We start from the raw sequence: 70,660 nt of genomic DNA on the forward strand, positions 1-70,660 counted from the left end.
CCCTTGAATCTATTTGTCACTTCCAGTATATAATCCCAAGGGATTTGATTTAAGTCATACCTGAATAGTCTAGTGGTTTTCCCTACTTTCTTCAATTTAAGTCTGAATTTTTCAATAAAGCAGACCTGGGACACCCAGCATGTGGCATAAGCCCTCTTGGAGGAGGTCACCATTAGCTCCACCATAAAGGTGCAGAGCAGAGGACCCACAAACTGCAGAACAATTATACCACAGAAATTCTCACACTTTTAAGAGAGTTCTAGGGCCCAAAACAGATTTCCTAAGAATCTAGCAAAGGGACTGAGAACCCCCCGCCCCAGGAATTTGACTTTGAAGACCAGTGGGATTTCATTATAAAACTTCCACAGGACTGGGGAAACAGACTCTTGGAGGGCACAAATAAAACCTTGTGCACACTAGGACCCAGGAGAAGGAGCAGTGACCACACAAGAAACTGAGTCAGACTTGCCTGTGAGTGTCCCGGGGTTTCCAGTGGAGGCATGTGTCAACAGTGGCCTGCCGTGGGGTCAGGGGCACTGAATTCAACAGTCCTGGCATAAGTCCTTTTGAAGGAGGTCATTACAAAAAAAAAAAAAGAAAAAAAGAAAGAGGTCATTACAGCCATTACCTACCATAGTTTGGCCTCAGGCCAAAGTACAGGGAGGGAACACAGTCCCACCTATCAAAAGAAAACTGGATTAAAGATTTACTGAGCATGGCCCCGCCCAACAGAGTAAAACTCAGATTCCCCCACAGCCAGTCCCTCCCATCAGGAAGCTTCCACCAGTTCTTATTATCCATCAGAGGGCAGATAGAATGAAAACCACAACCACAGAAAACTAATCAATCTGATCACACAGATCACAGCCTTGTCTAACTCGATGAAACTATGAGCCAGGCCATGTAGGGCCACCCAAGATGGATGGGTCATGGTGAAGAGTTCTGGCAAAATGCGGTCCACTGGAGAAGGGAATGGCAAACCACTTTGGTATTCTTGTCTTGAGAACCCCATGAACAGTATGAAAAGGCAAAAATATACGACACTGAAAGATGAACTCCCCAGATCGGTAGGTGCCCAATATGCTACTGGAAATCAGTGGAGAAATAACACCAGAAAGAATGAAGAGACGGAGCCAAAGTGAAAACAACACCCAGTTGTGGATGTGACTGGTGATGGAAGTAAAGTCTGATGATGTAAAGAACAATATTGCATAGGAACCTGGAATGTTAGGTCTATGAACCAAGGAAAATTGGAAGTGGTCAAACAGGAGATGGCAAGAGTGAACATCAACATTTTGGGAATCAGCAAACTATAATAAAAGAGTCAGAAATGCAGTACTTAGGTGCAATCTCAAAAATGACAGAATGATCTGTTCATTTCCAAGGCAAACCAATCAATATCACAATAATCCAAGTCTATGTCCCAATCAGTAATGCTGAAGAAACTGAAATTGAAGGGTTCTATGATGACATACACTGGAGAAGGCAATGGCACCACACTCCAGTACTCTTGCCTGGAAAATCCCATGGATGGAGGAGCCTGGTAGGCTGCAGTCCATGGGGTTGCTAGGAGTCGGACACGACTGAGCGACTTCACTTTCACTTTTCACTTTCATGCATTGGAGAAGGAAATGGCAATCCACTCCAGTATTCTTGCCTGGAGAATCCCAGGGACAGCGGAGCCTGGTGGGCTACCATCTATGGGGTCGCACAGAGTCGGACACAACTGAAGCGACTTAGCAGCAGCAGCAGCAGCATGATGACATACAAGACCTTCTAGAACTAAAACCAAAAAAAGATGTCCTTTTCATCATAGGGGACTGGAATGCAAAAGTAGGAAGTCAAAAGATACCCGGAATAACAGGAAGTTTGGCCTTGGGAGCACAAAATGAAGCAGGGAAAAAGCTAACAGATTTTTGCCAAGAGAACACACTGGTCATAGCAAACACCCTCTTCCAACAACACAGCAAACGACTCTACACATGGACATCACCAGATGGTCAATACTGAAATCAGACTGATTATATTCTTTGCAGCAGAAAATGGAAAATCTCTATACAGTCAGCCAAAACAAGACTAGGAACTGACTGTGGCTCAGATCATGAACTCCTGAGTGCACAGTTGGATTAGGGGGAGGTTATTGATTTGGGAGCACTGTAAGTCACAGAATTTATCACTCTGCCAAGGACCCCAGGAAATGTTAAAAATTTGTTATAAGGATGGCTCTTAGAAGCATGGAAAACTTTATAGCCCACATGAGGTAAAAAATGCCAGAGTTGCCAAGACATATAGTGCAGGAAGAAATTTAAAAATTTAGAGAAGTCAGCATGAGGTGGATGTACTTAAGGTCAGAAATTCCACAGAATGATCATGTTCTGTGGGAAGACCAAGAGGAGACCTGTGAATTCATCAAAACTATAAGGAATGTGATGGTAAGGGGTGCACCAGCATCACTAAAAGTTCAGTTGTGGTTTTCCTTTATAGGCTAGGACTGACAGTAGGAGCAGCTGTTGGAAAACTGGGTTCCGTAAGGGGAACGATAGGGTCTTGAAACAAGAGGTCAGGTAATATCACTTAATTGTGAGAAGCCAGGCAGATGCAATTATTATGAAGAGTGGAAAGGTCAGAATGACAGCTTCAGAATCCTGACCCTCAGAGAATCATGGAAATGGTTAATGGAATATAGCATCCCCAAAGACAAACTAGATAGTCAAACAACAAGTGTACTCCTCAATTTTTAATCAGAAGAAATTAAGTCTGGGTGACCAGGGGCTGAGGGCAGTTGCCCCAATGGACAGTGACCATCATTTGCCCACTTTTAGATCTGGGTCAGTTTTAAGACCCTGAACTCATTAAGAGATAGTCAGGTCACCAAAAAGACTCTACAACAGCATGGCAAATTACACAGTAATGATTTCCCAGTCCTCTCAAAGTTCACATACCTACTTATATGACTCTTAATATATTTTTAGATACAGTTGTAAGGAACAGGATACAGGTTCGTTTAAAATGTTTAATGAATTCATAGTATTTTTTTTTTTTAAACAGCAGGACTCTATTTCCCACAGTTCTGGAAGCTGGGAGTCTAAGATAAGGCTGCCAGCATGGTTGGGTTCTGGTGAGGACCCTCTTCAGGTGCAGACTGCTGTCTTTCTGTAGTGTCCTCACCTGGCAGAAGTGGTGAGAAAGCTCTCTGGTGTCTCTTTGATAGGGCACTTAATCTTATTCATGAGGGTTCCACCCTTATAACCTAATCACCTCCCAAAGGCCCCACTTACTAATACCACCCTTTGGGGATTAGGAATCCATAGTAATTTTTGTCATTTTGCATTTTCTCAAAAACAATAGATGTTAAAAATACCTCTTTTGGCCTTTGGGGTGGTCTACTTGAAATGGAATCCTCATAGCACTTTAAATGTGCATGTGTTTTTCAATGTGTATGTGTGAATAAACATAAGCTCTTGAGAGCAGGGATCTTGTCTTGGTGACTTATTCATCTTATTCGGTGTCTAGCTCAGTGTCTGAACTCAGGCGTATAGTAGGTGCTTGATAAATACAGTTTGAACAAATATATACACATGCAAACAATCTTGTTTGTTTTGATAGAGAGGATGAATATCTTGGGATAGTATAATTTTACATAGGTTTTTTTTCCTTTATGCCCTGCCCTTAAATTTACTTTTTTATAATTTAAAAAAATTCTATTTCCCCAAAAACATTTTAAAATTATAAGGACTTCCCTGGTGGTCCAGTGATTAAGAATCTGCCTGCCAATGCAGGGAATAAGGGTTTGATCCCTGGTCCGGGAAGATTCCACATGCCAAGAGGCAACTAAGCCCATGTGCCACAACTACTGAAGCCTGCGCACCCTAGAGCCCGTGCTCTGCAACAAGAGAAGCTACTGCAATGAAAAGCCTGCCCACCACAACTAGAGTAGCCCCTGCTACGGCAACTCGAAAAACCCTGTGTGCAGCAATGAAGACCCAGCATAGTCAAAAATAAAAAATCTAAATTAAAAATAAATAAGATAATGATGAAAAATTCATATTCAGTGTAATAAGTTCACAAATACCACAGTATACAAAAAGCAAAAATTTCCCATTTCCAACACTATTCCTCCAGCCCCTACTCACTCTACTGTAATTCACCTCCCCAATTATACAATTATAGACATTTATTGAGTACTTACTCTTTACCAGGAAGTATTTTAAGCACTTTTTTATATGTTAAGTAATTCATACCTTGTGTGTGCAATGTGCTCAGTATCTTCAGTCATGTCTGACTCTTTGCGACCCCATGAACTGTAGCCCACCAGGCTCCTCCATTCATGGGATTCTCCAGACAAGAATACTGGACTGAGTTGCCACGCCCGCCTCCAGGATATCTTCCTGATCCAGGGACTGAACCTGTGGTTTCCTGGGTCTTCTGCATTGCGGGTGGATTCTTTACCTACTAAGCCACCTGAAAAGCCCAATTTATACCTTATCAAAACCCGAAGAGGCAGATGTTATCTTCATTTCACATAGGGGAAATTTTCACAGGTTGGGTTCCCTGGGAAGCCAACTTAAGAGGAAATTCAGAGTACAGAATGTTCCGTCATTCATTTCAGATACAGTTTGGTCTCAACATGGACTAAGTCCAGTCCACATGCTTTAGAAGACCCCTTGCTGAAAAATCAATAGATTTCACTCAAATAAAGAACCCATCTTTCTTAATTGCAGTCAAGGGTCACTGACTATATTATAGCTTTCTTTTATTCACAGATTTAAAGACAGTCCTCAGAGAAGGGCGCCAGCCTTTGAGGTAGGTAGTAACAAGGGAGGTAAACTGGTCATTTGGGTCACCTTGGCCACGGGCTCAGTTCCAAGGGTACGCTGGGGGAGAGAAGTCTAGGGGACTTCTCTTAGGACAGGTTTTTTGAGTAGAGATAGTTGGGCCTTATTTGGGTTGTTTTCCCTACCTTAATTCTGAACACTTTTCAGTAACACTTAGGGAAGCCTCAAGTCTATCTCTCACGTTCACAACCAGAATAAACAATTAATGGACTCCAAAAACTTTTGAGAAGAGTTTCAAATTATTGTTTCTGATGCTTCCTACCTTATATTCCAAATTCCACAAAGAAATCACTGTGAAGTTGTTCTTTTTATCAGCTGCCCTCAACAGGCATAAAACTGAACTGATCTCCCACACACCCAGTCTCCCAAATGTCCTCTCCAGTTGTATTCCTTATCTCCATGAAGGACCCAATCACCACCAGCTTCCTAAACCAGATCCTGAGTTATCATTTGTATTTGGGACGTCACCTTTTCCCTTTCCCAACTAATCTTTCAGTTCAGTTCAGTTGCTCAGTTGTGTCCGACTCTTTGCGACCCCATGAATTGCAGCACGCCAGGCCTCCCTGTCCATCACCAACTCCCGGAGTTGACTCAAACTCATGCCCATTGAGTCAGTGATGCCATCCAGCCATCTCATCCTCTGTTGTCCCCTCCTGCTCCTGCCCCCAATCCCTCCCAGCATCAGGGTCTTTTCCAATGAGTCAACTCTTCGCGTGAGGGGGCCAAAGTACTGGAGTTTCAGCTTCAGCATCAGTCCTTCCAATGAACACCCAGGACTCATCTCCTTTAGGAAGGACTGGTTGGATCTCCTTGCAGTCCAAGGGACTCTCAAGAGGCTTCTCCAACACCACAGTTCAAAAGCATCAATTTTTCGGTGCTCAGCTTTCTTCACAGTCCACCTCTCACATCCATACATGACCACTGGAAAAACCATAGCTTTGACTAGACGGACCTTTGTAGGCAAAGTAATGTCTCTGCTTTTTAATATGTTGTCTAGTTTGGTCATAACTTTCCTTCCAAGGAGTAAGCGTCTTTTAATTTCATGGCTGCAATCACCATCTGCAGTGATTATGGAGCCCAAAAAAATAAAGTCTGACACTGCTTCCACTGTTTCCCCATCTATTTCCCATGAAGTGATGGGGCCAGATGCCATGATCTTAGTTTTCTGAATGTTAAGCTTTAAGCCAACTTTTTCACTCTCCTCTTTCACTTTCATCAAGAGGCTTTTTAGTTCCTCTTCATTCTCTGCCATAACGGTGGTGTCATCTGCATATCTGAGGTTATTGATATTTCTCCCGGCAATCTTGACTCCAGCTTGTGCTTCTTCCAGCCCAGCGTTTCTCATGATGTACTCTGCATATAAGTTAAATACTCAGGGTGACAATATACAGCCTTGACGTACTCCTTTTCCTATTTGGAACCAGTCTGTTGTTCCATGTCCAGTTCTAACTGTTGCCTCCTGACCTGCATACAGGTTCCTCAACTAATCTTTAAGTCCTGGTCATTCTACCTTCCAAATTATCCAGAAGCCATCCATTTCTCCCCAATTTCACTGCTTCTTCCTTAGTTCTGGCTTCCCTGGTGGCTCAGGAGGTGAAGAATCTGCCTGCAATGCGGGAGACCTGCATTCAATCCCTGGGTTGGGAAGATCCCCTGGAGAAGGAACCACTACCCACTACAGTACTCCGTTCTGGAGAATTTCGTACATGTATAGTCTATGGGGTCGCAAAGAGTAGGACACGACTCAGCGACTTTCACTTTCCTTACTTCAGGGCATTATCATCTTTTGCCAAAATGCCTTCAACAGCCTATGTGGTTTTCCTGCCTTAGTCTCCTTCCTTTTTTATTCACTCGCCACACTGCAGCCAGAGTAATTTTTTCAAAAACACAAATCTGATAATGTCGGTTTACAGTTTAGAATCTTTCAATACCGAAGATTTTAAAACTTCCTAATATAGTTTATTAGGGTCTGAATGATTTGGCCGCTGCGTGCCTCCACAGTCTCATTCCCACACACCATGCCCTCTGTTCGGCCATAAAGAACTTTCATGGAGAAGGAAATGGCAACCCACTCCAGAATTCTTGCTTGGAAAAGTCCATGGACAGAGGAGCCTGGCGGGCTGCAGTCCATGGGGTTACATGACTGAGCATGTGTGCACGAGGGTGGAGGGAGACGGGTTGGTAGCAATAAAGTGGGAGAACTAAAAAAAAAAAAAAAAGAACTTTCAGTTCCCTGGACCCAACTTTTTCTATTATCGCTATGTCTTTGACCAAACGGTTCTCTGCTTGGAATACCCTTCCCTCTACTCTTTTTTTGGGGAAGTCAGATGCATCCTTCAGGTCCCAGATCAGTTGTCACTCGTACAGCCCAGATAGGCAGGCTTCATTCCACAACAGGTGCCCTCAGCGTGGTCCAGACGATTTGTCTTTCAGGCGAGCGGCCCTAACAGTGCCCTCGAGACTCCATCAGTGTCGGACAGTCGAAAGGCTCCTTAGAGCAGACCCAGATGCTTGAGGCTCCAGTCCAAGACAAGTAGGCAGCACATGAAGCTTCGGGCCCGCAGCAGAGACACACCCAGAGTTTCCAGCTGCCGGCGCTGGGTACAAGACCGCCGTTCACCGCCCGGAACCCAGCCGGTGTCCCCGCCTCCCACGCTGCGTCGGGGGCGGGGTGGGGCGGGGCTCTGGGCGCCGGCGAACGGCGTGCGACGAGCGGGGGGCGGGGCCAGGGGCGGAGCGGAGCGCGCATGCGCGGTCGCCTTTGTGTGGGTCGAGCAGCAGCGGCGGCGGCGGCGGCGGCGACGGCGGCAGTGGCGGTCCCACTGGCAGGCGGGCAAGAGGGGAGTCCGGGCGGCGTCCGGCGTGGGAGCCGGGGGACCACGATGGTAAAGAAGCGGAAAGGCCGCGTCGTGATCGACTCAGACACGGAGGACAGCGGTAGCGACGAGAACCTGGATCAGGTTAGGACAGGCCGCGGAGGCGCGGGCCAGCGGAGCGGGAGGGCTGAGTCCCGGCCACGGGAGTCGGGAGCCTGTCGGGCCCCGGGCCTCCTGGCTGGAGCGGCCGGCCTGCCTCGTGTCCTGAACGCCACTGCCGCCCCCTCTGTCCTCCCCGCAGTGCCCGCGGCCCTTGGAGTCTGGCCGGGGCCTGGAGACAGAGCCCGGAGGACTTGGCGCCTTGGGCGGGGAGGCGGGGCAGGGGCCAGGCTGGTGGGCCTCGGACTGGGGGAACTGGAGGAATCCTTGGTCTGCCACGGCCAGATCGGGGCGGCAGGCTGCAGGCCAGGCGATCCGGGCACGGAGAGATAGAAAGTATCGCTCGCCAACCCGGGAGATTGGGAGGTTTTGGAGGAGGTGCACGGGTGATCGTGGAGCGGTGCGGGGGGTGGGGAGGCGGGAGAGGGAGGCCGAGAAGGTGCAGGCTGTGGAAGATGAAGTTTTTCAGACGAGGTTGTAAACAGAGTGGAGGGGAACCTCTCTGCTTGGCGAAGAATACTTAGCTGTGGACACGAATCTACTTGGCAGCTACGGTGGTTTGTGTTTATTAAGGGTCCCCATTGAGATGTCAGACCCAGGAAAGCTCTTGGGAGGAGGAAAGTGGGCATAAGTGGAGAAATACCTAGGGCTGCATAGAGGGACTGGCGGGCCCTCTTGGCCCTTTTCATGCAGCATCCCAGAATTCTTTCTACTTGAAAGATGTTCAGGAGCCTTTGAAACTAACTAGGTCTCACTGTCTTGGGGTTGCTTGAACTGTTTATATACTCTGGAAGATACTATAGGGAGGAAGCTGTCCTTTGTAGCAGTGCTCCAGTGATAGCAGAAGATTCAAAGAGAGTTTTCCCCCATGTTTAGTGAACAAATTATATAAAGAAAGGATATGCAAGAGGTAGTAGTTCTGTAAGTTGAGTAGAGAGTACTGAACTTAGAATCTGAAATTTTTGAGTTCTAGGCTGTGCTGTTCTCTAGCTATGTATCTTTGGCCATAACTGTAAAGTCTAGATAAAACATCAGCCTTCTGTATCTGATTGGGTTATTACAAAGGATTGAGTAGTTGCAAGAATTAATTGGTACAAGCACCTGAGAATTAAAGCTTTTCTACAAACGGCTTCTTGGGAGTCCTCTGTATTAGGTCAGAGGTCTCAGAACTTAAATATTAGGGCATGAAAGGGGAGGACTTTGAGAAAAAGGGGCTGGAGAGGTGTTGAAGAAAAGAGGGCTGTTTTGAAAATGGTAGTATGGAGGTAGGTGATGAGGAAGTAGTGGGGCCTGTGGAGAAGTATCAGAGGGATAGAAACCTTGTTATGGGATAGAAAGTGAAAGGTAAGGTGAAAATGTCCACAGGGAAGACTCCTGAAATATGTAAAAATATATTCTTGACTGTAAACATTTGACTGATAAGTTTGGACTGGCACTTAGGATTAGAACTTAAAAAACAACTATTTCCTAATTTAAAAATGTATGTATTTCTGATGATAACTTCAGTTACCATTTACATAGGGCCTGTGGTGAACCAGTCACCTGTGTGTTGTGTGTGCTTAGTCGCTCAGTGATGTCCGATTCTTTGAGACCTGTAGAAGGATACTGTAGCCCTGGAGAAGGAAATGGCAGCCCTCTCCAGTATTCTTGCCTGGAGAATCCCATGGACAGAGGAGCTCGGCGGGCTGCAGTCCATGGGGTCACAGAGTTGAACACGACTAAGCGACTGAGCTTTAGTCCATTGACATCCTCTGTTCGTGGGATTTTTCAGGCAAGAATACTGGAATGGGTTTCCATTTACTTCTTAAGGGGATCTTCCTGACCCAGGTATCAAACCCTCATCTCCTGTGTCTCCTGCATCGCAGGTGGTTTCTTTACCCGCTGAGCCATCCCGTCACCTCAGTTAAGTGCTTTATTTACAGTTGTCAGGTTTTCAAATTCTGATGAAGTAGGTACCATTTTCCCCATTTTAGATATAGGAAAAATGGAGGTTGAAGATGTAACTTACCTAGATTCACACAACCTGGTAGTAGAATTTGAACCCAAGTCTGTATGACTGCAAGGCCTATGCTCTTTCCACTATACCAACTTAATCTGGTTTTCATATTGCAAAATGATATTTCATAACCATTTTCTATGTTACTCGAATGCATGTTTGTAAAGTATATTGAGTAGAGGAAATTGATACATCAGTTTAAAAGATGATTTGGGGGGCTTCCTTGGTAAAGCACTCTTAAGAGATCTCTTCTGATGATAAATTAACTGAGCTGTAAATTATTCTGTCTTTGATTATTTTCCACAGAAGTCTGACAAATAAAATGAGTAAAGAGCTTCCTTTTGTAGCAGAAAGATTTTTCCTTATCCACAAAAAAGTTTTTTCAAAGTAGAAACTGAAGGGATTACAACTTTAAACCCAGCTTTTAGCTATTAGTAAAAAGAAATTAGCATAAAATTTGTAAGTAATACCTAATACATTTTAGCAGCAATTTCAACTTTCTCCTTTTCAACTCATTGGCATTCTTTTATCAGATGGGAACCAGATCAAAATCCCCATTTCCTGTGCATCCTAACAGGCATCAGTGCCTTCTTTCTATTTGTTCAGCCCTGTGCCAGGCTTTCAGAGGAATCGAAAAGTTCTATGCTCTCTAGAAGTTTTCCCAGAGATCTTTAGCAGAAGTTCAAAGTCAGCCTGGTTTTGCAGTCTTTAGGAATCCTCAGAACAAAGTTAATGCCTTCTGGGCCTTACCTCACCAAGATGCCTTGGTCTCCTCCATCTATTTTTTGGTCTTCATTGGTGGGGTATAACATCGTATTTGCTGTCTAATGTGCAGGCCTTGTGGAAAAGAACAAACCATGACAAATCTCTGAGTGTCAAGTGTGAGAACGGAGCACAGTTAGTAAGGAGATCCTTTGTCTATGAGTTTTCCAAGTGGGAATCTAAGCCATTATGTCAGAAATATTACCTCCAAATTAGTCTTTACTGCAGGTGAGGCAGGTCAGCCTTCTACACTGGTTTTTCCTGGTGGTGAGAGAAAGAACATGTATGTATGAAACTGCTTGGGTTGCTTGTTTAAGATGTACTTTGCAGGGGCTCCCATCCCAGACCTACTGAATCAGAAGACTCACAGGGGACTCTATCCTCTGAGGTAAAATACAGCATTTTACCAGTGATAGTCCAGGTACTTACTTGTGTTAAACACTAAGACCACTGTCTATATGCAAGTTAATCTTTTTCATAAGACCCTGTAAGTAGTCTGGGAGAGAAATAGCTTCCTGTCTCAGCCATAGTGTGTGTGCATGTATAACCAAAGGAACTTAACAGAGATGTTTAAGGTGGCAAAGCAGCTGGTTTTTCTAATCTCTGAAGCCGTTTGAATTGTTGGGATGCTTTTTTTGAGGCCTGTTTATTTTTTCCCTTTCTTCTTGGTGGGAAGAGGTATGTAGTAACTGAATTGGAGTTCTTTGAAATTTGTTTTAACTTTCAAAGGTTTTAAATACTCAGACCTTTGAACGACTCATTTTAACATCTGACCTGATAGTGACCTTATTTTTTATGTTGGCCACACCTTTTTTTCAACATCTTAGAATTGCAAATCATGGAGTTATTTGCTTTTGGTGCTTCTTGGGAAAAAATAACACAATTTGAGCCAAATCTAGGCTTTTTTACCCCACCATGTACCTCTGTGGAGATAATGTGTCACTCTTTTGGAATAATATTTATGCAGTGGGTCCTGTAATATGAAAAGCATCCAAGACGAGAAAGGAATCAAAAGTTTTCTATTCAAGTCAATACAACTCAGTGTTTATAAAAAGAACTTTACTGTGCCTTTTTCAAGGAAAAAAGAAAAGCTACATGCAGTTATTTCGTAGTTTTCATCCTTATTTAAAATGATGGCAATTGTGTTATCCTGTCCTCTTTGCTCATGCTACTTGAAGTAGCCATAATTAAACTTTATTTTTTTAATAGACCCCTAAGTATTTTGTAGGAATTATTTTTAGACATTATGTGTTTAAAATATCATTGTTATCAAGTATCCTTCCACAAATCTTTCACATAAAAGTTGGGAAATTTAGAAGTTGTGCTTCTCATTAATATAGTCTTTTTTTTTTTTTGTCAGTGCCAGGTCTTAGTTATAGCACATGGGATCTTCAATCTTCGTTGAGGCATGCAAACTCTTAGTTGCTGCATGTGAACTCTTAGTTACAGTTCTCTGACCAGGGATCAAACACAGGCCCCCTGCATTGGGATCATGGAGTCTTAGCCACTGGACCGCTAGGGAAGTCCCGAAAGTCTTTTTTCATGAGTCAGGGCAGTTTGAAGTCTAGGATGAACTTGTGAGAAGTGTCAGTGTTAACTTGTGAAGTTTTAAAATTTGTGTGATAATGTTGCATCTGGCCTGATGTAACTCATCTGCCAGTTTCACTTGACTATCCTTTAGAAATAGTGCTGGGAAGGTTGAGTCCAGTGGGAGCCATAACAGAGAGGCTTTTAGGAAAAATTGAAAACCTGTCTTTCAACACCCGTTCTCTTGGTGTACTTATTTGCCCCCTTCCTAAGTTCCCCAAAAGGAAAGATTGTTTTTTGTTTTTTTTAATCTTTCAACAAATGTGTTAGACAGTGCTAGACAATAAGGCTATTGGATGAACAAAATGGAAGCAATTTCCACCTTTCAGGAGCTGGGAGTAGGGGGCACAGAGGGAGGGACAGGTGCTGGAATTGCTCAGAGAGTCATTTCCTTACACTCACGTTACAGGTTAGGAAGAACAAAGATGCTGTGACAGTTTGACGTGGGACCCAAAGCTCGCCTGATGGGAGCGACATTTAAGCTGAGACCTGGAATACGGGTTAGGGACAAGGAGATAGGGGACTGAAGAGTACAGGGACATGTGAGTGTTCATGGTTGAGGGACCAAAATGTACAAAACCGTTGAGGCAGGAAGGACCGAGCACCCTCATGAAACTGAAAGAAGCAGAGTGACTGCGACATCACCAGTTGGAGAGAGTGGTACAAGCGAAGCTGCAGAAGTAGTCTTCTGGGATCCTTTGAGAATGGAAAAACCAGTTTAGTGGATCACAACCAGTATTAAAAATAAAAACAAAATTGAATCAAATAGAAAAAATAATGGTATGTCAGACCTAGTAAAGATAAGTATTGTCTTATAAAGATATTGTTTCATAAGGTATAATTTATCTCTCTGTGGGCTGAGGTTGAAAAGAAGTTTTAAGCCACTGGCAGGATCAGGTCAGCAATATTCAGGACTGTGAACTCTATTCTGAGGGTAATGAGAAACCAGTGGAGGATTTTAAGCTGGGAGAGCTGTTCCCCTTTGACTTTTGAAAAGTTTTCCCAGGCTGCTATGTGGAGAGTAATCTGGAGAAGGGACACCGGTTAGGTGGCAGATAGAGGAGTCCAGGTGAGAGATGGTGGAGAGGGTAAGTTCCACTAGAATGGAGGCTCTGAGAGGGAGTGTCCCTGCATCTCGAAGTGTCCGGCCTACTGCATGTACCTTGTCAATATTTGTTGAATGAATGCCTGACTTGGTCTGGTGTAGTTATAGACACAGCAGAAAGTGGATTCAGTAGGACATAATATTCACGCTATGAAACTATGAGTTTGATGATTGATTGGATGCTGGGGGTGAGGAAGAGGATGTTCGGGCATGAGATAGGGAACCCTGGAAGAAGATCAGGTTTAGAGGTGAAGCGTATGTGTTCAGTCTTAGATGTGTAGAGATTAAAATTGTCTTAGGAGACTCTCAAGTGGAAATATTGTAGGTAGTTGAAAATAATGCCTGCCTGACACAGAGTAGACAATTAATAAATCATTGCTGAATAAGCAAATGCTGCTTGTTGCATATCCATGGTAGAAAGTTAGATTCTAACTTTTCTGTATAGTAGAGTCACTTAGAGATAAAAGGGACTCTGTCAGATTGGGAGTTATTACTCTAGCCTCTGCTGTAATACTGATACCTCTTCTATAAGGCCTAATGTGCATTAGTTAGAAAGTATTCAAAGAGGGAACCAAGTGTAAATAAGTAACAGTAATATAATTTTTTTAAGATTTTTTTTTTAATTTTTATTTTTTATTGAAGTATAGTTGATTTACAGTGTTGTGTTAGTTCTTTGCTGTGGTGGTGGTGGTTTAGTCGCCTAGTCGTGTCCGACTCTTTGCGACCCCATGTACTATAGCCTGCCAGGCTCCTCTGTCCATGGGATTCTCCAGGCAAGAATACTAGAGTGGGTTGCTATTTCCTTCTCCTAAAGATTTTTATGTACTTTTTATTTTGATTGTGTTGAAAGCTGATTTTATTTTATCAATTCTGTGGCAGTGTGGGCATTTATATAGCACAGTATTTTATCTATAACTATAATCACTTTGCTGGAAATTGGAAGGAGAAGTTGCCACATTTAGCTCCAGTCATGCGATATGTAAAAGAATGTTATACTGTCACTTTGGAATTACTTCTTCTGAAGGGTTTTTGTGTTTGTTCATTGGTTTGGTTTGTTTTCTTTTGTTTTTTTAATTATAAAAATAGTGCATAAAAAAAAAAAATAGTGCATGCCTGTTGAAACAGTTCCAGCAAAAAAGAATGGGACATACATGTGTGTACAGATACATGTATGGGATACATGTATCCCACATACATGTATGTACACAGTGGCTGTGTTCCTTATTCTTTAAAAATAACCAGTGTCCACTGTTGGAATGATGTTCTTCTATCAACAATTTTGATATGAAAGAAAAAATATAGGAATTAATCTCAGATTTACACCTCTGTGAATTACTACTCTTTACTCAGCATCTCTCAAGCCCTCCCACTTCCCTCTGTCCCTGTGGCTACTTAGGCTGTCCAGGCCACCATCCTCTCTGATTACCCTGCTGTGGGCCCCTCTCTACTTCTTCCCTGGCCCTCTAGTCTATTCCTGTTAGTCAGAGTGCTCTTTTAAAAACCCTGTCGGGGATGGTTACTTCCCTAGCTTAAAATCATTTGATGAAGGCTCCCCACTGCCTTCTAATAAAATTTGTTCTCCTGAGCCTGCTTTGTAAACCTGGGAATGATGTGGTTTCTTCTTGCCTCTAACCTGCCTCATTCCATCACCCCTCACCCCTTGCCTAAGAAGCTCTAGTCACAGTGGTTCCCTTTCAGTTCTTTGGTTAAGCCAAGCTGTTGCCAGTCTCAGGGCCTTATCTATTCTATCTGTAGACTTCTGTCCAGAAGACTGTGCACCCCCATCTCCTTTCGCCAGGTTTCTAGTCTCAGCCTAAATACCATTGCCTCAAAGAAGCAATCACCTTATTGCAGATCGGTGTTCCATCCACTTGATAACCACCTTTTTAGCACTTATTACTAGATATAATTGTTTCTTTACCTATTTGTTGTTTCTCTCCCTCACTTGATTTTATTTATTAAAAAAATTTTTTGGAGTATAGTTGATTTATAACGTTGTGTTAGTTTCAAGTGTACAGCAAAGTGAATCAGTTATTCATAAACCCCCTCACTTGGTTTTCAGTTCTGGGAGATCAAAGGATTATGTATCTTCATGACTGTCTACTCAGAGCTTGGTGTATAGTAGGTGCTGATAGCGGGGGAACTATTAATATCTGTCCCGGCTTGCCAGGAACTGAATTTCCCAGAATTCAGGACTTTCAGTGCTAAAACCAGAACAGTCCTGAGCAAACCAAGATGTCTGGTCACCCTAATTGGCAGTAATAACTTAACATTAGTTGTATTTGTGGAATGAATAAGTGAAAAATACATGCTAATTAACTATTAAAAAAAAAATCTCTGAGGTTTATCTATATGAGATTTTATTCTCCTAATCTGGGGTACAGAATATGTATCCCACTTTTCGTATGATTATGGGAGGTTTGATTAAAGAGATGAGACTTAATTTCCTTTGAGTAAGGGGAAGCTAAATTGCTTTATTTCAAGTTGATCGCAACATGGCATCACAAAAAGTGCACTGTGAATGATAGGGTGGGGGAATTCAATCCTCCGGTTTATGAATTTTCACATATGGATGGATTAAAATTCTAATTTTAACCAAAATAATACTATTTTAATAAATATTACCTTAGTGTAGTTAGGCTTGCTTTGTTAGGGTCTGAGTTTTGGCCATCTAGTTCAGTGTTAAATATCAAGCAGTGTTAATGAAACTCCTCTGGAAGCCAGATGTGGCATCCTACACAGCCTTACCTGTGGTGTGTTGGGCATTGGCGTTACTCTCAGCAGATCTTTAGTTCAGTTTCAATTTGATAAACCATGCTGGCACCCTACACTGCCATGGCATCCTAGAGGAATGCCAAGAAAAGTAGGGAAGGTTTTCACTAGCTGTGATGAAATACAGAGAGGATGGTGAGAGAACCGCTGGACATACACCACCACCATCGTCTCAACCAGGGTGGCACAGTGAAGTGGGCCTGGCAAGAGAGAGCTACAGGTAGATCTACCCCCATGCATGAATCAGTTTTAAACTGGCTTTTGTGAATTTTGGTGTTAGATGAATCCACCCCTACAGGTAACAAATCTATCTCTTCGTGTGTGCGGTATTGGCAAGACGTTTCTGTTGCACATTAGTGTGTTCAGCTGATTAATGAGCCCTCAGAATATAAAGGACTTAACTGTGAAGAGTAGCCTTGCCATGAGTTCCCCAGTAACTTCATACACAGTTCTCAGCTTGTGGAAGGAGTATCTTTCACACTTTTTAAGGTCTTTGCTGTCTCTGTACTTTGTTTATATGGTATTTAATGCTGTAGAAGGACTGTGCCTGTCAGATGCAATTGTCCACTAATGAAGAGCCATTTGCTGGATTGTTATCTTTTATTTTATTTACATATTTATTTTTAAATTTTTATTGGGGTGTATTTGATTTGCAGTGTGGTGTGAATTTCAGGTATACAGCTAGGTGAATCAGTAATACATATATTCACTCTTTTTTAGATTCTTTTACCATATAGGTCAATTACAGAGTTTTGAGTAGAGTTCTCTGTGCTATACAGATAACTTACATGGGTTCTTATTAGTTGTCTTAGGTTTTTAATATCATGTGGAATCTCTTTAACAGGAAGACAATATTAACATCTTAACACTTTAGTTACAGTAACTGTCAGTGGATATCTACTGCTTGTAATAGGCTGTTTCAGGGAAGAATTTGATTGCCAACATATCCAAATCCATGTTATAATGAGTTGGTATTATTACAAAACAGAATTCTGTTGCATTTGTGAACCTCAAAGGGTCAGGAAAAAATTACTAATCAGAAATCTTTCCAATTTTTATAAATTTGCATGAAAGTAATGTGGAAAAAAGATAATAGTAAAGGCCGTACACAACTATAACCCAGCAATACCACTCCTCGGCATTTATCAAAGTGAAACAAAAACTAGTATTTACATGAAAACCTTACATGAACCAATAATTGCCCCAAGCTGTGAACAATCCAGATGTTTTTCACCTGGCAGATGGGTAAAGTGTGGTATATCCATACAACGGAATATTACTCAGCAATAAAAAGAAGCAAACTGCCGATACCTTTCTCAGCAACATGGATGAATCTTAAATGCATTATTCTAAGAAACCGGATTCAAAAGACTACCTGCTACATAATTCCATTTGTATGATATTTTATGACAGGCAGATGTATAGGGACAGAAAGCAGGTCTGTGATTGCCAGGGAATGGAGGGAGGGAGATGAAGAACACTAACTTCCTGAAAAGGCTGAAGATCGTACATGCTCTACTTTTTCAGACGAAAGTAGTGACTGCTATTGACCAGTGCAAATTACAGCAAAATTTGGAGGGCATGATGGGACTGTCCTATATCTGGTTCACAAGAGTAGTTCAGCTGTATTTGTCAAACTCATAGAACTGTCCATAAGAAAGGATAAAACATACTATATGTAAATGACATACTCCTTTTTAAAAGACTATAAGCACACAAATATGTTGCAATTCGTATTTGGTCAGTAGGAGTTACCATTTTGGTATGAAAAAAGGAGAGTGTTCTTATGATCTGAAGCCTTTTCAGGAAGTTAGTATGCCAGCTCTGTCTAAGGAAATGAGAAGAGTAACGTTTCATGACTGCTTATGAAGACGAGATCATGTCAGCTGTTAATCTGAGAAGGTCATTTTCTCATTCTGGCCAAGGAGGGTATACTCCTAAAATAGAAAGAGACTGGAAGAGGAAAACAGATATTTTATAGCAGTCTTTAAAATTTTGTCTTGGCACTTAATCTGTAATTGTATAGCACCATCATCATCAAGGAATAATGCTACTAGTATTTATTAGTTGTATTTTTCTCTATTTTTTGGCACAAGGGGAAAATGTAAACCATGATTGAAATAGGAACTAGGATTTTATCTGTCCTGGTTGAATCCTGACTCTATCATACACTCGCTGTATTATCTTGGGTAAATTACTTAATCTTTCCTACTACTTAGTTTTCTTTATCTTTAAATGGGGGTGATGATGATACTTACCTTAAGGCTGTTGTGAAGATTGCATGTTAGCTGCTTAGAAAAGTACCTGACATCTGGTAAGTGCAATATAATTTTGGGCTGGTATTGATATTATCCAAGAGCAAGAACCAGAGCAAGTATCCATTTGCTGTGTTTTTGAATGATTGAACTGAGTTGGGGAGGACTAACAGGAGAGGGAACCACGTGAAAGAGCAAATCCTGGTTGTAGCCTCAACTTACTAAACGGCATATCTCTTCCCCTTTAATCTCTTAAATCACCAGGACAAGGCAGAGATGGTGAATGGAAATATTTGGGTTGTTAAATTAGGATTCTGATGTAGTGGTCAGCATCCTTCCTGTTTGACCCTGGGTTAAGCACCAGAAATATACTTTTTCCCCCCCTGGTTTAAGCATTCATAAAACTACCTCAGAAACTTACTGGGCTTCCCTGGTGGCTCAAACGGTAAAGAATCTGCCTACATTGCAGGCTACCTGGGTTCGTCCTTGGGTTGGGAAGATCTCCAGCATTCTGGCCTGGAGAATTCCATGGACAGAAGAGCCTGGCAGGCTACAGTCCGTGGGGTCACAAAGAGTTGGATATGACTGAGCGACTTTCACTTTCAGAAACTTAGAGTTTGTCAGCTTATTCCGAACAGCGCCACAGATGCCAGTTTTACCATGAATTATATATATAGTAAGAGGACGCTCAGAGTATTGGCTCTACCACTCAGGACAGGGAGCAGATTACCTTTGTAGACATGGTCCTGAGATCAGTACTTCTGTAACTTATAGAGGAAATTTGGGGTAGCCTGGGGCTTCCCTGGGGGCTCAGATGGTAAAGAATCTGTTTGCAATGGGGGAGAGCCGGGTTCTATCCCTGGGTTGGGAAGATCCCCTGGAGAAGGAAATGGCAATCCACTCCAGTATTCTTGCCTGGAGAATCCCATGGACAGAGGAGCCTGGCAGGCTCCAGTCCGTGGGGTTGCAAAGAATTGGACACGACTGAACGAGTGACACATAAGGGGGTAGCCTACCGTTCAGTTTTCTAGTCACTTCTCCATACCAGACATACATCTCCCATTGAAGGGACAGATTTTTTTTTTTTCCTGTGCTTTATGACTTGTGAGATCCTAGTTCCCCCACCAGTAATTGAACCCAGGCCCTTGGCAGTAAAAGTGCAGAGTCTTAACCACTGGACCACCAGGGAATTCCCAGGACAGATTTTGAAAACATTTCTTTAGCACTTAGGAGTGTGGCAGTCCGACTGTTCATGTGATGAAAGTTCCCATGACAGTATTTTTTTATTGCAACCACAAAGAGGTAGAAGAGATTTAGGGAAGGTGGGCATTGTAGTATTTTTGGATGTATTTTCTCTATAAACAAAACTCATGTGGCTACTTTGCCCTCTCAGGAACTCTTGTCCCTGGCAAAGCGGAAGCGAAGTGACTCTGAAGAGAAGGAGCCGCCTGTGAGTCAGCCTGCTGCCTCCTCAGACTCAGAGACATCTAACAGCGATGACGAGGTGGGTGTGAAGGGGTAGGCCTATGATGGGCATTTGAGCATCCTGACAGCCTCTTTTCCTTAACCTAGGACCTTCCCACCTAAGATCTGTGAGAACTTCTTAGGGAAAGAAAATTGGTATGGAAAGCTCTCACATTATGATGTTCTTTGTACTGCTAGTTACCCAGCAGGTACCTCTGCAGTGCATCCGTGACCATTTTTTAGTCTTTTATTTTCAGCACTCTTACAGAAGGGGCAGAACTTGTTAGTCATCATCTCTTTAATTTTTTTGTCAACTTCTTAACCCCATTTCTATGTTAGAAAAGAAATTCTATCAAGAATGCCAAATTTTAATGGAAAATACTTTAGGAAGACAGGAAGCTTTCTTTGGGTAGATGTAATCAAAATCCCCCAAAGTGGTGTCTTTAGGTATTATGGAGAAACATCCAGCTGTTCATTGTTTAAGCCAAGGTGACTTTCCCAATCTGCTGCCCACCACCTAACAAGGCCCTAGAAGATCCAGAACTTTAATGGAAGAGAGAGATTAGGGGAAAGGTCTTTGAAACACTCCTACATGTTCCTCATTTGATTTAAAATACTTTTCTTCCCCTTAGTAATTTCCTGGAGGGAGGCTGGATATCACCTTTGTGTTTAATCTCTTGCCCAGCAGTCTAGGAAAAATTTTTTATTTTTGTATTTATGTATTTTATCGTTTGGCTATGTTGGGTCTTCGTTGCTTTGTGTGGGCTTTCTCTGGTTGCAATAAGCAGAGGCTGCCCTTCGTCGTGCCGTGTGGGGTTCTCATTACGGTGGCTTCTCGTTGCTGAGCACGGGGTGCGGGCTTCAGTAGTTGTAGCGCTGGGCTTAGTTGCTCTGAGGTATGTAGGATCCTCTTGGACCAGAGATCGAACCTGTGTCCCCAGCATTGCAAGGCAGATTCTTAACCACTGGACCACCAGGGAAGCTCCCCAGGAAAATATTTTTAACTGTACTAACAGTATCTTGTTTTAAAGTTCCACTGAAGTAAAAAAAAATTTTTGTTATAATAAAATTTAGTTAACAGCCAGAACAGTATTTACTAGTGCCCTGCATATGCAGATTAGGAATGATTGCATTCTGATTGACTGTAGTGATATTCTTAATCTTAAATAATTTAACAGACCTAAAATTGTTTTGACAATAAGAGGTAGTGAATGTGTGAATTTTATTCTGTTTCATTTATTTTTCATGGAGGAACTGTAATTCCTCTAAAATTGATAAAGTAACCCAATCTATTAGAAACGCAGTGGACTTCATGAAATAATTTGCTTTGTTTTTTCTATTTAAAAAAAAAAGCAAAAATAGAACAGAAAAATCTTGAAATAATTCCCTTCCCCACTATTCCTGCATTAACTACTTTCATTTTCCATGTTTCAGAAGTCAGCTGCTACAGTGTAATCCCAAATCTGTGTTGTGTTTGGAATACCCTGTAGCATGTTTATGGTCTTTGTACTTCCTTAAGGAAAAAATCAGTAGCTATCCTTTGAAGCTCCATAGTACTATCATTAGATCACTCCTGAGTATACAGGGATCCCTTCATCATTTTGAACTGCTTCTACCAAGCAGTCAGAGTTATGTGTCAACTCCACAGTATTAGAGGAGCCCAAACACGTGCTAGGGTAGATCGAGCGTCATAAACATGTTTCCAGCTCAGGATTCCCTCTGTCACTCGAAGCTACTTACCAGCTCTTGAGTCTTCATCCTTAGAGCTCTACCAGCTACTTCTGTACTTATTAGAGAAAAAACTGACAGGCAGGCTGCACCCTGTCTAGGAGGGAATTAGAGTTCGAGTAACTTTCCCCCCACAAAGTTCTTAGCTCTTGTTGCTGCCTCCACGTCCCATCCCCCAGGCTCACTGGCTTCTTGCAGCTCTGCTCCAATCTTCCCACCCTTCACTGGAAATAGCAGTCTCTATTTCATGGCCATTCTGAAAGGTGCCTCTTTTTTGGTCTGCATTATCAGTTTCTGACCCAGGCTACTAGCTTAAGCACAAAGCACCTCAAAGTTAGGGTGAATATTTCATTATTTTCGACAATTAAGAAAATCTTTTTTAAAAAATCCTACCAACCACTAGAGAACTCAGTAGCATGGTAAACTCAGATTTATGGCTGCCATATACACCTCCTAACACTTTTCCCCTCCCATGTGACTCTTTTATGGTTTATTGTCATTAGCAATGATAAATACAGATAGAAAGAAGAATACTGTTCCCCTCAGATTTGCTGGAACAGAAAATTTGTCAGGAACAACTGAGTTAGGTTAACGGGTGGTTTGTCTTAAGGAGAGACACGCACTGACTTTAGAATAAGAAGATATCTGGCTAACTAATAGGGGTGGGGAGGGAGATGCAAAGAAGTTATGAAAGTTTCCTATCCAGAAAAAAAGTGGGTACAGTGGATATTAAGTGTAGGTTTCAATTATAGGGACTTCCCTGGTGGTCCAGAGGTTAGGACTCATCACTTCAGCTCCCTGGGGCACGGGTTTGATCCCTGGTCAGGGAACTAAGATCCCACAAGCTGTGTGGTATAGTCCAAAAAAAAAGAAAGAAAGAAAATGTTCATTTCAGGAGGGAATAGTAGAGATTTCATTTGTAGTCTCTGTCGGGGGTAAGGAATACCTAACTTTAATGAAAGAAAATATGCTTCGGTATTATTTTTGCTGAGTGAATTATTCTCAGTCATATCTTGGGCACATGAGAAAATAAGAAGTAGAACTCTTTCTGTAACATTTACATTGACCATGCCTGGGAAATTGGAAAATACACCTCAATGGTAGTTTATAATGCTGTGTTGTGGCATGTTGGTACCGTCACTTCTTGTCCCTGAAAGCATTTGATAAGAGAAGCACCACCAAGGGTGCAGACAGGAGTGGCAGCGAAGAAAAATAACAAGCTTAGAAGGAAGAGAATTAGCAGTGCTCATTCATGAGATGAAGTTAAAAAAAAAAATGACTGAAACAGAAGTCTGCTAGGAGGAACAGTGTCCTAAATCGGGTAGTTCAGAGTCCTTTTTAGAAACATGGTGGGTCTCATGATAACAGATAGCTGCACCTAGATAAGACATAAGAAGAAAACCTAGATTTTCACTTGCTACCAGTGAAAATCATGTGAGATACCAAGAAAACCTTTTTTGTTGTTGTTCAAAGCAGACTATAACTACATTAGACAAAGTAAGGGGACATCAGACTTATGTCCTAACACCCTCAGCCTGACTGAGAATGATTATTTTAAAAAGCTTCACGTACAGCCCTGTTTTCTACACTTTTGAGAAATAAAAGCATCTGGCCCCGCCCTGTCGTTGACTGCTTGTCACGCCAGGTTTTTCTTTCCCAGAACTTGGGTCAGCCCTTCTAGATGAGCTTCATGCTCCAGCTTACCACCTCTTCAAAACTCTGGTCTCTTCTTGCTTTCCCCCATTCCATTGTTTTCTACTTTCTTTCTTTCTGAAGCTTCTTCTCTTTCCCTTTTATCCCATTTATCTTTTGGGTGCTCCCAGGTTGATCTAGTCGCAGTCCTATTCCACTACTTTATCATTGCTTGCTGGCTCCAATATTTTTTAATAGGACATTTTGAAAAGGATACAAGTTTTACTCAAAATTCATTTATTAATAACTAATTTTCCAGGAAGTTGGCTGAGATACCCAAGAGCAAAGTTTTGTTACTGCTTTACCATGCAGATAATACATAATCAGCTCGTACTTCCGATAAAGGCCTTCACCGCCAAGCTAATATTTTTCAGTGTGTATAGTAAGGTTTTCATACACACAATACTTGTAGAAAAAGATGTTGCATGGAGATGAATTATCCCAGTACTAAAACTAAACTCTTGAAAGTTTAAATCTATTATATTTGAAATTTTTGGATAAATTTTGTCAAATACAGTTTTTTAAACTGATTTAGTACTATGAAATAGTGACTTCCAGAATACCAGGCTGTGTAGTGCTGGTTTTGGTACCTTTCCTTTCCCCCCAGTATTGTAGGTAAGCAGTGGCCATTGTCTCATCTCCTAGTGATGGCTCTCTTCCGGCTCCTGTATCTGATCTGCTCTGGGGTCAGGAAGCCAGGGCCCCATAGAGTTTGTGTGAATATTCTGCTTGAATTTAACGGTAGCTGTTTGAATTGCTCATAAGCCTTTTTTTTCTTTTTTAACATACTTTTTGGTTCTTGGCTATGTAGATTACCATACTGCAGCACCTCATTTTCTAGAGACCAGAAAATCTCATCATAAGAAAAATAAAGTGATTTTCATGGACCACTTGCTTAAACTGTGTCCAGCAAATCTGACACTTCTTACCACACAGTGCAGTGGAGTACTGATTATATTTTACTTTGTTTTTTGGTATCGTTTCTGTTTCACTTTTTATCTCCACAACCACATTATAAGTATTTGTGATTGAGCATAGGGATTCTTGTGATTGTGTTTTCCAGTTAAATATGCATGATTGCTTGATTATAAGGTACAGTAGTGTTCTTTGTACTGTGATTAATTACAAAGTAATTAATTTCTTTTAAGGAAAAAGAAAACTTCAGCTATTCCTCGTGTCCTTTAGGCTGACATTTGTGTTTACTCTTCAGCTTTGCTGATCCTTTTCTATCTTCAAGGGGAGAAAGAAAACTACCTAAATCAGGAACCATGCCCTCCCCACACAGCTCTTTATTGGCCACTGTTTAGATCTAGAATAATGACTACTGAACCCTTTTGACAAGTGCTTCAATTTAGTATAATACTCAGTTCATATAGAATCCTACAACTTTAAAACTCCAAGGGGTCATAGAGATCATTTGGATTTCCTTATTACAGATTACAGAACAGAGGCTCACAGAATATCTGGTTTCCTTTTCCCATCATAAAATAGTACCCTCCATTTATATAGAGCTTCATAGTTTCTGATGTGCTCTAAACATCTTTCATTCAGTCTCCTTTGAGTCTCACACTACCCTGATATGTGGTCAAGTATTATTCCTTCTTTACAGATAAGGAAACAGTCTCAAGTTGAGGGCTTGGGCCTTATTCCAATTCTTTGAACCTCTATTCCTGTAGTTTATCACTAGCACAGCTGTTTTTCTTAAACCCTACTTACCTCAAAGTATGTCATTTCACTCTAAATTCATTTCAGGAATAACTGCACTGCAGTGGTTTCTACTCTGGGTCCTGAGATCTAGAATATGATCTTCCTTGCCCATTAGAGATAACCTCTCTGAAATGCTGAAGTTTCTTTGCTTTTCTGTCTCCAGGATACTCAGAGTACGCAGCATGTCAATGCCACCCAAGCCCAAGGCAGCCACGCCCCACCCCATGTTCCTTCCTGTCTTTCAGCTGAGTGCCAGGAAGGTCAGCTGCTTCCCAGAGTAGGGACCTGCTTATAATACCCCCTACACAGTCAGTCTGGCACAGGGTGATGTAGTACTTCCCAACCCTCTTTGTATCATTAGATAATTGCCATCCATTAGAGTATCTGTTACAGGAGTGAGAGTCAAAGTGCTAATTTCTTTTAATTTATTACTTAAGAAAACATCTTCCTTCTAGTCACTGTTTAGGTTTCCATCACTGCGTACGGACATAATGCTTCCCTGGTGTTTTGTGTGGGCCTGCTTGCATGTGAGTGCTGGGGAAAGCAGAATGGCAGTGTGTGAGTCCTGACTGGCGGTCGATCCTTTCCCTTTTCCACATTGTTTTTAAGCAACTATCCTCTGGGGATGCTCTGGCTCTGTCCTCGGATGCAAATCAGCAGGCACTCGTTTTCTCATTCTTGTCTTCTGTGTGGTGCATTTTAGAGCACTTTTAAGGTAACCATAGAGCTTGCCTTTCATTACAGCCATAGTTCCCAAACCTAATTAAGAAAAGCCGGGTCATTTCTTCTACTCTCTCCTGGATGGGGAAAGCCTAAGAATATGTCTTTAATCCTACCCTGTACTCTTTAGACTCCATTTACTACCACCCTCTGGCAATGAAAGAATTAGTTTTCCTTCTGTCTTAGAGTCAACAGAATGAGACTTTGATAGGAATAGGTAAGCAATCTCTGGGCTAATGGCTTCTGCTGCTGCTAAGTCGCTTCAGTCGTGTCCGACTCTGTGCGACCCCATAGTTGGCAGCCCACCAGGCTCCCCTGTCCCTGGGATTCTCCAGGCAAGAACACTGGAGTGGATTGCCATTTCCTTCTCCAATGCATGAAAGTGAAAAGTGAAAGTGAAGTCACTCAGTCGTGTCGGACTCCTAGCGACCCCATGGACTGCAGCCTACCAGGCTCCTCCGTCCATGGGATTTTCCAGGCAAGAGTACTGGAGTGGGTTGCCATTGCCTTCTCCGGGGCTAATGGTTGGGTTAAGATTATTTCTACATTGATTTTGCCTGCCACAATTCTTGACCATCTCCTTTATGGTTTATTAGGGTCTGTGATCTTGAGAGGAGAGGTACTGGGCAAATATTTAAAATATGTACTTAGATATATTTAGATCCAGGAAACACTCAGAAACCTCTGGATTGTAGGAATAAATGTAAAATATTACAAATATGACCTGTTCTTCAGGAGAAGAAAATCTTTTGGGAGATTATCAGGACCAATTTGAGTCTCTTTCTCTATATTAATTAGGAATAATGAGACTGGGCGCCATATTTTAAGTGATTATTTACCTTTAGGCAGTAGAAATACAGATTTTTTTCTTTTCTTAGCTTTAAAAATACTATTTTTTCCCCAAAGCTTCATATGATGAACACATATTATTCTTTTTTTTTTTTTTTAGTTCTCCCACTTTATTGCTACCAGCCCGTCTCCCTCCACCCTCGTGCACACATGCTCAGACATGTAACCCCATGGACTGCAGCCCGCCAGGCCCCTCTGTCCATGGACTTTTCCAGGCAAGAATACTGGAGTGGGCACATATTATTCTTAAAGATGTATTCATAAGAAGTTTTATTTTTTAAACTAAAGTTACCTACATTATTAAAATTTCCCTGAAAGCCTGTCATATATAGTGAGTTTGGCTGTTTGCCATTGGCATGACAGACTCTATTGAGTCAGCATCATGGGAGGTGAGGCAGCTTTGTCATCTCATTTCTTTTGAAAATTGTTGGAAAGAAAATAAGGTTCCCTTCCCACACCTAGGTTCAGCCAGGAAAAGTGAAAGTGAACGTCACTCAGTTGTGTCCAGCTCTTGTGATCCCATTGACTATACAGTGCATGGAAATCTCCAGGCCAGAATACTGGAGTGGGTAGCCTTTCCCTTCTCCGGGGGATCTTCCCAACCCAGGGATCGAACCCAGGTCTCCTGCATTGCAGGCGGATTCTTTACCAGCTCAGCCAGGAAAACCCCTGTTAAATTGAAACATTTTATTTTTTTCTATTTTAACGCTTACCTTTCTTCCCTCTCACCCAGGGGTTAAGCATCATAAGCTGTAGATGACAGTTGTTGAGCTTAGGCAGTGGCAGATTGAAGCTGATGGACAGTGGAAAAGGAAGACGCACAGCTTTCTAGCACCTCCTGAATTGAGTTCACCTGTGAGGCCTCACATTTAAGCCCTTTTTGCTTTTACACACTCCCCCCTTGCCCTCACCCAGAATTTCAGAATTTGATTCTGTTGCAGATGAGTAATACTAATCTGTGGGCAGAAGTAGACCCTAGCCCATCTTGATACATGTGACCCCAGTAAACTCAGCCTTTATGTTCTGAGCCTTTCCATATTACCTTTGGGTAGAAGTATAAAGGGACCTCTTTGTACAAAGAAGGGATTTCTGTAAAAAGTCTGAAAAGACACCCTGTTTAGAAGAGATGGGTCATGCTCATTTTCATGATCAATATTTATTGACTGTCATATGCATAGTTGGAATATTTCTTGAAACAAGTATAATATCTCTATTGCCAGCATAGGAAGTTGATATATTTCAGCTCAGTTAACTAAGAAACTGATTACTTTGGCCTCTTGGATTCTTTCAAAATGACCTAGAAAGTATCTTCCTTGAATGATTAAGATTTGAAATGGTTGAAACATAGCCATTAAAAGCATTGGAATTTGTTTCTCAATAGTGACTGAGTGTTGAAATGTTAAAAGTTTGAGAAGTAAATTCACTTATAGAGTTGCCATTAACTATATATTCACTTAATATATAAATGATGTATTACTTCATATGTCATTTATTCACTTAAGGTATCATCTAGAACATGTAGCTGTTTTATTTTCACTTGTCCCTTCTTCCTAGCTCCTGAGTACAAAAATAAAGTAGCAATTAAAATAACTGAGTAAATTAAAATGAAAAATCAGAAGATTAAAATAGCACCCTTTCACAATATTTTATCAAGGTAAATTAACAGACTGTGGTTCTTAAAAATAGCTCATCTGGAGCATTTCTAAGATGGAAACTTCATCAGAACTATCCCACCACCCACACCCCCTAAAAAACTCCAAAATAAATTTACTTCTGAGCCTGGCTATTGTTAGATAGGGTCTATGATGATCATATTATAAAAGGAACAAAGACTTGGTGCTTTTAAAAAATACTACATATAGAAATTTTTTGTCAATACCAGATTTATAATTCAATCTATGATGTTGGAAAGATGAATGTTATTTTTTATCCTCCCCCTCCATGGTTGTTCATTGGTTTATTTAGTCTTATCTGAGTTTGCTTTATAATTCCTGGGTTTTATAAAATTTTTATTGATGTATAGTTGATTTACAGTGTTGTATTATTTTAAGGTGTACAGCAAGGTGATTCAGATGTATTTATTTATATATGTATATATTCTTTTTTAGATTCTTTTCCAGTATAGATTATTACAAGATATTGAATATAGTTCTCTGTGTTACACAATAGGTCCATGATGGTTATAAATATTATTTTCAGAGTACATAAAATGAAGTTTTTCCAAGTAAAGTACTTTTCACCTAAAATCATTCTCCTAAATTGATAAATACAATATCAAAGGAAGTATGGTTTAATGTAACTAAATAGTCTCTGAATTTTAATAATGATTTTATGCTCTTTCAGCCTTATAATTAAAGTGCTTGATGAAGATGATTTTTTTTTGGCCTTGGAGTGATTGTGTATTGCCTCCCTGTTACTTTGATAATACAAATTGCAGGTTCCTTATATTTAGATGTATGGGATCTCCTATTTATGATCAAATTTAAGCACTGCACTGTAGTGTGATACATGCAAATTTTTTAAAAAAGATACACACACATGTATATTTTTCATGATCTATTATATACTTACTTTCTGCCTCTTTGGAGTTGGTACCAGTGCTACTGTCCATGCCAGACAGTGGCCTGCATCCTTTTCTCCCTGTGTTTTCTGAAGTTCTCTCTTGCTGACACGCTTTATTCCCCCTGCCTTCCTGGGACCCACTCCAGAACTAAACTATGCACTGTGTACTGAAACCCAGACATACCAACCTCTAGCAATTACTGACCTCTCTGCCACAGGAAACATTAGAAGCTGTTTTCTGTACCAGTTGAGTTTTAGTTAACTCAGTTGACTTGCCATTAAGATGACATACTTGCTTTTCTATTGAGAAAAAGTTATGAAGTTTTAACTAAAATTTCAAAAACCATTATCTTTCTTCCTATAAAAGTGTATTTGTTTTGGATTCAAAGCAATAGAGAGTCTTGAAATTATTTCTATGAACATCGGTAACTCTTCACTCTCGAATCTTACAGCTTTTCTCAATAAAATTCCTGTTTCAATTTTCCTTTTTCCTTTTTCCTTGTAGTGGACTTTTGGGAGCAATAAAAATAAGAAGAAAGGAAAAGCCAGAAAAATAGAGAAGAAAGGAACCATGAAGAAACAGGCAAATAAAACTGCTTCCTCAGGCAGTTCGGACAAAGACAGTTCAGCTGAGAGCTCAGCCCCTGAGGAAGGTGAGTCAGGTTAGACCTGGGAGTGAACTCTTAAAACGTGGTAGAAGCTGCAGAATCAGAAATCAGGGGGACAGGTACCTGATTTACAGTATGGTCTCTGCCTTTATTGCAACGCTCTCTAATCTTTTCAGTGGTCGTGTATCTGTTTAGAATCTGAATGAAGCAAGAAAAATACATACAATTCCAAAGCATTAGTTAGGCCCTGGAAACCCATCCAGGAAACCCACGAGGAGTCTCTGCGTTAGAGTCTCCGTTCACCTTAACCTGAGAGCCTTCTCTTTCATTTTTCTTAGATATTCATAGGGTAACTGAGGAGGAAAATCCTTGAACCAAATACAAAACTCAGTAAAAAATGTTTTTGTTTTGAAATCAGAATTTTTGCTAACACTAGTTTGAAAATGAATTTGTTCCCAGACTAAACTGGTAAACTTTTACATTTCCTTTGAGTAATAACATTTATATACAAACTGGCTTGTACAGAATTGGCCTAACCTGGTTTTAAGCACATGCCTGTGAATGTTAACTCAAATGAGTCAAGCACAAAGTTGCTAGTTTAACTTAATAAAAACTCAGTTGTAATATTTCATGCTTTTTTCCATCACCCTTTGTCCTACCAAGATCCAATTTCATTAGAAATTCACTAATCAGTTCAGTGATTTATTAAAACATTGATCTTTTAAATGATGACCAATAAATGTAGAAAAAACTGTAGTTTGAAAAATCACCATTTTCAACCTTCATGGTAATCATTGATTTACTGAAGAGTTATTGACATGTGTTAAAACCACTGGGCAAGAGTTTGTTGAAGAACAAGATGTCTACACAGTCTCAGAGCATCTCCCTATATGTACTCTGAAAGGTGAATATGGACTGTGTGTCAAATGAGGCTATTTCCTAAATGTTAAATTTCCTGGGTTTGATCATTGTATATTTGGTTATATAAGAGACTCTCCTTTTTACAAGAATTACTTAAGGGTGAAAAGTCACAATCTCTGCAGCTTACTCTCAGTTCAGCAAAATAAGTGATAAAAATGTGTACATTGCTTTATATATGTAGACAGAAAGTAAATTGGTAATGGTAACAATGGGTATTCTTGCAACTTTTTTCTTTGGTCTGTAATTTTTTGGAAAATACAAAAATCCAATCTTAATCTAGCCTAAGATTCTGTAACCTGTGTTTGCGTTTGCCAAAGGCAGATCAAGAATTGTCACCAGGGAAATGAAATGACCATGTTCCACTTCACCTAGGAGAGCTGAGGAGGAATGATTATCAACACGTGTTTTCTGCAGCATCACCTAATCTTGTGTTTGGGCCTGTGCTGCAGGTGAAGTGTCAGATTCTGACAGCAACAGCTCCTCCTCCAGTTCAGATTCAGACTCTTCCTCAGAAGATGAGGAATTCCATGATGGCTACGGAGAAGACCTCATGGGAGATGAGGAAGACAGGGCCCGTCTGGAACAGATGACAGAAAAGGAGAGAGAACAAGAACTGTTCAACCGCATAGAGAAGAGGGAGGTGTTGAAAAAAAGGTAAAGTAGTGATTCCTTAATGATACATTAATAGAGTAATTTTCCAAAGTTCGCATTTGGAGCCCTGTCTTCCTAGGCTTTTAAGACTTGAAATTTTGGGAATTCCTCCATGGTCCAAGGGTTAGGACTCCACCCTTACACTGCTAAGGGCACAAGTTCAATACCTGGTTGTGGAAGCAAGCCATGCAGCACAGTACCCCCCATCCAAAAAAAATGACTTGAAATTCTCAGTATTTATGAGTTAGGAATCTGACGATCCTTCTAGCATGCTTTTTGTATTTTTTTTTTTTCTTCCAAACTCTAATGTTAAATTGCTTTCTGGTATACAAAGGTGTTTCAGTATTTAGGATTACATGTGTAAATGACAAAAGTCAAGGAATTTCCTTATCTCCTGAAAGAATTTCAAGGTGAAAATAAACTTGGCTTTCATCTCAGGAAATAGTCCTCAGAACTAGGATTATTCTTTCCCGACCTAATCATGTGAAAGAAACAGAGAAGCGTTTTCTTTGGCAGCAGGTAGCCCCATTTCATCTGGGAGCCTGGTTGTCCCTTCTGGAGACCATGTTAAGTCTGGTGAGTTATCCGAGACAAGAATGTTTGGCTTTCAGTCAGCAGCAAGTCATAGACGTTTGTTTTGAGTGTGGATGCTTCCACGGTTACCTATATTGGAACAAACAGGATTTGAGACAGTACCAGAGTTGCCAGATGATTAAAAATTACTTCGAAAATTTGTATTTCTGAACTGTGGAGAGCATAGCAAGACGTTCTCAACCAAGGCCAGTAGGGCCCTATGGTAAAATCACCAAGTAGCTCAAGAGTAGTAGGTGGCTTATCTCAAGGTTGGTTTTTATGTTTTTCACCTTATATGAATGAGGCAGTTGAAGAATGTTTGCAGTGAGGAGAATTAAGACAGAAGTTCAGAGTCATTCTCAGAAATTTGAGGGTTTTGTAGCTCATTTGTTTACCTGCAGGTCAGTACATGGTAACTCAGAAACTTTTGTGTAAACATCACCAGCATCCTAATGTGAGATGTAGTGGCAGCACCAGTAATGAGGCATCCTTTTTGGTGGTTTTTGTTTTTTGGGGGGGTTTTACTTGTTTGGGGGGGTTGTTTTGTTGGTTTTGGAGTTTTTTGTCTTTGTTTTGACTGCTTTGTGCAGCATGCGGGATCTTAATTCCCTGACCAGGGATCCAACCCATGCCCGCTGCAGTGGAGGCCCAGTCCTAACCACTGGACCGCTAGGGAATCCCCAAAGTGTTGGTTTTGGTTGTTAGGTTCTTCCCCTATTCTAGCTTTTCCTTTTTTTTATTATTTATTTACTTACTTATTCAAGCTTAGTGCATAAAGGTAACTTGGTTGTATAAAGAGCACTGATACTTTCTGTCAGAAAGTCTAGGCTCAGGTCCAACTCACTAGCCAGGTGATCTGACCCTCCTCCTGCCTCAGCCTCCCCTGGAGGGATTGTTGTAAGTTTGGAGTGAGATGATAACATGTAAGAGCATAATATAAATACAAACTTATTTTAAATTGATATACAATATCAATTGATATAGTTGATATACAATATTATATAAGTAACATGTAGAGTAATTCACAATTTTTAAAGGTTATACTCCATTTATATTGTTTATTGTTGTTCAGTTGCCAAGTTGTGTCTGAGTCTTTGTGACCCCATGGACTGCAGTACACCAGGCTCCTCTGTCCTCCACTATCTCCCAGAGTTTGCTCAAACTCATGTCTATCGAATCAGTCATGCTATCTAACCATCTCATCATCTGTCACCCTCTTCTCCTTTTGCCTTCAGTTTTTCCCAGCATCAGAGTCTTTTCCAGTGAGTCGGCTGTTCACGTTAAATAGACATAGTATTGGAGCTTCAGCTTCAGCATTAGTCCTTCCTATGAATATTCAGGGTTCATTTCCTTTAGGGTTGACTGCTTTGATCTCCTTGCAGTCCCAAGGACTCTAAAGAGTCTTCTCTAGCACCACAATTCAAAAGCATTTATTCTTTAGCACTCAGTCTTCTTTATGGTCCAACTCTTAAATCTGTACATGAATATTGGAAAAATCATAGCTTTGTCTATACAGACCTTTGTCAGCAAAGTGATGTATCTGCTTTTTAATAGGCTGCCTAGCTTTGTTATAGCTTTCCTTCCCAGGAGCAAGCGTCTTTTAATTTCATGCCTGCAGTCACCATCTGCAGTGATTTTGGAGCCCAAGAAAATAAATCTGTCATTGCTTCCAATTTTTCCCCTCCTGTTTGCCATGAAGTGATGGGACTGGATGCCATGACCTTAGTTTCTTGAATGTTGCGTTTTAAGCCAGCTTTTTCCATCTCTTCTTTCTCCCTCATCAAGGGCTCTTTAGTTCCTCTTCACTTTCTGCCATTAGAGTGGTATCATCTGCACATCGGAGGTTGCTGATATTTCTCCTTGCAGTCTTGATTCCCGCATGTGATTCATTCAGCATTTCATATGATGTATTATGTATAGAAGTTAAATAAGCAGGGTGACAGTATAGCCTTGTTATACTCTTCCCAGATTATATTGTTAGTTATTGTAAAATATTGGCTATATTCCATACTGTACAATATATGCTTGTAGCTTATTTTATACATAGTAGTTTGTACCTCCTAATTCCTTACCCCTATAGTGCCGCTCCCCACTTTCCTCTCCTCAGTGGTAACCACTAGTTTATTCTCTGTGTCTGTGGATCTGTTTTTTTGTTTTTGTTGTTATATTCATTAGTTGTATTCATTTGTTGTATTTTTTAGATTTCACATATAAGTGATATCATACAGTATTTGTTCTTCTGGGTCTGATGTACTTCACTTAGCGTGTGCTATGTTGTTTCAGTTGTATCCGACTCTCTGCAACTCAGTGGACTGCAGCCCTGCAGGCTCCTCTGTCCATGGGATTATCTAGGCAATAATACTGGAGTGCCATTTCCTCCTCCAGAGGATCTTCCCCACCCTGGGATCGAACCTGCATCTCTTAGGTCTCCTTTATTGGCAGGCAGGTTCCTTACCACTAGTGCCACATGGGAATCCCCTTTCTTAGCATCAGTTCAATTCAGTTCAGTTGCTCAGTTGTGTCCGACTCTTTGCAACCCCATGAATCGCAGCACGCCAGGCCTCCCTGTCCATCACCAACTCCCAGAGTTTACTCAAACTCATGTCCATCGAGTCAGTGATGCCATCCAGCCATCTTATCCTCTGTCATCCCCTTCTCCTGCCCCCAGTCCCTCCCAGCATCAGGGTCTTTTCCAATGAGTCAACTCTTCACATGAGGTGGCCAAAGTATTGGAGTTTCAGCTTCAGCATCCGTCCTTCCAATGAACACCCAGGACTGATCTCCTTTAGGAAGGACTGGTTGGGTCTCCTTGCAGTCCAAGGTACTCTCAAGAGTTCTCCAACACCACAGTTCAAAAGCATCAATTTTTCGGTGCTCAGCTTTCTTCACAGTCCAACTGTCACATCCATACATGACCACTGGAAAAACCATAGCCTTGACGAGACGGACCTTCGTTGGCAAAGTAATGTCTCTGCTTTTTAATATGCTATCTAGGTTGGTCATAACTTTCCTTCCAAGGAGTAAGTGTCTTTTAATTTCATGGCTGCAATCACCATCTGCAGTGATTTTGGAGCCCCCCCCAAAATAAAGTCTGACAGTGCTTCCCCATCTATTTCCCATGAAGTGATGGGACCAGATGCCATGATCTTAGTTTTCTGAGTGTTGAGCTTTAAGCCAACTTTTTCACTCCCCTCTTTCACTTTCATCAAGAGGCTCTTTAGTTCTTCTTCACTTTCTGCCATAAGGGTGATGTCATCTGCATATCTAAGGTTATTGATATTTCTCCTGGCACTCTTGATTCCAGCTTGTGCTTCTTCCAGCCCAGCGTTTCTCTCTCAGCATAATCCCCTGCAAATTCATCCATGTTGTTGCAAATGGCAAAGTTTCATTCTTTTTTTATGGCTGAGTAGTGTTCTGTTGTGTGTGTGTGTGTGTGTGTGTGTGTGTGTGTGTGTGTGTGTACACCACATCTTCTTTATCCATTCATTGCATGTCTTGGTAATTGTAAATAATGCTGCTATGAACATGGGAGTGTGTGATCTTGTTGAATTAGTTTTTTGTTGCTTTTGTTAAATACATACCCAGGAGTGGAATTGCTGGGTCATGTGGTGATTCTGTTTTAGTTTTTTGAGAAACCTGTATACTCTTTTCCACACTGGCTGCGCCAGTTAATTTTCCTCCATTTGTTCTTTGTGTTCTCTTTGATGATAGCCATTCTGTGAGGTAATAATACCTCATTGCGGTTTTGATTTGCATTTCCATAATGATTAGTAATATTGACCATCTTTTCGTGTGCCTATAGGTCATCTGCATTTCCTCTTTGGAAAAATGTCTATCCAGGTCTTCTGCCCATTTTTTATCAGGTGTTGTTTTTTTGATAGTGAGTTGTATGAGCTGTTTATATATTTTTTATATTAACTCCTTATCAGTTTTATCATTTGCAAATATTTTCTCCCATTCAGTAGGTTGTCTTTTTGTTTTGTCAATAGTTTCCTTTACTCTTTTCAAAGCTTCTAAGTTTAATGAGGTCCCATTTGTTTATTTTTGCTCTCATTTCCTTCACTTTAGGAGACAGATCCAAATAAATATTGCTATAGCTTATCTCAAAGAGTATTCTGCTTATGTTTTCCTCTAGGAGTTTTATGGTTTCTGGTCTTACATTTATGTCTAATCCATTTTGAGTTTTTTTTTTTTTTTTTTTAAGAAAATGTTCTATTTTTTTTTTTTTGCATATAGCTGTCCAGTTTTTCAGCACCTCAGGTATTAACTTTTGAAAATAACTTTATTCAGCTATATTTTTACACACCATAGAATCCACCCATTGAAAGTGGTTGAAAGTGATTCAGTGATTTTTTTTTTATATATTGATAAAGAAACCTGAGCGCCAAAGAATTAATGCTTTTGAACTGTGGTGTTGGAGAAGACTCTTGAGAGTCCCTTGGACTGCAAGGAGATCCAACCAGTTCATGCTAAAGGAAATCAGTCCTGGGTGTTCATTGGAAGGACTGATGTTGAAGCTGAAACTCCAATATTTTGGCCACCTGATGCAAAGAGCTGACTCATTTGAAAAGACCCTGATGTTGGAAAAGATTGAAGGCAGGAGGAGAAGGGGATGACAGAGGATGAGATGGTTAGATGGCATCACCGACTCAATGGACATGAGTTTGGATAAACTCCGGGAGTTGGTAATGGACAGGGAGGCCTGGCGTGCTGTGGTTCGTGGGGTCACAAAGAGTCAGACACGACTGAGGGACTGAACTGAACTGAAAGTTGTATAGCCGTTGCCACAGTTAATTTCAGAACAGTTTCATCACCCCAGGAAAAAACCCTGTACTTACTGGTATTCAGTTCTCTCTACTGCCTCCTAGCCTTAGGAAACCACTAACTTACTTTGTGTCTTTATAGATTTGCCTAATTCTGGGCATTATATATAAATGGAATCATAAATATATAGTTTTTTGTGCCTGACTTCTTTCAGTTAGCATATTTTTGAACTTCATTCATGTAGCATGTGTCAGTACTTCATTCCTTTTTTATGGCTGAATAATATTCCATTAAGTGGAATATTTTGTTTACCTATTAATCTGTTTTGACATCTTTTTGCTGTTATGAATACTATTACTATGAACATTCTTGTACAAATATTTGAGTATCTATTTTCAGTCCTTTTGGATATATACCTAGGAGTGGAATTGCTGATTCATATGGTAATTTTATGTTTAACTTTTTGAGAAACCACCAAACTGTTTTCCAGAGCAGCTGCATCATTTTACTTTCCCCCAAGCAATGTATGAGAGTTCCAGTTTCTCCATATCCTTGCCAACACTTGTTATTTTTCCATAATAACTATCCTGGTGACTGTGAAGTATCTCATTATGGTTTTGATTTACATTTTCCTGTTGACTAATAATGTTTAGAATCTTTTCAAATCCTTGGTGGAGAAATTTTTGTTCAAATGCTTTGCCTGTTTTCTAAATTGGGTTATTTTTTGTTGTTAAGAGTTCTTTATGTATTCTGGTTACTAGGCCCTTATTGGAGAAGGAAATGGCAGCCCACTCCAGTTTTCTTGCCTAGAGAATCCCGTGGACAGAGAAGCCTGGTGGGCTGCTGTCCATACGGTCGCCCAGAGTCGGACACGACTGAAGCGACTTAGCATGCATGCATGCATTGGAGAAGGAAATGGCAGCCCACTCCAGTGTTCTTGCCTGGAGAATCCCAGGGACAGAGGAGCCTGGTGGGCTGCCGTCTGTGGGGTCGCACAGAGTTGGACACGACTGAAGCGACTTAGCAGCAGCAGCAACAGGCCCTTATCAGATACATAATTTTCTAGTATATTTTCCCATTCTCTAGGTTGTATTTTTCACTGTCAAGTATTGCTTAATGTACAAAATTTTTAAATTTGTGTGTACAGTAAATGTTTTATTTTTTGCTCAAGCTTATGGTATCATAGCTAAGAATTTATTGCCAAATCCAGTCATGAACATTTACCCCCATGTTTTCTAATAAGTTATAGTTTTAGTTCATATATTTAGATCATTGATTTTTTTTTTTTTAAATTTTACATTGGAGTATAGTTGATTTACAGTGTTGTGTTCATTTCAGGTATACAACAGAGCAATTCAATCATACATATATCTATTCTTTTTCAGAATCTTCTCCCATATAGACTATTATAGTGTATTGAGTAGCATTCCCTGTGGTCACAGTACGTCTTTGTTGGTTATCTATTTTACATTTAGTATTGTGTATATATCAGTCCCAACCTCCTAATTTACCCCTCTGCCCCTCATTGATCCATTTTCAGATCTCTCTCTCTTTCTTTTTTTATGGTGTGAGGTATGAATTCAGCTTTATTATTTGGTGTAGTTATCCAGTCCTTCAGTATCACTTGTTGAAAAGACTGTTCTTTCCCCAATCTTGGCCCCATTGTTGAAAAATCAGTTGTCTGTGGATGTATGGATTTATTTGTTGACTCTATTCTGTTCCATTGATCATTGTTTATTGTTACGCCAATATCATACAGTTTTGATTACTGTAGCTGTATAGTCAGTTTTTAACTTGTGAAGTGTTAAGTTATACAACTTTGTTCTTTTTCAAAATTGTTTTGGCTATCTGAGGCCCTCTGCATTCCCATAGGAATTTTAGTATCAGCTTATCATTTTTCACAGCAGTGAAAAGAAACAACTGGGATTTTTATAGGAATTGTGTTGAACCTGTTTATCACATTTGCAAGTGTTGCCATCTTAAGTCTTTCAATCTGTGAATATGGTATCTTTCTACTTACTTATATATTGTTTAATTTCTTCCAACAGTTCTTTAGTTTTTGGTGTAAAAGACTAGCACTTGTTTTGTTAAATTTATTCCTAAATATTTTATTTTTTTTTTGGATGCTACTGTAAATGGAATTGTTTTCTTTATTTCATTTTTGGATTGTGCATTGCAAGTATATTGAAATACAATTAATTTTTGTGTATTGACCCTATTAAGAGCTAAGTAAAAAATTTATAATTGGAGTTATTTTATAATGTTATAAAAAAATAATGTTATGAAAAGAGTTTAATATTCTTATTTTCTTATTGTTTATCCCTTCCATAAAATTCCTTAAATTCACACAAAACAATAGTTTTGTTTCATAAAAGCCTGATTTTTGTTACTGGGAGAGAGCCTCAATTGCATTTGTTTAAGAGAATAGCATATTTATCCACATGTTTGCTGGGGTAGAGCTGAGGGAGTTATTTTTCCTAAATAAGAAAGATGTTGAGTGGTATTTTTATTTATTTTTTATTTATTTATTTATTTAATATATCACAAATTCTGTTATCACTTTTTTTTTTTTTTAATATTTATTTGATTGTGTCAAGTCTTGGTTGCTGCATGTGGGATCTAGTTCCCTGACCAGGGCTCGAACTCAGGGCCTCTGCATTGGGAGTGCGGAGTCCTAGCCACTGGACCACCACGGACGTCCCTCGAGTGGTATTTTTAAAATACAGCCTGTGTCTTGACCACCTTCAAAATGTGACAGTGATTCTCTGTGGCTCCATTATGTTTCTAATGAGACACCACTGGAGTTAATCCAATAATTAACTCTCTTCTTCCATTTTGTGAAGTTGAGGAAGAGCTGTGTATTACCAACAAGATACAGGAGGATCCTAAATATCTTCTCTCATTTTTGAGTCTATTTCAACTGAATGCTGTCCAGTACTTTTGGTGTGCTTATATTCAGTATTTCTAATGTACTTAATACATTGGAGTTTCTTGTAGGAAACCAAAACATTAACTCCTTCCCTCCCACTTATTTTCTTTCTCCTATCTAATAGAAGTCAGTCCTTACAAATATTTCATTGCCACTTAAAAACCAAACAAATATCTTTTAAACAGATTTGAAATCAGGAAAAAACTGAAAACAGCCAAAAAGAAAGAAAAGAAAGAAAAAAAGAAAAAGCAAGAAGAGGAGCAGGAAAAGAAAAAATTGACACAGATTCAAGAATCTCAGGTAGGAGATACAATAGTCCTTGTTATCCAAAGAGTAATACCTCTGTTTTGAGGTGTATGTATGTTTATGTAAAAGATGGGTTTATATTATAATCAGCTTAGGTCAGTTAGTGCCAGACTGCTCATGTGGGGTCTTCCTCTTGTAGGTTTCATTAATCTCTGGACATATCATTTCACCATTTGCTGTGCTATTTAACTCCTTGGGAATTCTACTGAAGTCTGCATGTAAAAAAGCAGCTCATTGGTGTATGAGCATTCCTTAAGGGAATGTTGGTAAACTTCCTGTCCCAGGTAGCTAAATTGGTTATGATGTTTACTCAGGTGTATGCATCCTGGACTTGGTAATAAATGTAGCTGGGAAAATCAGTCATCTCTGCGTTTATCACAAAAAGCTTTGTTGACAGTATTAACAAATATTAGCCACGATCTAGGGAGTCCTTTCAGAAAGTGTTTACTCTGATATTTCTTTGGCTTTCTCTTTATTAGCCAGATAAGACAGGGACTCACTATACTGCTCAGTCCACTTTGTCCACAAGAGGATGCTGTCTCCGCTTAAGCAAATTTCAGTTTCTGCAGCCAATATAGCTTCACATTGGAGAACTGAATTATTGTTAGTTACAGAGAATGTTACCAGCTATTGGTGAAAAGAACCATCCTACACAACTTTCCCTTCCCAGGTAACATCCCACAACAAGGAACGACGTTCCAAACGGGATGAGAAACTAGATAAGAAATCTCAAGCCATGGAGGAACTAAAGGCAGAGCGAGAAAAACGGAAGAACAGAACAGGTAAGTGGGGAAAATGTAATGGCTACTTTGTGTCTTTGATCATATGATTTGACTTCCCGATGCCATTTTTATCCCCCCCCCCCACTTAGCTCTCAATTTTAGACAGTTCCAAACACAGAGAATAGTATATTTATTTATTTTTATTTATGTGGCTGCACCAGGTCTTAGTTGTGGCATGTGGGATCTTTAGTTGCAGCATGTGGAATCTTTAGTTGCGGCATGTGAACTCTTGAGTTTTGATGTGTGGGATCTAGTTTCCTGACCAGGGATTGAACCCAGGGCACCTGCGTTGGGAGTGCAGAGTCTTAGCCACTGAACCACCAGGGAAGCCCCTCTTTGGGTTATTTTAAAGTAAAAGTAAATCCCAGCATCATCACATTTCAACCATAAATACTTCAATATGTATTTCTAAAAGATTAGGACTCTTAAATATAACTATAGTACCATTACCACAGCTAAAAAAAGTGACAAATATTTTTCTTCCAGTCTGTAGGTTGTCTTTTCGTTTTATTTATGGTTTCCTTTGCTATGCAAAAGCTTGTAAGTTTGAGTTAGTCCCATTTGTTTATTTTGCTTTTATTTCTATTGCCTTGGGAAACAGAGAAAACATTGGTTGTGATTTACAGCAGAGAATGTTTTGCCTGTGCTCTCCTGTAGGAGTTTCATGGTGTCATGTCTCATATTTAAGTCTTTAAGCCACAAAATGGTGATATCATTCTTTCATCTACTATCTGGTATACTTATATAAAGAGAAACTTACCAGCTATTCAGTTACCACCAGGGACATTTTGTATTTACTAGTTCTCAAAAGAATGAGATAGTTCCTTAGCAAACTCCAACTGTAACCAGTGAGATTTGTTTGTTTGTTTCGAATATCCTTGGGAACTCATGGATTTTTAACATACTTTATGTTTTTATTCCATTGCAATTATTATTGTTGAGACTCAAATTGTCTTATATTCAACCAGTTGTAGCATGCTACTGGATTGGTTATTACTTCTAAGTCTTTTCGGTATTCAGAGCTAGGATTTTTTTTTTTTCTTTAGGATAAATTTATTTTGAACCTCATACTGATATATCTGTTTCAAAACTAGGATGCCAAGGTTTTTTTGTTTTGTTTTGTTTTTGCTTTATAACAAGTTTCTTGAGGTATAATTAAGGAACCATACTGTTTACTCATTTAAAGCATACAGGGCAATGGCCTTTAGTATATTCACAGCTGTGTAATAAAACTCAATGAGCTTTCAAATGTTTCATTACTCTAAAAAGAAACCTCATATCCCTTAGCTCTCACCCCCTCAGTCCTGTTATTTCCCAGCCCTAGGCAACCACTGGTCCACTTTCTGTCACTATGGACTTGCCTGTTCTGGACATGTCCTATAAATGGAATCATATACTATATGGTCTCTTGTGTCTGACTTCTTTTACTTAGCATGCTTTCTGGATTCACCCATGTTGTAGCATGTATCATACTTCTTCCTTTTATGTCTGAATAATGTTCCATTATATGTCTGTACACGTTTTATTTGTCCCTTCACCTCTGAAGCGACACTGGATTGTTTTCACTTTTTGACTGTTACAAATAATGCTGCTCTGAGCATTTATGTGTAAGTTGTTGAGTAGACAGATTTTCACTTCTCTTGCCTATACACTTAGGAGTGGAATTGTTGAAGCATATTGTAACTTTGTGTTTGACCTTTTGAGAAACTGCCAGGCAGTTTTCCAAGAGACTTAACCATTTTGCATTTTCACCAGCAATGTATGAGCATTCTCCCCTGTTTTCACATCCTCACTAACCCTTGTCATTGTCTTTTTTATTATAACCATCTTAGTGGGTATGAAGTGGTACCTTATTGTGGTTTTGATTTGCCTTTTTCTCATGACTAGTGATATTGAGCATTTTTTTGGTATGCTTATTGGCCATTTGGATATCTTCTTTGATGAAATGTCTAGTCAAGTCCTTCACCTGTTTTTTAATCACGTTATCTGTTTTTTGTTGTTACTGAGTAGAAGGACTTCTTTAATTATTTTCGATTTTAGTCCTTTATCTGATATATGATTTACAACTGTTTTCTCCTGATCTGTAGGCTGTCTGTTTCCTCTTGATAGTGTTGTTTGATGCATAAAAGTTAATTTTGATGAGGTACTATTTATCTTCTACTGTTTATCTACTTTTTTTCTTTTGTTGCCTGTGCTTTGGATATCATATCCAAGAAATTGCCAAATGCAGTGTCATAAAGTTTTCCCCCTATTTCCTTCGAAGAGTTTGATAGTTTTAACTGTTACATGTAGACCTTTGGTTCATTTTAGTTTTTTGTATGGTGGGAGGTAAGAGTCCACTTTTTTTTCTGTCATGTGGGATATCTAGTTTTCCTAGCACAAGGTTTTGAGATGACTGTCATTTCCCTATTGATTGGTCTTGACATCCTTGTCAGAAATCATCTAACCATAGACGCAAGGGTTTATTTCTGGGCTCTCTATTTCATTGGTCTGTATATCTTTCAAATGACTTTTTTAAAGTCACTTGTTGGGAGTTCCTTGGTGGTCTAGTGGTTAGAATTTGATGCTTTCACTGCCTTGGCCTATGTTCAATCCCTGGTCAGGGTCTTGAGATCCTGCAAGCCAGGTGGCGTGGCCCAAAAAAAAGTCACTTACTAGAGTTCTTTTTGTGTGGTTGTGCCATCAAGTGAATACCTTGTTTCATTTTGTTTGTGATCTGTAGAGATGACATTATTATTATTATTATTATTTGTTTTATGATTATATAAAATACAAGGTTCCAAAGTCAAACTTTTTAAATAAGGTATGTTCAAAGAAATTTAGCACCTATACCCTTCTGTTTCACTCCTTGCCTCCCTCCCGTAGTAGGCAGCCTTCCTTTTTAGTTTTTTAAACAAAAGGAACAGATTCACCTTCCGTCTTGAATTAATGGTAGCGCATTATACACACTTTTCTCTCCCTTGCTTTTTTCACTTACTCATATTTCTAGAGATAACTCCTTAGTTTTTAGGTCGAGCAGTGGTTGGTAGACTACCTGTTTTGTAATGATTTGACTGGAATACAGTGATGCCCATTTTTTCTTAATTGTCTGTGGCTGCTTTCTGTCTATAGTAGCAAAGCTGTGTAGTTGATACAGTAACCATATGAAGCCCATCCTAAAATATTTACTATCTGTTGATTTAAAAGATTTTCTGACTCAGGATGCAATGTAATGGCTCAACTTGGCTCATTCCTTGTTTCACAGCTGCAGGGTAGTTCACTGGGTCAGTGTGCTAAACCTGATTCAGCCACTCCCCTTTGCAGACATTTGGGTTGTTTTCAGTCTTGTGCTATTACATGTAGTGCTGTAAATTCAAAATAAGGTTTCCCTGAAAGACTCTGAAGACATCTTTAGTTTTCCCCCATTTTTCCTGCCCATCTCCAAGTGTCTTGAGAACAATAAAAGCAAGTGTCAGCAGAGTTGGTGTCCCTTTTTGCCCACTTAGTGACTATCTTCCAACACACCCCCCACCCCCTTTATTTTTGTCTGCTGGGGCTTGACATTTGGTATGACTTTAAACTTTCTGGGTAACTCACTTGTATAGATAGCCCAAGTAATCACTATCCAGGCCAGAGACGATGGAGCTATTTATTAAATCTTTTTCTACATTCCAGTCCTTTTTTTCAGGGATGAAAGATGTTTCAGTTTCCTATTGAGAGAACCTCAGTTAAACATTTCCTTTTTTTTTTTTTCTTAAAGCTGAGCTCCTCGCCAAGAAACAGCCATTAAAAACCAGTGAGGTGTACTCTGACGACGAGGAGGAAGAGGAGGATGACAAGTCCAGTGAAAAGTCAGATCGCTCATCCCGAACATCGTCATCCGATGAGGAAGAGGAGTAAGCTGTGCACATTTTGGTCTAGTAGTCAGGATGGGTGGGTTCTACGGGGAAAGACTTAGTGTAGTTTCCAAATATCTCCTCCTGTTTGGTGACAAACTGTGGTTTGTCGAGCTGAGTTTGCTCGCACATCAGCCAAATAGGCTTCTGCCTTTGGCTTGTAGACTGCGCCCCTGAACATTTCATCAGGATTTGGCAGGTAGGAATTGCCTTCATGTCACCCTTGGATTGGCCAAGAGCTTCCATTAGTTTTCTTTCTCTGATAGTGGGTTGTCTGGGATGGCAGCCTCATTCGAGACAGTTCACAGTCCTGGTTAGGAACAGGATTGTAGTCCCACTTTCCTGTTGCTTCATGTATTTTTATTTACCTTGATCTGTTAGTACAATGAACATTTTTCCCAGCGTCCTTTGTTCCTCACAGGAAAGAAGAGATCCCTCCAAAATCACAACCAGTCTCCTTACCAGAGGAATTGAATCGGGTTCGATTATCACGGCATAAGCTGGAACGTTGGTGTCATATGCCCTTCTTCGCTAAAACAGTCACAGGATGTTTTGTACGGATTGGCATTGGAAACCACAACAGCAAACCAGTTTACCGGGTTAGTATTTCTTTCCTTGGACAGTTGTAAGATGTTTTAAATATATTGATTCTTGGCTAAGAGTATGAACTGCTGAACAGACCTGTCACTTTTCTGCTACCATTTGATGGGAAAATAGATTCCAGTTGAGATGTCTTAGATTGGCCACAATGTAAGACAACCAGGGATCAAGCTGACCTGCTGCCAGGAAGAGTACTTGGAGCCTAAAAGTTTAGATTTAGAATGATTTTCTAAAAGCAAGATGGGAGACGTTTATGAAATCTTTGTCAGGAGTTATGTAATCTGGAAGATTTATTCATTTGAAAAATAATGAAAAATTTCCACGTTACATACTAAGTGACTTCTGGAACAGGGAGTTATATTGAGGTTTAAAAAATAAACAAAACCTTCCAACCTATTGAGATTATTTTGTGAGTTCCAGCTCTGCTTCTGTGGTCTGGATGGCTAGAACATAACTGGTTGGTTTGTTTTTCTTTTCTTTTCTTTTTTTGTTTGTTTTGTTCTAAGTTGTTTGATTTTAACCTGTGTTTTACCCCCTTGTGTGAGGACCAGTGGCCATGCCACGTCCCAGAAACCTTGGCAACAGAAATAGACCTCATGGTCTTCACATTTGATTGATAAAACTGACCTCTGAAAGCCAAGTGCACCCCCAGTAAGGCAGAATTAAGTTAGAGGAGAATTTGCTAGTGGGCCCCACCAGGCTAACTGCATCCTCACTTACTGTGGGCACAGGTGCTTGGCTATCTAAGTCCTAAGCCTGAGAACGGTGCCCAGAACACCTTGAAGCTGTGGGCTCCTCTCAGTTTAGGTTCATTCATCCGCACTCAGGCAGATGAAGCCAGAGGATGGGGTGGAGGACTTCGAACGAGTGTGTTGTGACTGGTGTCTCTGTCCTCACTTAGGTTGCTGAGATCACGGGTGTTGTGGAAACCGCCAAAGTTTACCAGCTTGGTGGCACCAGAACAAACAAAGGGCTACAGCTACGGTAGGAGAGGTGCTTCCGTGGCCGATTCTGTTCCCACTGCAGACAGGCATTGCCTGTTGGGGCTGCTGTTTGCTCCCAGTGTTCTGTTCCTCATAATACTGTTTGTGTTGTCCCCACCAGGGACTTGGAGGGACACTTGTATTCTGCCTTTGCCTATAGGGAAGGTAGGATGTAGCTGTCTCATAGGGGATGTTGAGTGGTGGAACACATGGAAGGAAGATGATCACAAGACCCGCTCCTCCCAGAGTCCTGCAGGCATTCCTCAGTGAGCGTGGTCAGGAGGCTTGCTTCTGGTCCTGGCTCCGTCACCAACTCACCTGATCTCTCACAAGCCAGGTCACCGTTTTAGATTTAGTGTGTGCCTCCATAACGTGGTATTAGCTGGATGCTGGCTACATGCCATAGTTGTAGGCATCAGGATAGAGGTGAGAACAAAACACACAAGTCTCTACCTTCTTGGAGCCTGAGAATTCTAAAGGCCCCGTATGGGAAGGAATAGGAGTAGCTTGCCAGGTCACTGCAAATAGTCGGTCACAGACACACCTCTGCCATGGCCTTATTTGGCCTCTGTGGTCTCTCTGTTCTCTTCTCCCATTCCCGTCATTTCTCCTGGACGGTTGAAAAGAGCCAGTTGGGTTAGGCAGTAGCCATGACATGCCAAGAGTGACTGTCGCTGTGAGGCAGGCGCTTCATGTGGCCGGCGCAGGGATCAGTGGAAAGGCAGTGTTCTTTCTCTCCAGGGATAGAGCCTCCCTGTCCTTCAGATGCCTCCGTGACACTTCATGTTCTTGATGCCATTGACTGTGACCAGCTTTACTGTAGGTGGACGTCTGAAGCACTGGCTAAGCCTGCTTGCTTCCAGTGCTCGCACTGATGCTTAGTCATGGCTGCCCTTTAGAACAGCCTGGATGGTTTTTTGTTGTTGTTTGTGTTATCTCAGTGGCTGGTTCCTACTCCCAGAGATTCTACTTCATTTGATCTAGAGTGGTGCCTTGGCACTGGAAGTTTTGTAAATCTTCGTAAATGATTCTAAAGGGTGGCCAAGACGGAGGCCCTCAGAGATAGGCAGTGTGGAGTCTGGTGGGATTGATCTGCTGGCGCTGCAGTCAACGTGGCCATTCCTGAAGCTGCTGTCTCTTTTTCATGTAGGCATGGCAGTGACCAGCGAGTGTTCCGCCTAGAGTTTGTCTCAAACCAAGAGTTCACTGAGAGTGAATTCATGAAGTGGAAAGAAGCGGTGAGTGAGCAGACAGCACCTCCCTAGCAGTTGTTCATGAAAACACTGACAGAGCCTCTCCCCAAAATTCTTTATTATAAACAACCCTTTTATTGCGTTTTGGTCCAGATGTTCTCTGCTGGCATGCAGTTGCCCACTCTAGATGAAATCAATAAGAAGGAATTATCTATTAAAGAAGCTCTTAATTATAAATTCAATGACCAGGACATTGAAGAGGTAAGAAACCTGGTATCCCAGAGTCTGGAGGCTCATCAAGAGCCAAGTGTTAGAGAAGATCATGCCTGTCTTTTCCTTCCTGTGTTTTGACATTTTTAGCTCTACCACTATTGCATGAGGAAGAGGGAATTCTGTCATTGCTACCTTAGACTTTAGAGTTCATCAGGATTTTCTTGTACACTGTCACTTGAGGTCATAACCTAACAAAGATTCAGGACTCAGGGATCTCTATTCTTCTGCTAGGCTTGGTCCTTGAAGAGTTTGCTTTCTCCAGGACGTTTTGGTAAAACTGTTTGATCTCTGTTCTCTTGGACAGTGGCTAGCCTTACAGTGCAAGGTCCTTGGGCTGCTGCTGTTTATTGGTGCATGTTCCTTCACGCTAGCCCAGAAGAATCTCCGTGACCCCGGAAGCAGCATAGTACCCCTTGGACTGAACTCGCTCTGTGTGTGGGGCATGGCACTGCCATAGGAAGAGCAGCCCTCTTTTAACTAGCTGCTTACCTCCACAATGGGCTCAGCTGTCCTGCCTACAAAAGTAGTTTAGGAATACCTCACTGCTGGTGTCTCCTCCTCTCTGGTACAGATTGTAAAAGAGAAAGAAAGATTCAGGAAAGCTCCACCTAACTATGCTATGAAGAAAACGCAGCTTCTGAAGGAAAAGGTAAGGACTTGTGTTGGAACTACTTTCCCTGTCCTGCAAGGAGATATGGAAACCAGACTTGTTCATCCTCTGCCAAGTCAGTAGTGGCAGGATTGGGAGAAAATGCGGGGCTTGACTGTAAGCAGCATAGATTTTCTTAGCATCTGGGCAGCATCCCTTGGCTGTTTTCCTTTCTCTGAATGGAAGCTGATCTTGCCTGTTCCGTTCTCCTCCCCTTCTAGTCACTTTAGTTTCATGTGTAATAAGATAGACCCCAGGGTAGTGTCAGCACTGGGTCCGAATAGACGAGTGGTATTGCCAAGCCCCACTGTGGCAGGTGGTTTTCTATTCTTCATGTCAGGGTGGGGTGAGCCTGGTTAGGGTGAGTTAGCCAGGCGGGGCCTGGGTTCTGAGGTGTTTGTTTTTGCTATTCCTTCACACCTCCTGCCATTTGTTCGTCATATGAGATATCTTGCCTGTGTTGGAAGGAAGGGGACACTTGATACAGAGCCAGTCACAGCCAAAATCTCATGCATCTCTCTGTGTGCAGGCCATGGCTGAGGACCTGGGGGATCAGGACAAGGCCAAACAAATCCAAGACCAGCTGAATGAGCTGGAGGAGCGAGCAGAGGCCTTGGACCGCCAGCGGACCAAGAACATATCTGCTATCAGGTGTGCTTCAGGGCCTGTGTTGATTGGGCTCCTATCCTTGGTCCACAGTTATCAGGCGAGCTGTGGCCTTGTGCGTGCTATGCTCCAGTGGCTCCACATATCTGGGGTCAGGCACCGTGGTTCCCGCCCTCCTTTCACAGTCCACTGACTCATCCCTCTTCCTCACCCCGCAGTTACATCAACCAGCGGAACCGGGAGTGGAACATTGTGGAGTCTGAGAAGGCCCTTGTGGTGAGTGAGACAGCTTAATCTGGATCACTAAGTATAGTTTTAATTAATAAAACAACGTGTGATCTTTTCTGTATCTCACCTGAGTATGTTTTCTTTTAATTATTAAAGTAGCATGTACATTTAACACACACATAGTCTCTCTCTATGTATACATACAACTACATAAGGTATTAATTTATAATAAAAAGCAGCAGTCTTCTGTGCTGTCTAACCCCTCCCCATCTTTAAATTCTATTCCACGCATATTAATTTTTATCAGTTTCCAGCTGTTTTCTTTTTGTTGTTGCTCCCATAATCTGTTCTGGTGTTCTTGAAGGGAAAAGGCTAATAGCCTTTGACTTTTTAAGGCCCTTGCAAAGACTGTTACTTATACGTATGCTTATGATAAATGAGAGGCATAGGTGGCAGGAGATAGAGTTCTGTAATACATGCTCTCTGTTTCAGGCTGAAAGTCACAACATGAAAAACCAACAGATGGATCCCTTTACCAGGCGACAGTGTAAACCTACCATCGTTTCTAATGTGAGTGCCTAAAGAGGACATATTTAGTCAGGACCTAGATTCTGGGACATAAATGAATTCCATTAGGAGATTAATAAGGAAGTTAAAAATAATGTTGTCTTAGTGGGATTTGCTTGCCTCAAACACTTGGGTCTGGATACTTCCTTTTTTATCTTACTGTAGGACATACAGGTAGTAAAAACCTGGCATGGATTTTAGAAACCCATGGACTAACGTGTGATGCCAGGGCAGGTTTACCAGTGCAGCAGACATGAGGAATGTGTAGGCTAGGTCGCCTAGCAAGGGCCTGGCTGGGCGTACTTCAAAGCTTTTAACTGTTCCTTTTTGTAGCCTGGAGGAAAACCCCACTGAACTGCTGATTGGCCTACTGTGGTGCTTGTGTTAGTGGTGGTAGGTGGGATAGAAAATGGTGGTAGGACTGTGAGTGTTGAAGAGTCTCTAAAATAACTTAACTTTTTCTATCAGTCCAGAGACCCAGCTGTTCAAGCTGCCATATTGGCCCAGCTGAACGCAAAATACGGTTCTGGAGTGTTACCAGATGCTCCAAAGGAAATGAGCAAGGCAAGTATAACACTGAAGCTTGGCCACTGGCCTGGACACCAGAGCAGGCACTTCCTGGTTTGGGCTTGATTGTCCCCACCTGGAGGAACTTGGCGTCCCACTTGCAGTCCTTTCTTCATTCTCATTATTTACAAATGTAATAAACAGCTACTGAATTTTGGTCAGATGATGTAAGTTCTGAACCCAGCACCCGTACTTCATGAAACCCCTGACTGTGGCTTTAGGCAGCTGACCTCCAGCCTTCTAATCTACATTTTCTCCTATGTAAAGTGGGGTAATATTATATACCCTGCCTAACTCATAGGACAGTCAGGAGTAGATGATATGTAAGGACGAGACAGTTGTAAAAGTGAAAGCTCCTTGTAAACTGAAATGTTAAACCAAGAGAAACTGCCCATTTAGAAGCCATTTTCTGCCTTTTCCTGAGGAGCCCAAACTCCCAGAAATTCCAGAGATCTTGGATCAGGGGTGACTTGTTGTCTTAAGCTTACCCTTTCTGCCCTCACACCACAGACATGAACCTTCCCTTCCCTCTCCTCTTAGGCTCAGAAATGAAACCTCTTTGGGGACTCTCCTGTCCTCCCTCTGAGAGAAGAAATCAGGAAAGTCTTTAATAGGAAGATCTGATGAACTCGAGCAGCAGTTTTTACCGTTAGTGGTTGCTGCTGCTTGAAGTCCAGTTGCATTTATCCCTCTGTAATTAGTTTTTCTCTTCCCATTGCAGGGTCAGGGAAAGGATAAAGATTTGAATTCTAAGTCAGCCAGTGACCTCTCAGAAGACTTGTTCAAAGTACATGACTTCGACGTGAAGATTGATTTACAAGTTCCCAGCTCAGGTAGGTGAAGGTAGAGATTGGTCATGCATAAGGACCAAGTGGCTCCATGACTCTCAGCCAGCAAGGAGCCTGCTTTTAGGGAAGAAATGGGGGTGTCTGGTCACCTGTATTTATGGAGGCCAGAGTAAGATAGGCTGCAGGTCTGTCTTGAGAGGGAACAGGGACAGTCAGAAAGGCTACCTGGAGGAGTGAAGCACAAGACTGGGAGACCTCAGATGCCGGTTTGCTCTTCTTTCCTGTAGAATCAAAGGCTTTGGCCATCACGTCCAAGGCTCCGCCGGCCAAGGATGGAGCTCCAAGGAGATCTCTGAACTTGGAAGACTACAAAAAACGACGAGGGCTTATCTGAGCGCACTCAGCCTGCTGCGTCTGACCCCGCATGCCCATCACAGTGTCCCACCTTTCCTCCTTTCCTCTGATTTGCCCTCACTGGGCTGGAGCAGCAGGAGAACTGGGAAGAGACTCTAAACTGCCAGTCATCTGTAATATAAACCATTTGCTGTATAGACTTCCCTGGTCTGCAACATCTCCACCAACCCCCCAGGACCCACCCAATGTGAACCTGGGCTCTCTTGGGCTTTATCCATGTCTTTAGATTTGTGTTTGCCTTTTTCTTTTTTTTTTTAAACCACAGTTCATTGGCCACTCTGCACGCATTCAGTATTACCGTGGAGCTGGGGTTCTTGCTGGAGCCCCCAGCAGCAGCACTGGGCAGCGTCCTGTACGGGATGGCCCTGGGCCCAACCATTGAACATTTGGCCCTTGGCCCTTGTGGGGGAGTGGGGGCTGGGCACCCGCAGTCCGCTCTCCTCTCTCATCTTTCTCTTCTTCCGATCTTGCGGAAGAAGGGTTTTCAAAACCCAGTTTAGTTTCCAAAAAGTGTACATTTGTGGGGAGGGAGGGGGGGGTCTATTTGAGAGAGAGTGTGTATGTGTGTATGTGTCTGTAAGTGTGTGGATTTTTTTATCATTTTTTTAAAATGCAGTACTCTTTGTATCTGTCTGTCATGGGGCTATAGCTGTTTCAGATTTTTTTCAGCTGTACTTGAGCATCTGAAACTGCAAGAAAGAAACTCATTAAATGTGATTCTTCTTACTAAACAGGCCTGACTGCTGTAGCTGTGTAACTTCTCCCCCACCTCCTCTTTCCCATCACCTTCCCACCTCGGAGAAATCTCCCCAGTTTGGCCCCTGCCCTGTCAGCTGTGTCCTGGCAGGTGGGAGGGAAGCCCATGCTAGGTACTAGGGAGGTACAGGTGTCTTGATCAGCCTGTGTTCAGCCCACAGCTTCTTGGCTGAATGTAGAGTGTGTCTTTTCCCCGCCCCATGTACTTGTCTCTTCCTAGTGATTCTGTTTTGCCATTTCAGCAAGAATAATATTTTGTTCTGTTTTTTAAGAGAAAGTATTCAACATGTATGTGGAGAGAACGAACACAAAGATATAGGTTGCAGATGTTACAAGCATGTGCAGTTCTGTGTGTGTGTATACATATATATGGTAAGCATATATATTGTTGTGCAGCTAGGGTGAAGCCAGCAAAGAAGTATGTATGTCTTTATAAAATGTTTGCAAAGAGATAAGCTGACTGCTTGATAATCATTCTCAGGTGTAAAGCTCCAAGTGTAAATAAAAGTGGCATTTAACAAATCTTTTCAGAACAAAGTACAGCTGACTATATAAAACAAGAACTAAGCTAAAGGAACAGCTGAGAGCTGCTGATTCCCACAAGAGGGAGAGGAATCTCAAAGCCCTGCTTTGTATCTCTTCACCCTACTTTCTATAAGAAAGTGGGATGATGGGAAATCATGGATTAAGTTGTATTTAAACAAAAAGGAACTTGGTAACTCTTCTGGGTTTAGTAGAGCCTCAGTGTTGCTTTAACTTAGTTTACACTTTTTTTATTTAAAAAAAAATAAAAAGCAGCAATCAAATGTTTTTTTAAAAAGAATTGTGACTGTAAAATTGATAAATATGACTGTAACACAGCTATATGGTGGCTGTGACAGTTCAGTTGGGCAAAGGAGTGGAGGTGGACTCATTAAAATCATATATACTTGAATAGTCCATTGACCAAAACTCTTTATAGACTGTTGTGTAAATGTGGAATCTCAGACTGTTAAACATTGCCTGGACTCCAGAAGAGTCCCGGAGGCTGCTGGGACCTCTCGTATCATGACAAACTTGGACTTTTTTTTTCTTTCTTGTTTTAAAAGACATGAAATGATAGAATCCATATAATTTGCTGGAGACATTCTGATCCACCATGTAGATCTGTATTTAGTATCATTTGGATTTGGAGAAGTGTCGGTTACATTATGGCTGTGTAATAAAATTTTTATTAAAACTGCATCACACTGTAGCCACTGTGCCACTACCTCCCCACACGCAGCTGCTGAAACTTTCGTTCTGAGACGCCAGAAACAGCAGGGAGCAGAGCCAACCAAAGAAGACCGACAGTTAACTTCTCACCTGAGTAGCCTATTTTGGTGATTGGAATCAAGACTGAGGACTTGTCTGCAGTCTCAACTGAGGCAAGGCCTCTGAACTGAGATCTTGACCAGGCATAGTACATTGGCTTTATCCCACTGGCTGAGCTTCTTGGAGGTTCGAGGTGGTACTTGTGCTGGGGAACGGCAGCATCGGCCCACTGCACCCCCCCCCACCCTCCCCCAGGTGGTTTCAGTGTTGAAGGGTGTGGCACCTAAAGCTGCTTTATACATCTTTCACTTCCTTCCAAGAAGCAAAAAGGCCAATGTCCGTATGCCGAGCTCATGATGTATAGAGGTCTGTTTGTCTGTCTTGCTTCTGACAGGTTCAGGGAAAGTCTTCCTGCCTACAGCTTTCCTTAAAAGAGAATGCTTTTGTTTTCTTTGTTTCTGTGAAGTCCTGACCTGTCACTCAAACTGTACAGATATTTGTAAATAAACTTTATGCCCTGTTTTAACAAGGGAGTCAGATTTAGTCCAAAGACTGCATCCTGAGTGGCAACTCTCAAAGTTATGTTTTAAAAGTCCAAGAGAGCCTTTCTCACTTGGTTTCTTTCCCTCCCCCTCCTCTTAGCCCTGACCACCACCACCCCCAAGTTAAACTCTTCAGCTACCCAGTTCCCCAGAAGCCTCTCTGAGACATTGGTTGTCTAGAGCCAAGGCAACCTCCAACTGGCCTAGTTTACTTTCTACTTTGGAAGATAGCAACAAGCTCTAACAGAACTAGGTAGGCCCCTGATACACTGCCTAACCCTAACGAGAGTGTCGTCCTAGCTTTCAGTTGGCTGAGGTATAATTTCTTTGTTAATCTGTTTCCTGCCTGTCGTGAGTGTGAAGGGGAACCCAGGGCTTGTGTGTATGGCTCTGGAGGAAATACTGATATCCTTCCCTTAGGGCCCCAGCTGGGGACATCTGTAAGCCTCCCTGCCCTCACTCCATGAGGCTGTGTCTCAAACCTTTCTAGACCTGGAAAGGTAGAGGGTGGCAAATGCAATGGTACAAGCCCAGTCCAGGCCTGCTTTTGATGGGAGAGGTGGGTCCCTGGGGCTCCCCTAGCAACTGCATCTAATGAGGTTTTCTTAAACTCCCTATCACACCAGCCACCTGATTGTTGGAAGCAGTGGGCTCCTGGGCCCTAGAGAGCAGAGATTATAGTCTAGCCTAGAGGACAGCCTTGTCTAGTTATTTCCCAGGGTTCTCTGCTGGGAGGCAGCCACTGGCTGTGACTGCTTTGGGTGGAGGAATGCAAAGGGGAGAGGGGTGCAGGGTCTATTGGCTATCTCATGGTAGTGGCGTCCAGGAATGGGGAAGTCACGGGCCTCCAGCTCAGATACTTTTATGCGACTTACCTGAACTGCGTTGGGGAGGAGAGGTTTGGAGGGAGCAGCAGCACTGGGAGGTGAGGGCAGAGGGGCAGTCTGCCTTCTCTGTAAGGTTCCCCAGGCTGGGCCCCAGGGCCAGAGTTTCTTGGCCCAGAATAGGGGCTTAGCCAGTGCAGCACAGGCGAATTGAGGGCTTCCAGATTGTGCTCTGGACCTGAGGGAGAGCCTAAAAGCCACAAGGTAAGCGGGCTCAGTGCAGCGTTCATACCCCAGCTCCACCACTTAACTACCTAGGGCTGAAGCTGGTTAACTCTTCTGAGCCCATTCCCCATCTTTAACATAAAATCTACCAGGAGCCTGTTCAAGATGAAGTGTTCCTTTTCCCAGTAAAGTTTCGGTAAGTGCTGTTGTCCGAGTAGAGGCCATTAGGCCTCACAGGAGAGACTTGGAGCAGAGTGGAGGGGTGGGGGTGGAAGGGGCAGTGTGATGGAATGGGTCAGAAGCCACAGAATAGCCACAGTGCCAGCAGAGGGCATGAAGCTCCAGAAGCTGGAGCACTTGCCCCAGAGACTCAGGTGGCTCCCACCTAGGAGAGAGAGAGAGTGTGTGTGTGTGTGTGTGTGTGTGTGTGTGTGTTGAAGCGGGGGAGGGAGGTCAGGAAACTCAGTCTCCTTATGGAGGTTCCGATGATCACTGGGGCTGGCCAGGAGAACTGTCCAGAGAAGGACAGCTGCCTTTTGGACTCAACTTGCTGCTGCTATTCTCTGCAGCCCCAACACACACCCTCGTTACTGATGGTCGGTCTGAAAGCATCCTCCTGCTCCCAGCCCTCACTGGCTCCAAAGGCCTCCACCTCACCACTGCCCCAGGGGACTCAGAAAGACTGTGAGGCTTCACCTCCCCAACACCACGGAGAGTAATTAAAACAAAAACTGTGTCAAACTGGAAAATGAGTGTAAAGAAGTTCAACCAAGTTCTGATCTGTTTCATGATGACTTAAGAATCTTCAGGATATCACTTTTTTGTCTCTTTTAGCTGTCCATGACCCTGCATTTTCCCCAGTGGTTCAACGGTCTGCCTGCAATGCAGTACACGTGGGTTCAGTTTCTGGGACGGGAAAGTCCCCTGGAGAGGGAAATGGCAACCCACTCCAGTATCCTTGCCTGGAGAATCCCATGGACAGAGGAGCCTGGTGGGCTACAGTCCATGAGGTCACAAAGAGTCAGACACAACTGAATCGACTTAGCAGGCATGCACATAGACCCTGTGTCGCTAAATTCATGCGGAGAACACATCTTGCTCAGCCATAAACACATCCACCTCTCCTGAAACGCCCAGGTCTATCCCCATCGATTTTTCCCTGGAGAACTACTCTTCACCCTTCAGCGCTCAAAGGTCACCTCCTCCAGGAAACCTTCCCTGATTGCCCCTTCCCGCTCCGGTTTGGGAGCACCTAAGCTTCTCTAGGGCGGCACACACCACGCTGTAGCACTGTTATCTGTGAGTCTCCACCTCCATCCTGGAACCTAATTAACGCCCAATAAACGCAGTGGAGGAAAGGGGGGCGAGCCCAGCTGACTGCGTTCTGGGATTTCTGACTCCCCTCTATCGTGTCCCCAGACCGCAGCGCACGCGGGAATGAGATGTGGCGCTGCCACGCCGCCTGCAGTAGAAGCCCAAGCTGTCCGTCCTATGGGTTCAACCTGAGTCCGCGAGTAAAACGGCTGTGGCAAATGGCAGCCATGCCCTCACAGCCCCGTTAGCCCACTCGCCACTCGCCCGTTCACCCACTCGCGACCTCAGTGACCTTGGAGTCCACGTCCGAGTGTCCCACAGGGCGGTGACCACACCGCCGGCACGTGCATGCGCTAGCCATGCACGTCTCCAACCGTGGACCCCGGCCGGGCGCGCGCACCGGCGGCTTCCCCACACCCGCCCTCCACCCGCCGTTGAGAGCTGGGGCTTCAGATTGCTCGGTGCTCCTGGCGGGTGGCGTGAGGCGCCCGGGCAACTGATGCCGAGGAGGAGCAAGCATCAGCTCCACGGACCTGAGGCCTGCGCGCCGCTTCCCAGTGGCTCCTGTTTCCACCTGGCCACTGGAGGCTCTCTGCGCACCCTGGGAGGAGGTCACGCTGGCAGACAGAGATCACGAATGTAATTAGCGGATGCACCCACCTGGGGCGGAGAAAGATCTGGTGGTACCCTGGTAGGGATGTGGGGGATAGAGAAAGACTGAATCCCTGACCTCAGACACTACCAGTCCCCTCTGCCTCCCCTTGGCCACTAGCAGAGATTCTAAGGGTTCTGAGTTTTAGAGAGAGGGAGGAGGGGGAACCACAGGAACACAGGCTCTTGGGAGGGATGGGAAACCTTGTTTCTGAAGTGTGTCAGGAGAGAAAATGTTCTTACTGAGCATACACAGGTGTGGTGACACATTTTAACTGTTTTGGAGGAGGATGATTCAAAGGGTGGTGGGTCAATGAATGCCGCTAGGTCCCAAGTTTTATCAGAAGATATTCCCAGGATATTTCCACAAATTGTATCAATTATGGGGTCAGAGATTGCATGGGGAGGAGAAACCCAGAGGCAAGGAAAAGGATCTGGGGTTGTCAAGTGAGGATGGCTGTTCACTCCTCTTTCCAGGAGGAGAACACCAAATGCTTCCCCATTTGCAATAACCCTGGCTCTGGCAAACCCTTCAGCACTGCCTCTACCATGCTCCGGGCAGAAAAGGGCTTCAGACTGACCAGGGTTGGAGAATGAATGGTTTGCAGGAAGCAGTGGAAGACCAAGGTCTCACTGAAAGTTCCTTGGAAACAATAAATACAGCCTTCTAGCATCCTGGGGCCTGTTTTCTTTCTTTTTTAAAACTGCACTGTGTGGCATGTGGGGATTGTAGTTCCCCAACCACAGATGGAACCCATGCCCCCTGCCCTGGAAGCACAGAATCTCCTGGGGTCTGTTTTCTCTTGTGTCCTTTCTCATTTCCTTCCTCCAAAAGACAATGTAAAATGATGTACCACCACCCCTAGTAAGGGATCATTCCTGTATCCCTTTCACCTACCACAATGCCTTGTTCATAGCCACTGCTTAATGAAAGTAAATTTGCTCTATAAATGACAAGTGAGTCATAGGTCACAGAATATTGGAATCTTGGGGTCAGAAACTCCCTTGGAGGACACTAAGCCTCACAGAGCATGTCTTGGAGTTGTTGACTTGAATGAGAACCTGTACCACCTGGTCTAAAGGAAAATATGCCACCACCACCTTCCCAACATACACACACACTCTCACACACGCCCCATGGAGGCTCAGCTCTCACTGGAAAGGCTTTCAAAACAACAGGTGGGGGCTTCCCTGATGGCTCAGTCCTAAAGAATCTGCCTGCCAATGCAGGAGACATGAGTTCAATCCCTGGTCTGGGATGATCCCACATGCCAAGTGGTAATTGAGCCTGTGTGCCACCACTACTAAGCCTGTGCTCTGGGACCGTAACCACTGAGCCCAAGTGCTGCAACTACTGAAGTCCCGTGCCCTAGCACCCATGCTCCATAAGAGAAGTCACTGCAATGAGAAGCCTGAACACCACAACAAAGAGTAGCCCCTGCTTGTTGCAAATAGAAAAAGTCTGTGTGCAGCAAATCCAAATAAATAAAGTTAATTAAAAAAACAAAAACAGGTGGCCCACTCATCCTCTGTCTCCAAGGTGAGAGGCCCTGCCCAGGGGTCTTGGGAAGCAGAAACTGGCATAGAGATAGTGAGTAGTGACCTTGCTCCTGCCCCTGGGGCCAATGGTCCTGTACTGTGAGTTGCATAAGAGGCACAGAGCTAAGTGAGGCAGGCTAAGGAATAAACCAGAAACCTCTCTCTGAATCTCTAGGCACCCCTTCCCCAGACTTTGTGCCCCAGGGTAGTTACCCCCAGGAGGGATGTAGCCCCCATGCCTGATAAGTCCTGAAGGACACAGAGAGGGATGAAGACTCAGACACCCCAGGATGCAGGTATCTAGGGTATAGGAGGATCCCTGAACAAAGAAGCCACAAGAAGAAGGACTAGTTCTCTTCTCAGACATGTAGCTGACCTTGTGGATAAGACAGAGGGATTCTCATGGCCAATCTCAGATCAGCCACCTAATGACCATTAAAACCTTGAAACAATCTTCTTGGTCCCCACACATCCATTGTTTGCATCGTACAAGAGGCCATTCCTACACCTATATTGTAGTCAGACTGACCTTCTCCACACCCCTCTAACTCACATCCATCTACTCAACTTCAAGGACTGGGAAAGCTGAGGCACAAAAACAGAATTCCAGCATTTGAAAGGTCATTCCTGGCTCAACTAGGAGGACATGAGGACCTTTTGACCTTGTCCCACAGCTGCATTGGGACCCCTCCACCCTGCCCCAGGATTGTGCCTAGGTTTTCTGCCTGTGGTAGGTGGAGGCAGACTCTGCCTTCACTGGATAAGGATCTAGAGACTGAACTACAAGATGTTAAGAAACTGAGCATAGCACAAAAATAGAAGTTAGGACACACTCCACCACCTAACTGTGTGACCTTGCCCAAGTGCCTTAATCTCCGTGGTTGAATCATTTAATGTTACTTCTGCTGTATTGTGAGGATGACAGAGGCATATAAATGTACTTCCCACTTGAAAATCTATGAAATTAACTCATTTCAATACCCATTCCAAGGTTTGTCCTTACCTTTCCAGGGAGGAAGGCCTGAGCAGGTATGGCAAAGAGCTCTTCTTTGGTTGCCTGCCTTGGGCAAATTCCTGACACAAGAAAAAAGAATTGCCCCGAGTTTCCTCATGGCAGTCAGGATGACACCAGCTCCCAGCCTGCTCATTTCTCCAACGTTGCTCATCGGTTGACTGCCACACAGGAGTGAACTGCATTTTCCCTCTTCTCACTTCCCTTCCCGCCTTTCCAGTTCTAACAGGTCCTTGTTGTCTCTCTCCACTCTGGTTTTGCCCCCAGTCCCCTCTCTGAGGGTACTACCTTCCCAGCTCCCCCCTAACCAGGGGAGCTCTGAAGGAGGGGAAGAAATGAGTGCAGGAGACATAGGTGTCTCTGGTCCTTCAAGCCCTCAAGGATACCCCTTACACAAACACCCAGGCTCCTCCAAACCTCTGTGCCCCAGAGAAGGTAGCCATGTGGCTTCCCAGGTTCTCCACAGAGGACTTAAATATTCAGACTTCTGTATTTCCTTTTTTCTCTTACTCCTTCATTTCTTCCACTTTTCCTCCCTCCTCCCACTCTTTCTTCCACTCAATCTTTCTTCATCCATCTTCCCTAGGGAGTTTCCCTTTTCTTCTTTGCTGAAGGTGCCCACTGTCTCTCTGAACCCTTCTTTTCTCTCCTCCTGGGCCATTCTTGAATTCTAGATGAAGGGAGATAAGGAAAGGAGATAAGAGTTCCTTTCTGTCTTCATCAGCTCAGAGGCCATTCTTCTGAGGGCCGTATCCCCACAGGTCCCCCAGTAATCTCTAGGCATCATAATCCCCAGTGAGAGATTCTCATGGCATTTGGAGAAAAAACAGGAAATGTTGTGAAATGCTGAGTTCTAACACAAAGCAGCCTTTGCAGCTCCGTTGACCACTAACACGCAAAGTGGCCAAAGATCTACCACAACGATGCTACTGATGAGCACGCTGTGGTGTGTGAGCTCCTTCTCCAACATCAGAACCTTCGTCCCAGTTTCACAGCCACAACTCTGTGGGTCAGGTGAGGTTTACCTACATCTACAAGTAAGAAAACGGACTTGGAACGGTGACTAGACTGCCTAAAATCGCATCTGGAGTGTGGTGAACCTGAGGCTGGCTCTTTCTCCCGCGCACACTAAAATTATTCTTACCATTACGAGATATCACATCTTTCATTTTATTCTCACAGCATTCCTGTGAGGAGGACAAGAACCCTGTCAAGAAAAATCAGCAGTTCAAGGAGGAGGAATGACTTACTTCCAGTCCCACATTAGACTCCAAGCACCAAACTCCAAAAGGAAAGGAGGAACAAGAACTCGCCGCCCCCACCCCAGCCTCCCCCAGCCCAGCCTCCCCCAGCCAGCAGCCTGGGATGCTCCCCGGGTCTCAGCCAGGAAAACGTGGAGATCCAGGCCCCGCCCCCTGACCTTGTACTCTGCCAGCCTCAGGGATAGGGAGTGGGGAAAGCCTCAGCTCGTTCCCAAGACACAGTCCCCACTTGGGCACACGCCCTGGGGTGAGGCTTCCTGGGGAAGCCGAAGGCCTTGAACTCCGCGCCGAAGAGGGGGGAAAAGCCCCCCGAGACCTGGACGCCTTAGCCCAGAATGGGTTCACCGAGGAAAGGAGCCCGAGGGGACCGGGTGCCACAGCCAAAGCTGGACCAGCTCCACCCCCGCGGGGTCAGGGCCCTTGGAATTGCCCTGGAGGAATTCCTGAAGCAATCCCTGTGGAGTTGGGGTGTCGAGCGCGGCGTGGGGCGGAGCAATCCTTCCGATCTTCCCGAGCGAAGGTGGGCACTGAGAGGCCGCGAGGGCCAGGCCCGGGTTTTCTGTATATCCAGGAGGCCTGGGCTTCCCGGCCACCCCCGGAGCAACAGGGAGCCTTCGCGACTGGGCAGGAGCCCAGGAAGGCCCGCGCTTTCTCTGAAAGTGAAAGGAGTGGGCGGGGGGCGCGGCCGAGGCGGGGCCCAGGCGGGCTGCGGCGCAGGCTCCGCCTCGGGGCAGTCTCGAGCCGGGGGCGCCGAGCGTCTCCAGTGCCCGCCGCGCCGCGGGCTGGTGGGCTCCGCCGCGGCTCTGTTACCGGGAAATGACCCTGCCCGGGGGCCCGACGGGCATGGCGCGGCCGGGAGGCGCGGGGCCCTGCAGCCCTGGGCTGGAGCGGGCCCCGCGCCGAAGCGTCGGGGAGCTGCGCCTGCTTTTCGAGGCGCGCTGCGCTGCGGTCGCTGCTGCCGCCGCCGCCGGGCAGCCCCGGGCTCGCGGGGCCAAGCGGCGCGGGGGACAGGTCCCCAATGGGCTTCCGCGGGCTCCCCCTGCCCCAGTGATCCCGCAGCTGACTGTGACTGCCGAGGAGCCGGACGTGCCCCCGGCCAGCCCCGGGCCGCCCGAGCCGGAGGGTAACTGGCTCCCGGCCGTGGGTTCGTCGCACCTGCAGCAGCCGCGCCGCCTCTCCACCTCGTCGCTCTCCTCCACTGGCTCCTCGTCGCTGCCCGAGGACTCGGAGGACGATCTTCTGAGCGACAGCGAGAGCCGGAGCCGCGGCAACGTGCAGCTGGAAGCGGGCGAGGACGTGGGTCAGGTACGGGCCGCGGGGCGGGGCCGGAGCGGGGACCTGCTCGGAGCTCTCTGCCGACCAACTCCCGCCCTAAGCTCCCTCCCCCGAGAGTCCCCTTCTCCCTCTTTAGGCAGTGGGGTCGGTGGGAGGCGCCGGTCCAACCCTTCGCCTTGACAGTTTTTACTCCAGTTCTACAGGCGAGTCGCGACCCGGGCTCTGGGGCGTCTGAGAGAGTGAGGAATCCCCGAGGCCGGCCACGGGGACCGGTGGGGCGGCGGGGCAGCGTGACTTGCCAGCCATGAGATGGCTGGAGGGATCGGAGGGGCTTAGCGTTGCCCGGCGAACTCTCGCCGAGACCGGAGGACGAGCCTCCCTCTCTGTCGCCCCCTCTCCCGCGCCGCGGCCCCACCCCCGCCGTTGCCACGGTTTCCCTCTCCTGAGTGGGAGTGGAGCCGAGCTCCAGGCTCCGCTCGCGAACTGCTGCCGTCTGCTCCCGGCGCCCGCACCAGGCTTGGACGCGGGGAAGGGAGGGGCGCGGGACAGCGAGCTTAGGCAGGCAGCGCAACGCTGCCCTCCTCCGCTTTACTGCTCCTAATTCTGGCCGGGGAGGGTGGGGGGAGGTAAACTGAGGCTGAGAGGGTGGGACCAGCCTGCCGATCTCCGCCCCCGGTAGCCTGGATGTTCTGGGGCCAGGTTTGACCCTTTGATAACCCAGGCTAGGGTGCGGTGCAGTCATTCCCCGTGCCTGCCCCTCCGGGTCGTGCCGCGCCCAGGATAGCCGTTCTGTCCCCCTTGTTTTAATCAAGGCCAAATACTTTAAATAACTATCCGCGGTCAACGAGAAGGAGTTGCTCTAGATCCACGTTATGCAAGTGTCCCTGGAGTTGAGGGAGAGGCGGAGGGCGCTCTCAGGCTCTGGTGGCTGGGGGCTTGCCCAGAAGGGCGGTGAGAGCAGCTGACGTGCGCCGGGGCGGCCGGGCCTGCGGAACCTAGGCTCCCCCCGCGCTCGGACTGGACAAGGCGCGAGTGTCACTGTAATGGCTTGCAGTGGCTCCGTGATTCACTTACCCCTGAGACTTACATTATCCTCAAGGCGACGTGGTTTGTGACACAAGAGGGAAAAGGAAAAAGTCTCATAGAGCAGGAACCCACCCCGACACCAGGCAGAGGGTGCGGAGAGTCCCTCTCTCCTCCCCGGGGGTAAGGGTACCTCTGACACCTGACATTTCTGGTGTAACCCTGGTCCCAGAAAGGAGGCGGTGCCGCCCGAGGGTTTCTAAGGCGGTGATGAGGGGCAGTGAAAGGACTCCTCCCTCCCCACCCCCGAAAATCCAGAGCAGTAACTGTGGGCCCAACGCTTCCCCCGTTCAAATCTCTGAGAGCTGTAAGGTGGGCGCTGGAGGCAGGGCGCCACGAGGGCAGCCCCCGGCTTCACTCTTCCTCCTAAAGGCGGAGGAGGACCTGCGGCCCAGGACTGCTTACTACGTAGGCAGGCCAGCTGGGGTCTAGACTCCGGGGACCAGTTGCAGCTGTGCCCTGGGCGTCTTCGGCTGGCCTCTCCCACTCTGGGCCTCCCTGTCACCCGGCGCGGCAGGCGCTGGAGCAGATGGCCGTGGAGGGCCCTTCCAGCTCCAAGGCTGCGAGTACCAGGCCTTCCCAACCCCCAGCCCGCCGGGGCCTCCCCGAAGGCAAACAGCCACGGCGGTGGCAGATAAGCCAGGAGCTGTTGACAGAGGCCGCCTGCGTCCGCGTGGAAGGGCCCGGCTCGGACTTTGCCTCGCGGAGCGGCACAGCGCGCCCGCCTAGGCTGCCTTTAGGGCTTCCCCAGGCAGGAAGCAGAGCCCATAGGTTGGCTGACCGTGAAGGATGCGCCTGGGAGAAGGGTGCTGCGGCAGCACCCCTCAACTCTCAGCTCTCCAGCCCCTTTCAACTCCGGCCTGGGTGGAAAATGTGAATAGCAGGAAGTCTTTGTGAGGCTTGTACATCCTTCACCTTTTCTTTCTAGAAGCCGTACACTGTGCCCAGAGCCTGGAGCTGGGCTCCCCCTCAAGGCGGTTGGGACTGGGCAGCCTGCCTCCTTCCTGCTTCCTTTCCTACGGTAGAGGGAAGAGTCACCGGGAAGAAAAACCATACAGGCCAAGAGAGGAGTTGGGGGCCTGTCCCCAAGGGCAGCTGGCATGACATTCTTAGGCCTTGTCTGCCTCTTAAAACAATTTTGGGGGTGTTGCTCTAGCAGAAGAGAGGTTGTTTGACTCTTGTTCATTTGATTCTCTTCTCTCAGTGCTCCAGGATGGGTAAGGAGACCTGGATGCGATCCTGTCCTGGGCCCAGAACTCCCACACTTCACTTTTCACTAATTATAGAGCAGAATTTAGGTTAACAGACTTCCTTTTTAAAAAGCAAATGCCCCTGGGAGGGTGAAGTCGTGGGTCACTTATACCTTGGTGCAAATCATTTTATAAATTTAAACTGATTGTTCTCACCACCACCACGAGTATTTGATAAAGTATTGGGAACATGGCAAGGGGGTTGGGCTGGTAGAGAGCTTTAGCCAGAGTCTGGATGGCTGGAGGTAGGGCATGGAAGTCAGGAAGAGGGGAGATGAATACCAAAGACAAAGAAAGCAAAGGACTTCTGGCAGAAGATACACAGAGTGTCTGGTGTGATACAAGAAGCCGGAATTCTCAGGGCTTCTAAATAGAGCTCAGACAAAGGAGGGTCTGAGGCTAGTATTCAGCTAAGCTCTGCCCAGAGAGAGATGCTCCCTGTCCAGCCTCATGGGTGAAGAATTATCAGAGAGTTTTCCTATGACTTCATCAAAGACTCTCACATGGTCAGCTCTCCTGAGCTTTTTGTCCCAAGGTGTCTGGGCAGCCTCTTGCTGTGCGATGCTTTCTCAGACTTCTATTCGCCTGGCCAGGCGATGGGGTTTTAACCCTTTTTTCAGCCAGGTTTCACTCTGTAACATAATAAATCTGCTTTCTGATATTCACACAATAAAAGCCTTACCTGCTCAAAAATATCTTCCCTGCTGTTGTTCATGTGCCAAAATCCCCACCCACTCGCCAAAGAATGATTCCCCAAGAACCATTCTGGATATATGCATCTTTCTATATGCATTATGTTCCCTGGGGGAGGTAGCTCCCTAGATGAAGATGGCAGAATTCCATGATGCTTGCATCAACTCCTTCTATATCTGACCCTATCCATTACTGGCAGAGGAACTAAATCCTGTCATTACCAACCAACCTCAGAAGGTGGCTGGGAGGGCTCAAATGGCATAATGGGTTTGAAAGCCTTCTGTAACCCACATGGCTGGAAACAACCTTAGTCTTTGCCGCTCTTGGCTGATATGATCTCACAAAACTGGGGTGGGGAGAATGGAGAGATAACCTGATGTTATCTCAGTTTGGGAGCAAGTCAATGCTATATTATCACACATCAATCAAGAGGCAGTAGCCCAGGACTGCAGGTACTAAATCCTCTTCTACCAGGTCCACCTTTCACCTTCCAGCCTCACTCACTGCTCCTACATGATTGCAGAAGAAAGGACGATGCAGTTCTCCCATCTCACCTAACCCAAGGCTAATTCCATCTTCTACTGGGGTAGCTATGGAACTAGATGAACCCTATAATGAAGTCCATTCTGGCCCCACTGTCCCCCAAAATTCTGCCAGTAAGTCCCTAAAGCTTCCTGAAGCCCCACCACTAAACCCATCCCTTTGGATAAACTAAAGGTGTCCAGCCAATAGAGAGGGGTCCCCAGGCAGATCTCAATGTTTCCCCAGAGTTCAAAACACACCATCTTGTGGCTGCAAATTGCTTCATCTTGTACAAAGCTCTTTTTCATGCAGGGTCCATTTGACCTCTGGAACCTGCTGGAACAACTGGAACATAGGGGTGGGTTTTGAACTTGAGCTTAGGGCACAGACTGGGAGACCAGCTGGAAGCAGGGACAGCAGGAACGTTAACTCTTTGAACTTTGATTGCCTTCTGTAAAATGGCAGTAGTTACCATCTCAGGCACTTATTGTACATGTGCAGCAGCATCATGAATTTCAAACAGTGTGGGGGAAGAGGGTATAGGATGTGCCACTCAATGTACCTGGCACATACATCCTCCTGGAATTTTATTTGAGGATTTGGAGGTGGGAGAGTTTTATAATAAAACTTGGATTTATTATGCAGCATAATGCAAACCTTGTATGTATTTAAAGAGTGAAAAGGGGAGTTTTGAAAGAGATGTCATGCTTCTAGTGGGCTGCTTCTGGCTACACCCCCAGATCCCTGGGGATTGGACACGTGATCACACCCTACTGTGCCATGTAGGGACTTCAGGAGGAAAGCAGGAGCAATGCTGTCTGTTGGAGATGAGAAGCCTGGCGTGCAGTGGGCGGTCAGTAAATGGTGGCTTGTGTTATAGCAACAGCTAGGTCCGGAGGAAACAGGCTCACACAGATGAAATTCTCACTTGAGTTCACTCAGCTAGAAAGTGACAGAGCCAAGATTGGAAGCAACTTCGGACTCCCCCTCCAGTACTCTGTCACTGACTCCCATCTCCTCCCCATGAAAAGCAGTTTTATAGTCAGCAGCTTCCTCTGCTTAAGCCTCCACCCCAGTTCTCCCTCTCACGCTAGTGAACTGAGTGAGAGCTGGATTCCTGGGTTCCAGCCCTGTGGAGGCACACACATGTCATTCCTCTAAAAGGCAGGCGCCCTGGAAGGAGGCAGCAGACACACTCAGGTCTGAGCAAACCTGTGCACTCCAGTGGGCAGACACAGGAGTGATGAACTTGGTGTGGGAAGAGGAAAGGTTCAGAGTATCAGATGATCTCAGACTCGACGCAATGGTCAAGAGGCAAGAGGTACACCAAAATCTCAATTCCCCTCTCAGTTTCATCTAAGATGACAGACCATCCTCTCTGTATTCCATTTTCAAAACTCAGGTTTCTGGGTCCAGGTTGGGGCACCCTGGCCTTATCAACTGGTAGGGAGTGAGATGGCATCCAAGGATAGGAAGAGGGCCTTGGGGAGCACCAAGCCATTCTTTCTTCAGGCCCTACCAGGCTGGCCTCCCTGCCCTGGGCCTGTGTAATGATTTGTTTCCATGTTTGTCTTTTTCCCCAAATGAGAGGAACCAACGGTCCCAAGTATTAAATGATAATCCAGATTTGTGCAGGCAGTGGTCGACGCCGAGGAACGGGGCAGGGGCTGGGTGGTGTCACACTCAAGTCTCATTTACTACTACTCACAACAAGCTGGTGGGAGTGGGTATTTCCCCATTTTACAGATTAAGAAACTGAACTCAGAGGCTTCTCAAGCTCCAGAATATCCCAAGGCACTGGTAAAAGTGCAATGCTCAGAATTTCCCTGTGGTAGACCTGAAAATCTGCAATTTTTTTTTTTTTTTAACATCACGAGACTGTCTTCCTCACAAAAGTCCTAAAACCTCGACGAGCAGTTCAGTAACCTGTCCATGCAGCTGTGGAGCAGCAGAACTGAGCTTTCTGACGCTAAGGTTGGGGCTCTTTTCAGCACACTGGATATCTGTCATCTCCAGGTGCTTGTCTCAGGGTCCGCCACACAGGCTCACGATAAACTTCCCTGAGTGAACGAGCCGCTGAAGCTCCAGGCAGGAGCTGCTCAGGGTAGGGTGGGACGGGGCGAGACCATGTTCCAGAGGAAGGAGGGCTTGTGTACCGCTGAGACGCTGACTGGCAGACCGGGGTCGTGTCGCTTTCAGAAAAGCCACTGGCAGAAGATCCGGACCATGGTGAACCTGCCGGTCATGAGCCCTTTCAAGAAGCGCTACGCCTGGGTGCAGCTGGCGGGGCACACGGGTGAGCACGGGGCCGTGGCGGGTGCCGGGGGCGGAGGCCGGGAGGAAGGAACTTAGGCGGCACTGACCAGGGTCTGCCCTCAGGGAGTTTCAAGGCAGCCGGCACCAGCGGACTGATCCTCAAGCGCAGCTCGGAGCCAGAGCGCTACTGCTTGGCGCGGCTCATGGCGGATGCGCTACGCGGCTGCGTGCCCGCCTTCCACGGCGTGGTGGAGCGCGACGGCGAGAGCTACCTGCAGTTGCAGGACTTGCTCGACGGCTTCGATGGGCCCTGCGTACTAGACTGCAAGATGGGCGTCAGGTACGCGTGCTCCGCGGGGCGGCTGGAAACCAGTAAAGGGCCCAGGGCGGGAACGAGCGCTCTACGCGTGCCCAAGGCAGTGCTCGACGAGGTCCGGGTGTGTGCCCGCTCACGCCGCGCCGCTGCCTGCGCCTTCGTAGGACTTACCTGGAAGAGGAGCTGACCAAAGCCCGCGAACGGCCCAAGCTGCGGAAGGACATGTACAAGAAGATGCTGGCGGTCGACCCTGAGGCACCCACCGAGGAGGAGCATGCGCAGCGCGCGGTCACCAAGCCGCGCTACATGCAGTGGCGAGAAGGCATCAGCTCCAGCACCACTCTCGGCTTCCGCATCGAGGGCATCAAGGTGGGCCAGGCCCGCGTCGCTTTGTACTTCCCGGGCCCTTCCTCCGCCCCAGCCCCACTGTGCGGTGTCTGCCCTCCGTGTTGACCTCCCACCCCGACTGCCCCCGGAAGAGGCACCCTCTGGCGGCCGTCTCGCCGTCCCTGGCATTCAACGTCCGGGGAGGTACCGCTGCTCTAGCCAGATCCTCTCCCTTTGGGCGCACACGTGGCCCCTGACGATTTCTGCCCACCTTCTACAGAAAGCCGACGGCTCCTGCAGCACCGACTTCAAGACCACGCGAAGCCGGGAGCAGGTGATCCGAGTCTTTGAGGAATTTGTGCAAGGGGATGCGGAAGTGCTGGTGAGCGTGGGATCCCAGGACCCTGAGATGCTGGGGAGCCTCATACCGAGGGGTGCCCCCAGGTCAGGTCATCTGACGCAACATCCTTCCCTACGTAACCGGCATCCCAGTGTTTATCGCACTGAGCTGTTATTGCTTTACAACAATTCTGGGCTGCACGCCACGTGGGGGCCTGCGCCTTCCTCACCATGGTATTTGCCAAGCCAAGCATGCATCGTGGCGTTCTTCATAATCTCATAATCGCAGAGGTTCAGTTGGTATTTAATTTGTCCTCCTCTTCTCCACCCTCTCCAGAGGAGGTATCTGAACCGCCTGCAGCAGATCCGGGACACTCTGGAAGTCTCTGAGTTCTTTAGGAGGCACGAGGTAAGAGGGGCAGGCTCACATGTCTGTGGTCTGTCAGGGAAGAGGGTGGAGGGCTTCTCCGGATTAGAGCCATAGCCTGACGGTGGGGGACTCGCAGGTGATCGGCAGCTCGCTCCTCTTCGTGCATGATCACTGCCATCGCGCTGGCGTGTGGCTCATCGATTTTGGCAAGACCACGCCTCTCCCTGACGGCCAGACCCTGGACCACCGGCGGCCCTGGGAAGAGGGCAACCGAGAGGACGGCTACTTGCTGGGGCTGGACAATCTCATTGGCATCCTGGCCAGCCTAGCCGAGAGATGAGGCTGGGCCCCTGTCCCTGCTGACCTGAGGGTCTGACAGATGGAGCTCCGCCTGCGTCCCCACCATGCATGCAGGCAAGAGAGACTGAAACCCCGCGATGCGGGGCAGTGCATACGGCCCTGTAGGGACAAGTGCCAACCACTGTGGGACACACTGCACGCGCAGGGCCTGGCCCCCTACAAGCCCCAGTGTTCCTAGAGCCGATGACACTAATTAAGCGGGGGAGGGAGGAGGAGAGTGGGGTAAGTGGCTTCTTCTTCAGCCCAGCTCTTCTGAGGGGGCTCCATACCTCTCCAGAGAAGCCAGATAAAGAACTTTGTTTCACAGGCACTAGAGCTATTGGTCTGAACTCCCACACTACAATGGACTCCCCTTCCCAATAAAAACTCAAAGACACCAGCTTTGACTCTGGCTTCATCCCCTTCTTCCCTCTGGTCCCTTCTTTCTTGGCTCCCTGGCATCTGTCAGGTGCACTCAGATCACTGTGGTCTATGAGAAGAGCTCTTTTTTAGAGGCATGTGTAGCGTTGGGAGCTGCCCAGGTGGAGGATGCTAATGGGGTAAGGGCAATCCAGAGAAATGCAGAAGGCAATTTCAATTCCCCACCTACACCTTGTGGGTGGGGGTGACCTCTAGTCCCACGTATCAAAGGCTGGGAGTGGCCAGGCTCTTGCCCAGGAGGCCTGAGACTGGTTTCCAGGATGGAGAGTTCAGTGGTGCCAGGCTAGCCCTGAGACAGGCCCAGAAATGCAGCACAGACTGCAGGGGACAGAGGCTACATGGGACACAAGCCACCTAGAAGCCTGGGGAGGAGTGCAGGGAGGGACTGTCACCATCAGTGCTAGAGTCCTCATCCTTAGGACCCTGTGGCACCCAGGAACCACAGGTGAGATTCCAAAGGTTCCAAGGTTGGTTACTCCTGGATTCGGGGGACTTGAGGCCAAAGGGCAGCTGGGGACCAAGGAGGCTCCCTCCCAAGTTCTTCAACCTCCCCAGACTCAGTTCCTGGGCCTGTGGAGATCTTAGGCCCCCCCAGAGACCGGCTCCCCAGCCCCTTCCTCCTCCAGGATGGGTTAATTCCATTGAAAGGGGTGAATTTAGCACAACAGGGTTCTTTAATAGGAAGGTAGAGGAGTAGGGGCTCATAGTGTTGTTTTATGGTTTCCCTCCTGGTCCCCAAGTCCAG

The 70,660-nt window shown here is 44.6% G+C and overlaps 3 protein-coding genes across 3 annotated transcripts in view; 2 read left to right on the top strand and 1 right to left on the bottom strand.

The window, feature by feature from the left end:
• Positions 1–7,582: 7,582 nt before the first annotated feature.
• On the top strand, positions 7,583–53,654 carry RTF1 (RTF1 homolog, Paf1/RNA polymerase II complex component). The gene is made up of 18 exons (XM_043471527.1): positions 7,583–7,795; positions 19,681–19,791; positions 29,515–29,662; positions 30,988–31,192; positions 39,641–39,755; positions 40,432–40,543; positions 44,283–44,418; positions 44,840–45,017; positions 45,920–46,002; positions 47,152–47,239; positions 47,348–47,455; positions 48,039–48,116; positions 48,646–48,767; positions 48,941–48,998; positions 49,443–49,520; positions 49,986–50,081; positions 50,806–50,917; positions 51,160–53,654. Exons 1-18 carry the CDS (start codon positions 7,583–7,585, stop codon positions 51,264–51,266), a joined length of 2,148 nt encoding a protein of 715 aa, XP_043327462.1. The 3' UTR covers positions 51,267–53,654.
• Positions 53,655–60,871: 7,217 nt separating this feature from the next.
• Positions 60,872–69,876, top strand: ITPKA (inositol-trisphosphate 3-kinase A). Its single transcript, XM_043471528.1, has 7 exons — positions 60,872–62,009; positions 67,727–67,823; positions 67,907–68,123; positions 68,264–68,468; positions 68,707–68,808; positions 69,103–69,174; positions 69,272–69,876. The coding sequence occupies exons 1-7, from the start codon at positions 61,521–61,523 to the stop codon at positions 69,473–69,475; spliced, it is 1,386 nt and encodes a 461-aa protein (XP_043327463.1). The 5' UTR covers positions 60,872–61,520; the 3' UTR covers positions 69,476–69,876.
• Positions 69,877–70,269: 393 nt separating this feature from the next.
• The window catches only part of LTK (leukocyte receptor tyrosine kinase), a 7,990-nt gene continuing 7,599 nt past the window's right edge, over positions 70,270–70,660 (bottom strand). The window contains 1 exon segment of the mRNA XM_043473014.1: positions 70,270–70,587. Coding sequence (XP_043328949.1) covers positions 70,270–70,587 — 318 coding nt within the window.

The sequence above is a fragment of the Cervus canadensis genome, chromosome 6 (assembly GCF_019320065.1).
Source record: "Cervus canadensis isolate Bull #8, Minnesota chromosome 6, ASM1932006v1, whole genome shotgun sequence".
Classification (NCBI taxonomy): Eukaryota; Metazoa; Chordata; class Mammalia; order Artiodactyla; family Cervidae; genus Cervus; species Cervus canadensis.

Bases quoted from the DNA above. Each gene is read 5' to 3' on its own strand.
- RTF1 (XM_043471527.1), top strand. From the start codon at position 7,583: ATGCGCGGTCGCCTTTGTGTGGGTCGAGCAGCAGCGGCGGCGGCGGCG. The intron at 45,018-45,919 runs GTTAGTATTTCT...GTCCTCACTTAG, and splicing joins ACAGCAAACCAGTTTACCGG to GTTGCTGAGATCACGGGTGT. The intron at 48,117-48,645 runs GTAAGGACTTGT...CTCTGTGTGCAG, and splicing joins CGCAGCTTCTGAAGGAAAAG to GCCATGGCTGAGGACCTGGG.
- ITPKA (XM_043471528.1), top strand. From the start codon at position 61,521: ATGACCCTGCCCGGGGGCCCGACGGGCATGGCGCGGCCGGGAGGCGCG. The intron at 68,469-68,706 runs GTGGGCCAGGCC...CACCTTCTACAG, and splicing joins TCCGCATCGAGGGCATCAAG to AAAGCCGACGGCTCCTGCAG. The intron at 68,809-69,102 runs GTGAGCGTGGGA...CACCCTCTCCAG, and splicing joins AAGGGGATGCGGAAGTGCTG to AGGAGGTATCTGAACCGCCT.